The sequence below is a fragment of the Raphanus sativus genome, chromosome 9 (assembly GCF_000801105.2).
Source record: "Raphanus sativus cultivar WK10039 chromosome 9, ASM80110v3, whole genome shotgun sequence".
In the NCBI taxonomy this organism is placed as follows: domain Eukaryota; kingdom Viridiplantae; phylum Streptophyta; class Magnoliopsida; order Brassicales; family Brassicaceae; genus Raphanus; species Raphanus sativus.
This window is the reverse complement of record NC_079519.1, coordinates 9,271,420-9,332,367: the sequence shown is the minus strand read 5'-3', so window position 1 is coordinate 9,332,367 and position 60,948 is coordinate 9,271,420. Positions and strand designations below refer to the sequence as shown.

Below are 60,948 nucleotides of genomic sequence, written 5' to 3'. Positions count from 1 at the left end.
TATCTATACTATTAAAACAGAATCCCTACTAGGATTCAACCCTTAATTTTTAGACTTATTTACAAAAGAATGCCATTGCCTTTTTCAGAATTTTTAAATTATTTTGGACATATAATGCTTAACCAATCAGATGCTCTCATTTTAAACTACAGAATATTCCCACAATATCTACGATTCATTATTTATTTATAAAGATTATGATAGTTAAAGTATTAACAACACATCATACGTATCTAAATTTTCTTTTTCTGAGTTAAATAAATCCTATTTTTTTTCTTTTCCCCTTTGAACAATGTTATTCCTTTTTGATGAGGACGTTCTCTCTCCCTTCTCAAAGGTGATGAGGTGAGGCAGATCGTAGGTGTTGAGGCATAGTTTAGACATCTAGATTTTTTTTTCTATTCTCAGGCGGTGAAGTCAAAGAAAGCGTAGATCAGAATTTTGTGGGCTGTGTTGTGTTGTGGGCTGTGTTGTATCTTGCTATATTATGGTTGTTGTTTCGGGTTGTTGGGTTCCATGGCAAGTCAAGGCGTTCAGTTGAGTTTCGAAATCCCCGGTGTATTCCACAGCTCCGGTGATGTGGACGGTAAATTTCATAGAATTGTGTTCAACTTTATTCTAAATTAATAATACGTACTCAACATAAGCTATGTATGTCTTATTATATTTAATATAATAATATGCTACCTATACATGTAAACCGTATAGTATGTTTCAAGGTTATATCTCACGTAATCTATTTAAGTATTTTTCAAAAAGAACTAAAATAACGAAACTACTCTATAATTTTGTTCCCTAATTATAACAACAGTCCTAAGAAATTTCCATATGTATTATTAACCAAAAAAGGATTTTTAACCAAAAAAAAAGATTTAGTCCTAAGTAGCTCTGATTTATTTAATTAATTAGTCATGACTTTTAACCAATGATTGACAAGTTAAAAGCATTATTAATTTATTCCAATTTTACAATACTAAAAATACAAGTTTTTCCACAGATATTAAAAATAAAACTCTAACGGTAAGACCGGTTAAACAGACAAACTTTCATATAGTTATATTTACATACAATTTAATTTGATTACAGAAAGATCTATATGATTAGAATATGTTAGTTTGTATAATACAAATATTTTAAATCAACATAATATTGATTGCATTTTATAAATATATTTTACTTTAAAATTAGGCTCTGCAATATATTAGGGTAAAAATATTACATATATTTAAAAAAAAATTCATAAATTCAAATGTTATATATATTTAACATCGCAAATTAATATTTCAGTTCCTACTTACAAATTTAAGATTGAGAAACAAATTTTCATCATCTATAACAAAACTTGAAAATTTTTAATAGATTATTTACTATATTATATTAAATATTTAATTTAAAAATTTCCATAAGATTTGAATTTTTTGAATTACATCATCTAAAAGAATTAAAACGAAATAATATCAACAAATTTAATATAAATTATATCGAAAATAGAAAAACCCAAGATTTTATGTTTTGGCATATATTAAATAATATTTTGCAGATGAAATAATCCCGCGCTTTGAAAGCGCGGATCAAAATCTAGTTAATGTTAAATTTTGAATTTTACCAAACCCAACACAGAAAATCAAAACGTCTTGTTTCAAAATCTACTGACCCCTTTGCAAACTAATCCATTCAAATACAATTACAAAATGTTCTTCGTATCAAAAAGTTTCTAACCATTATACACATTTTCTATTACATATGCATGATATAAACAGAGTATAGTATTCTTTATGACTATGTTGACCAACATTTTGTATAATAATTTTATAAATGTACAGTTTGATTTTTTTATGGTTTAGATTTTGGTTCGCAATATCAAATATTTATTATTGTTTGTCAATTTGTTATATTTTTGTATGCGTATAATATGCTCCTTAAATATCGTATTAGTTTAGATTTTGCATATAAAATCGTACCTAATTAAACTTTTTTCCTTCAATATATTTGCATGATAACATTTTAACTTTGAGAAATTACATAAAATTTTTTAAAATCATTAAATTGAAAACTACATAAAATTTTGAAACATTGTCGTATAACTAAAAATTCTATAATTATAAATAAAATAAATTATATTTTATAAAATTTTAAATATTATTATAGTTTTATTTCTACTATTATATTATTTATTGTTATAATGATGATTTACGAGTTAAACCTATATATTCCAAAATAAAATTAAATAATACTTTAAAAATTGTAAAATATTATTATAGTTCTATTTATATTGTTGTATTATCATTTTTAAATTAACGATAATTCACCTTAATATATATATATATTATATCTGTGTGTATACACAAATGAACAACTAAAACAAATGAAAATTTAAAACAAATAATGCAGTTGATGCTTATAAACTATAAATTCATATTAAATACTGGTAAGTGGTAAAATATATACATTACGCAAATTTAGACAATTAACAAAAAAAATTCTGTTTTTTTCGCGGACAAAATTTTTTTTACTGAGCTTCGCATATACTTTTCCTTTCAAACTTTTAACAAATCGGGCCTATTTGTGTGGATTGGCTTTTATAAAACGATTTTCATAACAACTTTTTTTTTGTACATTTCCATTAGTTTTTAATTTTTTAAAATCCTGTAATTAAAAATTTAAAATATTTAAACTTACATAACCAACTTATAATAAAATTGAGTTAAAAACCCCACAATAATATATTGATACTAATAAAAATGGATGTTTATATATTTTAAAATTTTATAATCAGATACTCAACAAACGGAACGAAATACACCAATATCAAAAATCAACAAATATGAAAGCCATCAAATTTATGTTTAACATTTAATCATTCCAAACATACATCCGCGCGGACGCGCGGGTCCAAAATCTAGTTTTGGTTTAAACATTGTTGCATACCCAAATCAATATGAACCATCCTCACTTTCGTTTAAAATTTTGTGACAATAAAAAATATACGGTTAGGCAAAAATACGAATCCAAATAACTAAACCAAATCCAATCCAAAAACTAGTATAAAACTTTAATCAAAATTTGTTAGATATCAAACGGATTTAAAATTTTGGTATCTAGAGAACCGAAACCAGACATGATCCTAATCGAAATATTTTGGGTATCCGAGTATACTCGAAGCAGATTTATATACTTAAATATATTAATTATGTATAAATTTAAATATATATAAAAATAGTAAAAAATACATTGTTAAAATAGCTAAGCGATACTCAACACACCAAAAATACTTAAAATCTCCTTTGATTTTCTATTCAAAATATTTAAGTTAGACCAATTTTTATATTAAATTTAAGTATTTTGACATACATTTTTAAAAATTTATTTGTTATATGTTATTTTTATTTTCTAAATTTTGAGAAATTAAAATATATATGAACTTTCATTTATTTATTTTTTAAATGTGTTATCCGAACCTAAACCCAAATCGAACATAAAAAGATTCGAATCAAATCCGTAAAGATCCGAACTAAACAAAACCTAACCGAATAAAATGGTATGGAATCCCAATCCATAATCAAATGTAAAAAAATGTTAATGATAACAAAACATATATTGTTTATAATGTTTAAATACAACATACTTTAAAAAACTCACTCCTTGAAGAGTGCGGATTATCATCCAGTTATACACTAAGAAGGATTACAAACATAATGTGAATTGTATTTTGAAGTACATAGACAGAAGCTACGTACTTTGAAGCTTATGGGTGTAAAATAAAGGTAAACCTTTATCTTTTTTGGTGTGGATATATTATATTACTGATTAAAATATATTGGTTAATTCCTTCAAGATGATATGAACGGCATCATGTCAATATAAGCTAGGGAGTGAAGTCGCGCCTGTGTCTGTTGGAGGCTCGACCACACAACAAAGCATTTTTGGGCAAAGGATATTCATCTCTGATAGAGTTAGCCGGAGAGTGAACTCGGATGTAGAATTGTTGACCTAAGTATTGTCTTGCCCAAAACTCAGTTCTGAAGTTCCACATACCGACATTATCTAGTGCCACATATACAGCTGTCCAAGATTTTGGAAAGACCTATAATAATATACACACATTTCCAACTTTGATTAAGAACCAAGTGAATGATTCCAGTCTGGTGGTACTATTTAGGAATACCAAAAGGGTCTGCTGCTTAGATCCTCTAGTGCGAATTTCATTTGGGAGGGTACGTTCCCTGCGGGGAGTTGTATGACAAAAAAAATCCAAAAACGTATAGATATATGGAGAGAGTTTACGTCACCTGAGTAGTGGAGCGAGAAATAGCATCCTTGAGGTTATAATCTCGTCTGCTCGCCTGTGACCATTTAGACCATCTATTACCAATCCTGTTGAGAAGTCACATACGTACGTCAATGACCTTCAAGTCTTAATAGATTGCCGTAGTGTATATATGATTACATTATTGTTCTCACCCGACAACCCAGAAGTCTGGACGATCTTCTCGCGGTTTTGAAAGACAATCTCAATAAAATCTTTGTGGTGCACTCCCATCACTGCTGTTTCTAGTCTCATCCCTTCTCTTCCAGGCTTATCAGGGATGCTTCCTACTTTTTAAACACCTTTGATCTTAAAGTAATCTGCTAGCTTCAGTGGTGTATCAGCAGGAACGAATGATACACCATTTATGCCATATCGTTGCTTCCTATTCACAACGCCTGCTGAGCTTTCAAGTATTAATGTCCTGGAAATCTTGACTCGACCATAATGGGATGAGCCCTGAGCATTTTTCCTTTGCCCGGACGCAGTCAGGTTAGTCTTAATGGACCGAGCCTGTTTAATAGATAAGTCTACATCATTGTCTGGTTCTCTATTAGGGTTAGTTCTAGAGCTTTTGTTGGGGTTGGAGTACTTAAGAATTAGTATATATGTAGATACTACGTCGACGAATCTCGTGTCGACGACAACTGAATAATTTTCGGGAGGCTGGTCAATGGTGACCAGGACAGAAAGAGATTGACCGACGTGAATGTCAAGTGACGTGTACATGGATTGGATTGCTAGGTTCCCTCGACCTCAACGAGCTTCAACATATGATATAGTATTTTGAAGTTTAGGGACAGTTGAAGCCCCACGTTTGATATCCTGAATCTGTACGTTTTACCTGTTAATTAACCGATGAGAGTGATGAGATCGCGAAAATGTGCTCTTCTTTGTAACTAACGTATTAAAGTTTGGAGTTTTAAAGATGAACCTTTGTCGACAGTTATATAATTAGATGCGGAGTTTCCATCGCCATTGACCACAACACCATAACCCCTAGGTATCATGCGTCCTCCATCCAAACGTGCCTTTAATTTCTACATGGGGATTAATAGTAATACTTTTTTTAAAAAAACAAACATTATTTAATAAAAAGGTCTAGATATCAAATGTGAATCCAAAAATAAAATTAAAAACCGCCATGTTAACCCACAATAATCTTGAGCCTGCAGCAGTTGTGCTAAGCAAACATGATTAGTTAATAATTAAGATATATGTAAGCTCAAGAAAAGAGCTGTGATCACGAAGAAGAAAAGGAGACTGTGTCACACATGTGATCGATGTATGACACAATGGAAAGAATCGGTTATGGAAACTATGACGTGTCATAACGTGGTTATCAAGTAAAGAAGATTTGGAAGATTTGATTGCATCGAGATATTAGGAAATATAGTATATTCGATGAGGGCTACTTAACTAGATTGTCTAGGGCAGATCTAGGTTAAGCACTTGAAAAGCTTGAGCAAGGGGTTTGTCTTGTCAAGCAAAGAGGTGATCGAGTTCAGGTTGTTGAAGCTCGATCTACTGAGTTAAGAGATTAGAAATTGGTCCGTCTCTAGTCGTGTGTGACTGAGAGTAATTCGGATTAAACAGATATAGGTGATTGTTTAAGTGATTTCTAATATACAAGAAAGAGTGTTCTTGGATTCTCGTTGTGCTCTGTTTATTGGTTGTCCCTGAACTTTCATTTGGTATCAGAGCAGAAAACCTCTGTGGTATCAATTACTACTAACAGGTTGAGATCCTGCGGATTTCATGGACACCATGAAGGAGCTTGTCACGCTACACAAGCCTATCATGCTAGACGGAGGCAACTTTGGACACTGGAAGGCACGAATGAGACATGTGATCAGAGGGATCGACGAGGATGCCTGGACTGCCGTTGAGGATGGGTGGTCTCCACCCACTGTGATGATGGAAGATAAGACCTTGGGTCCGAAACCTAAGGATCAATGGACAGATTCTGATAAATCAACATCAAAATTCAACTCTAAAGCGTTAACTGTCATCTTCTCTGCTGTCGATTTGGAGCAATTCAAAATTATTCAAGGATGTGATTCGGTGAAAGAAGCTTGGAATACATTGATCAATCACTTTGAAGGAAAACCAAGTGTACGACGAACCAGAATTGATCACCTAGCCTCAAGGTTTGAGAACTTGCGCATGGGAGATGATGAACCTATCGATGGGTTTATCTCTAAAATCAGTGAGCTGGCTAATGAACCTTCAGTCTTGGGCAAGAAGTATGAAGAAAAGGATCTGGTTAAAAAAATCCTAAGATGTTTACCTCCTCGGTTTGAAGCATACAAGGCGGTTCTCAACATAGCCGTTGACACTGATGAGATGAAGTTCGATCAACTCTCTGGTATCCTGAAGGTTCATGACCTCGAGAAATCTGATCGACAGGAGAACACTCAGAAGAGTATTGCCTTTACTGCTAATTCTAAATATGATGACAGAGTCTCTAAAATTGAAGATAATCTGAGTTTGATGGCAAAGAATTTTAACAAGTTTATGAGACGGGTTGAAAAAGGTGGTAGCAGATCAAACAGTCGGTTTCAGAGGAATGAATCAGATCGTGGTAGTTCACAGTCATCAAGGTCAGATGCTTCAAAAAGGAAGAATGAGCTTCAGTGTCATGAATGTGAAGGATATGGACACTTTCGGAATGAATGTCCACTCACTAAGAGGAAAGAACTCAAGTGCATAGAGTGCAAGGGGTATGGTCACACTCGCAGTGAATGTCCCAATAACTTGAAGAAAGACAAGTCACTTGTGAGCTTCAGAGATACAGACTCGGATAGTGAGACTGATGATGGGGAATTACATCTGAACTTTATGGCACTCGTAGCACTTGAAGGTGTGACTTCAGCTTCTGACAAAGTGGAAGGAGTAATAGAAGAGGAAGACGACGAGCTCAATCTTGATCTGGAAACAGAGTACAAGACACTGTTTAATCAGCTTACTGAGCTTAGCCATGAAAACCTTCAGCTAATAAAGGATTGAGCAATGTTGAAAGCACAAGTAAACATCCTGGAGCTTGAGAAACCTATAACTCAACCTGCTGCTCTTTCAATCTTAAAAGAATCCGATCAAGAAGTTCTTGCATTAAAACGAGCAATGACTGAGCATGAACGATCTCATAAGGAATTTGAGGCTAAATTCAATCAGTTGAGCGAACTATTCCTTCAAGAAAAAGATAAGAGTAAGCTGTTGGAAAGCCAGTTGGCTGAAAACCTCAAAAAGGTCAAGATGCTATCAACCGGCACCAAGTCTCTAGATCATCTGCTCACTTTGGGACAATGCCACAGCACAAGCTGAGGACTTGGATTTCATGGATCTACCTCCAAGTCTGATCAAGAGGGACATCAAGTTGTGTTCGTAAAAGAAGGCTCCAAGGAGGAAAAGGTTGCTGAACCCCGTCCTCCTCAAGCTCAGCCTGCTCTCCAGAACACTGGGAAATACGAGTCTAACTCTCGTGCAAGATGTCGTGGGAATGGATGTCACTTCTGCGGAAAACGAGGACATCATGTCAGTTTCTGTTACTTTCGTAGGCACCAATATGAGCGAGCCTGGAGGTTAAACTTGTGTTTCATGGAACCCTCTATGTATGGACATGTCTGGATTGCTAAAAGAGACTTATATCCAACCTACAAAGATCGCGTCGTCAATAAGTCACACAAGGAACTTCCTGAGTCACACACCAAACCAGAGTTGAATCTGGCATGTAACTTCACAAGTATATCAGAGAAGGTCAACTTGGTGAGTCACGTTGCATACACTAGTGCAGATGGGAGTTCTCAAATCGATTCTCCTTGGTACTTTGACAGTGGATGCTCAAAACATATGACAGGAAGCTATGAACATCTTGAGAAACTTCAACCTATCAAGGGTGGGAAAGTGACTTTTGGTGATGGAGGACAAGGAAAGATACGAGGCGTAGGAGTATACTATGTTGATGGCCTCAAAGCAAACCTTATCAGCGTAAGTCAACTATGTGATGAAGGTCTAGAAGTAATCTTTAATAGCAAGGAATGTCGTGCTGTGGATCCACAAGGGAACATCGTGCTGTGTGGAATTCGATCTGGTAATAACTGCTATATGTGGAAGCCTACAAACGTGTGCTGCTTAGCGACCACATCGAAGCTTGATCTGTGGCATAAGAAGCTAGGTCACATGAACATCAATGGGCTGACCCGACTTGTTAATGCGGAAGTCGTCAGAGGAGTTCCAGACTTAGAATCTCAGACGGGTACCGTATGTGGAGCGTGCTGTCAAGGAAAACAAGTTAAGGTGCAACACAAGCGAATCCCTGAGATTAGATCCAAGCAGCTGTTGGAGCTTGTTCACATGGATCTCATGGGTCCAATAACTCCTGAGAGCGTTGCAGGGAAAAAGTACATTCTGGTCATGGTAGATGACTTCTCAAGATATACATGGGTGGACTTTCTACGAAACAAGTCTGATGCCATTGATAGTTTCAGAATTCTTGCATTACAACTGAAACAGAAAGGTGGAATCATGGAAATCAAGAGTGATCATGGTGGAGAATTTCAGAATGAACAGTTCGATAGCTTCTGCCAAAGTCAAGGAATTCGACATCAATATGCAGCACCCAGAACTCCACAGCAGAATGGTGTTGTTGAGAGAAAGAATTGTACACTACAAGAGATGGCTAGAGCAATGCTATGTGGAAACAATGTCCCACCAGGGTTTTGGGCATAGGCAGTTAGCACCGCATGCTATGTTATAAATCGGGTGTATGTCAAACCTAAGACTAAGACTACACCGTATGAGATACTGAAAGGTAAGACTCCCAACCTGAGCCACATGCATGTGTTCAGATGTTTATGTTACATCCTGAATGACAAAGATCACTTGGGAAATTTTGATGGAAAAAGTGATGTAGGAATGTTCTTAGGTTATTCAACTAACAGCTCTGCATATCGAGTCTTTAACCAGCGTACCAAATTCATTGGAGATAAGGTGAATGTGGTTTTTGATGACAGTGTAGGATTCTATCAGACCAGGGTCACACAAACAGTTGAATGTGTTACACCGAGTAGCTCTGCTCCGGAAGCAATGATCAAGGAGGAATCTGAGGGAGAGGAAGATTCTAATGATGTACGCGTTGATCTGGATCAAGGAAAAGTGCATAAAAATCATTCCTCTGCTGATGTTATTGGAGGTTTGTTTGATGAAAGAGTTACACGGAAGAAACAAATCAACTTCAAGGAGATGGTCAAGTTGGCATCGTTCATGGCTAAGATGAACAACGTGGAGTGCTACGTTTCACAGATAGAACCAAAGAATCTTCAGGAAGCCTTGGAAGATGAATACTGGACAGATTCTATGCATCAGGAGCTGGAACAGTTTGAACGATTAGATGTGTGGGAACTGGTTCCTAGGCCTGAAGGAGTCAATGTCATTGGAACTAAATGGATTCACAAGAACAAGATAGAGGAAGAAGGTAACGTGACTCGCAACAAGTCAAGACTGGTTGGACAAGGTTACACTCAGATTGAAGGAGTGGATTTCGATGAAACATTTGCTCCTGTAGCACGTCTCGAATCGATCAGGTTACTTTTTGGAATGGCATGTGGGTTCAGAATCAAACTTTATCAAATGGATGTCAAGAGTGCTTTTCTGAATGGTGTTCTACAAGAAGAAGTCTATGTGACACAACCAAAAGGGTTTGAGGATCCACACTTCCCTGACTATGTCTACAAACTCAAGAAAGCTCTCTATGGACTTAAACAAGCTCCACGAGCCTGGTATGAAAGACTGACCGACTTTCTCATCAAGGCTGGGTTTCAGAGAGGAGGAGTTGATAAGACTCTATTCATAGGAGAAAATGGAAAAGATGTTATCATTATCCAAGTGTATGTGGACGACATCATCTTTGGCAGCACATCAAAAGAAATGGTGGATGATTTTGTTCGGACAATGACAAAAGAATTTGAGATGAGCATGGTTGGGGAGCTCAGTTATTTCCTTGGCCTACAAATCAAGCAGCTTGCGGATGGAATCACTGTATCTCAAAGCACGTATGCCAAAAATCTTATCAAGAGATTTGGAATGGAAACCAGCAAAGTTGCAAACACACCCATGAGCACCACTACCAAGCTGTCTCCTGATGACGATGGCAAGCCAGTTGATGAGAAACTTTACAGAGCAATGATCGGGAGTCTCTTGTATCTCACAGCGAGTCGACCTGATCTCTGTCTGAGTGTGGGTATTTGTGCTCGTTATCAAGCATCTCCGAAGGAGTCACACATGAATGTTGTTAAGCGTATCATTAAATATGTGAAAGGAACTTTGGATTTTGGTCTTCACTATACCTTTGAAACTAATGTGAATCTTGCAGGTTTTTGTGATGCAGATTGGGCTGGGTGCTTAGATGACAGACATAGCACTTCTGGAGGTTGTTTCTTTCTTGGGAACAACATGGTCGCTTGGCACAGCAAGAAGCAGAACTGTGTCTCTCTCTCGACTGCTGAGGCTGAGTACATTGCATTGGGAAGCTGTTGCACACAATTACTTTGGATGCGACAAATGCTCGTTGATTATGGTATCATCTCTGATCCCATGCTTGTTCATTGTGATAATATGAGTGCCATAAACTTATCTAAGAATCCAGTTCAGCATTCGCGTACCAAGCATGTGGATATACGACATCACTTTGTGAGAGAGCTAGTTGAGATGAGAATTGTGATTCTAGAGCATGTATCAACCGAGAAACAGCTTGCTGATCTCTTTACCAAACCGTTGGACTACAATACCTTCCTAGGGCTTCGTAAGGCCTTGGGAATTGTTAATCTCTGAATAAGTCCTGTCAGAAGAGGAAAGTCACTGCATGTACATCGCACTGACTATATTGTTATACTACTACACCATCAAAACCTTGGGTCAACAAGTTCACTTTTGCAAGTCATCCTCCACGAGTTTATCACTTCTCTCTTAGGTTCACTGAAGAAAGACACTCATCTCGGATCAGGATGCTATCACATTTTAGTTCTGAGTATTGATCACTGTCTGGATTGAACGAGGAAACACTTGAGGAGCTGAGTGTGTAAGTAAGGAGAAGAAGTTGTGTTAAACAAAGAAAAGTCTGAGTTATTCAGTAACAAAAAGTTAAGCAAAAGGCCTTGAGTGATAGATACTCGAGTTGGAACTGGATGCTACCACATTTTAATTCTGACTACGATCACTGTCTTGACTGGGCAGAGAAGATCACAATTCTTAGAGACGACCCGATCTGGAACAGGGTGTTATCCCACTTTGTGTCTAGACTCGGATACCATCTCATTGCACTGAATTGTAGATTGTACTCTTGGGGTCAAATTTAATCAAAGTTCTTGTCGAGTAGAAGTGACAAGCACAAGATGCTTAACATGTGTTTCCAGACATTACTAATGAGTGTGAGTGTGAACTTGAGGAAGGATGATTAGCTGAAGTGAATCTCGTGTGTGACAGCTACTCGGCTGAGAAAAAGCTACTAACTTGGGTTGACTCATTGATTTCATTAAAGTTCTTTTGTAGTAGTTGACTGAGTTGGTGCAGTGTCTTCTGTGTCTTTCCTCTGGACAAAAAGGCATCATGAGCATGCCTTAAATGGTTACGTGTAAATAAAAGTTTTCTTGATACTTGCTTTGTGATTCTCAGATCTCTCTCACAGGCTCTCACATGGCTGTAAGTGGTGTCAAAATTCACTTGGTTATAACTTTTCCTGTGTTGCTTTGGTTCCTTATTTCTTTTTGGGCCTCTTTTATCTTTGGGCCTTTCTTATGTGACTGATAAAAAGTTAAGTTGTTAAGTGGTTTTAGGAGCATTGTTATTGTCGCCACTTTCAAACAGATTCCCTAGCTCGTCTCTCTCTCCTCTCACCGTCGACATGCAACCGCGAAGAAGCTCCCGTCTAAACCGAGGCTCATCTGGTGCTGGAAGCTCGTCTCAGCCTCCCTCCTCGCAGCCGCAGTCTTCCCCATCTGCGCGGAAGCGAGTCCGTCGGCGTCCATCTCGCGATGTCTCACCGGAGCTTGTTGAGCCGGAGAACGAGTCGCTCTCGGAGACAGACTCCGACAATGGTATTGTGAATCCTATGGGTGAAGCTGAGGCCTTTGCGAATCAAGCTAAGGAGGCGCGATATCATGAAAATCGCCTCATGTATCGGACCAAGCTCGATCTGTACCCTGAGCTAATGCAACCACACAAGACGCCTCTTACTCCCCGATTCATCTCTATGGCGGCTACTGAGCGATTCCAAGGGCTCAAGAATCGGAAGTTCATCGATCAACATCGGATTTCTCTTACCGATGAGAATCTTGCCGATGTTAGGAGCATTGTGGAGAATGCATGACTACTCCATACTCTCACTGATGTGGATGCGTATCAGCCCTCTGTGGTAAGAGAATTCATAGCCAATCTCTTGGAAGCTTCGGAACTCGATGTTGGTGTGGCAGTGTACCTTAGGGCATCGATGATAGATTTCTCGCCAAGTCTGATTAATGCCATCTACTGTATTCCTGGTTTTGAAGATGATCCTAACTGGTTGGATGAGAGTATTGATGAGGTGTGTGGATTCCTCACTGATGGTCAGATAAATCGATGGGAAAACATGAGCTCCAAGTTTCTCTCTCCGACGAATCAAGTGCTGTACAAGCTGGTTTGCACTAACTGGATTCCGACTATGAACTACACCAACATGAATCAAACTCGTTTAAAGTTTGTGTATATGCTTCATCACAATGAAGATGGGTTCAACTTTGGGAAGTTGGTGTATGATCAGATCATGCAAATGGCGGAAAACACTAAGAAGAAGAAGTCTCGGCGCATTATGTTTCTGACACTGATCCAACAAGTCATCAACTTTCAGAGGATAGTTCCGATTGACTATCCAACTGATGAGTTCACTGGATTTCCCAAGCTTGTGGTCAAAGACATTAAAGCTGGATGTGGCACTGGAGCAGACACACGATCTGCATCTCTGGAGGAAGATATTGAGCGTACTATTGCTAGCCTCAAAGGAATTTACATACGCCTGAGGAGTAAGAGTATCTTGTTTGTGTTCTGTTTTTGCTTACTAAACTAATGCTCTTTGTTTTTATCTGAATGTGCATCTACGCAGGGGGAGAATATGTTGTTCCTCAACCTCTTCCTCCGACCATGAATCAGGATGACGAGGTAGCTGGAGATACTGAAGAACTCAGTCAAGCGGGTGACACCGAAGAGCTTAGCCGAAGCATATCTTTCTAAGTCTTTCTAAGTCGTTTGTGTGATGATGTGCCTTATGTTAGTGAGATTAAGGCTCTTGTGTTAAAAATAAGATGGTTGTAGTAAGACTAAGGATTCAGAATGCTTGAACTAATGTTGTGCTTTTGTGTTGAAGACTTTGATGAATTATCTATGCTATTGTGCTTGTTGATGTGGTCACAAAAGTGCATCTGTGAATGTCTTCTAGATATCTCCTGTCTGGTAGTTCAAGTGTGTGTGTGTGCAGGTTGCATAGGATGTCACATTAAGATAAAAAGGGGGAGAATGTAAGCTCAAGAAAAGAGCTGTGATCATGAAGAAGAAATGGAGACTGTGTCACACATGTGATCGATGTGTGACACAATGGAAAGAGTCGGTTATGGAAACTATGACGTGCCATAACGTGGTTATCAAGTAAAGAAGATTTGGAAGATTTGATTGCATCGAGATATTAGGAAATATAGTATATTCGATGAGGACTACTTAACTAGATTGTCTAGGGCAGATCTAGGTTAAGCACGCTAATTGAAAAGCTTGAGCAAGGGTTTGTCTTGTCAAGCAAAGAGGTGATCGAGTTCAGGTTGTTGAAGCTCGATCTACTGAGTTAAGAGATTAGAAATTGGTCCGTCTCTAGTCGTGTGTGACTGAGAGTAATTCGGATTAAACAGATCTAGGTGATTGTTTAAGTGATTTCTAATATAAAAGAAAGAGTGTTCTTGGATTCTCGTTGTGCTCTGTTTATTGGTTGTCCCTGAACTTTCAATATAAACATTGTGGTCATTCCCATCGTAAAAATCCCCAATGAGGAGGGTGTAGTCTCCCGCGGGTTGCGGGAAAGGGACGGGAATGCCAGGGCGACTGAGGATGCGGATGGCACCATAACCACCGGCGGCTTTTTGAACGGCCAGCGAAGGGAAGTAGAAGAAACTTCCGACCTGGTCTCCGACATGGAAGGCATAAGTGTAATTCTTTCCGGGTGGGATTGGACAAGTCGTCTCATACACTCCATCTTGGTAAGAGTTTCCCTTTAGATGCAAGCCGTTCCTCCATTTATCAAAAAAAAAAGTTTGTGTTTATCATATTTATGATATTTTTTATGATATTGTAATTAGGATGAAACATTAACGTGTAGTATTTACCCGAGAAATTAAAAAGACAAACGGCATATGTGCATGCAAATGGCCTTCTTCTAACATTACTTATATACATGCATATGTGTTAACATTGTTTTGCTTTTTAAATGAATGTAGAAATATTTCATATGGATTGGGTTCAAATTAAAAAAGAACAAGAGAATTGGGTTAAAATGATGTTTTACGAAATGGTTAACCTAAAGAGGTAAAGAAATAGATTACCAAGACAAGAGAAAAGGCTCGTCCAGATCATTGCGAACATTGATGATCAAATTATCATTGGTGACTAAGAGAAGCTCCGGTCCAAGAAATTTTCCGTTTATTAGAATTACCTGCATGTCCATTTGCATGTGTAATTTGAAAGTGGAAGCACTGCGATGAGCGATGGAGAATATACTTCAACATTCTACTTGTCAGAACTTTGAAACGGACTGTAAGGAATTGATTGCTATGATCAAGGAACCTCATGCTTGGCCAAGTTTTGCCACAGAACTAAAGAGGATAGAGACACTGCTCATATGCTTCCCCGACTTCAAAATTTCTTATGTTCCTAGAGCGCGTAATCAGATTTCAGACCTTTTAGCTAAGACAGCTAGATCCTTCCATAGGAAGTTACTTTTTATTGGTTGTTATATTCCGGTCTGGTTACCCAAACCACCTCAAGTTTGAGTAATAGAATAGCCATTTGTCGTCAAAAAAGAAAAGAAAATAGAAGTAGCCATTTGTTGATAATGTACCCTTTATGGAGGAATGTTTTCAAACATAGTGACCTTTCCGTAAGTGACCTTAAAGTCGAAGAAGCGGTAGGGCTCTTCAGCTTGAACAAAAGAAATGATGGTCATCGTCATCATCATCCAAACACCGCCGTCAGGCCACCACGCCATAGTCGCTCTCGTAGCTGCCTTAGATCCTGATGAAACTTTGGTAGCGAGAAAGGACAAGAAGCAAACATTGGAAGAAAAAGCATGAAGTTTGTAATAACCCAAATATAGGACTTGGTGACGTATTGAAAGTCTGAAATCTTTCCATTATGCTAATTCCTTACGTAATTCATTCCACTAGCTTATTCTCGTGCTATGAATGGTGTTTTTTGTAAACTAGAAAACAAAGAAACTGAATAAGGTATACAAACCTGTCTTTCGTTAGATCTGCTTCAGCTTCCTTCAAAAGTGCTTATACCATTGTAGAAGACGATAGAGATTCTCCTTCAAGCGAAGAAGCAGAGCCTGAAGATCTTAACAAAGGTTACAGCAGTTCGGTATGAACAATTCCTACATTGCATAAGTCTTTTAGATCTGAAAACTCTGCGTATCCAAATCCAGATTTGGAAAATTTGCACATCCAAAAACGTTCATGGCTTAAAAACAGAGAAATTAGTGGAAGATTAGATAGATATATTTTTATAGAACACACAACGTACATATCCAAGTGGAAGATGAGAACCATCTGATTAAAAACCTGCAAAAAGAGATAGATTAGTGAGAAAGACATGAGACAAAAATGAAAAATTCATATAAAGTTTGGTGTTTTCAAGTCAAAGAGATTATAGTGGGTTTGGAAAGTTTTAGTTTGGGAAAAAATGTAAGAACTTTATCCAACAGGAAGTTATCAAATGAAAAAAAAAAGCAGACATAAAAACTTACCAAAACACTCAGATATGTTATGAGGGAGAGACAAGGGAAAAGACTCCATCAGATGACTTCGAGGAAGTCCAGACGACTAACAGATAACTCGTCCAGAAGTCTTCCAGATCTGAAACAAGATAAATTATTGAGAAAGACATGAGACAAAAAACAATAAATTGATATAAAGTTTGGTGTTTATAAGTTCAAAGAGATTAGAGAGAGGTTGGAGAGTTTTAGAATGATGAACATTACATTTTTGTTGCAGACATTTGAGAGGAGGAGAGAGAATGTGTAAATTTTTTTCTTTATATAGGGAGATCAAAAAAATCAAATTAGGTTAAATATTTCGATTCAAACGACTTCTTAGACGACTAACTTGTAAGTCGCCCAGAAGACTTTAATATATTTAACGGGAAAGTAAAATATTTGTAGCGGGAAAGTAAAATAGAAGACTTCCTAGACGACTTCCCAGAAGACTTGTAAGTTGTCTGGTTTAAATTATTTAAGCGGAATTTTTTAAAAAAAAAATGTTTAGGCGGGAATATTAGGACGACTTACATTTAAGTCGTATGGTTTAAATTATTCATCAGACGACTTACAAGTAAGTCGTCTGGACCGTAAACATAACTCCTAAACGAAATTAACTAACTAAACACTTCATAAAATCAAATTAAATTTTAATTTTTCAAAATAAATATTTTAGATTTTCAGTTTTCGTTAAGTAAACAGTTATTAATAAATTTTCCAAAATAAATATTTTAGATTTTCAGTTTTAGTTAAGTAAACAGTTATTATTATGTAAAAATTTTATTTTTCTTTTTCTCTGAATAAAATAATATTTAAGCGGGAAAAAAAAATTTTAAAAATTTTAGGCGAAAATATTTAGACCTGGTTTAAATTATTCACCAGACGGCTTACAAGTTAGTCGTCTAGACCCTAAACATAACCCCTAAACTTAATTAACTAACTAAACATTTCATAAAATCAAATTAAACTTAAAAAGTGTTTACTATACACAGAAATAAATACACATAGGTAAAAATTTAATTTTTCAAAAAAACATTCAAGCTTTCCAAAATCTAACCCAAAGAATACATACAATACTACAACATATGTTGTCAAACCCTAAAATCAAAGAATATCATGATTAACTACTTTCACTCATCTATGCTGAAAACTTAGTATGTTAATTTCAAAGTATAGATTGCACAATAACTTTATTCTTGAAAGGTAAAAGTAATTAAGAGGCTTGCATTGTCTCATGAAACAATGTTCCATATGCCACAATGATGTTGGTGAACATATGGGCCATAAACAGAGATCTATATATATATATATATATATATATATATATATATATGGAAAGAGCCACATAATTCAAACCAAAAAGTTGGAGGAAAATTAGGCATGGGCATTTAGGTCGCCGGATCGGGTTCGGGTCGGATCCTTTCGGGTTTGGGTCTCTCTGGTCTAGGAGTTTTGGACCTGAAAGTGTAATTTCAAATTCTCGGTTCCGGGTCGGTTCAGATCGTACCGGGTCCGGGTCGGGTCTTAGATAGTTGGATCCAGTAGGGTAACTAGAATTTATTGGTTCGGATTTAGTTTGGTTCCGGATCGGGTTCAACCTAAAAATACCTATGAGAGATACAACGATAATTTAAATATCCAAAATATTTAAATATCTGAAAATAAAAAATATTTTATTCTAAAAATACAAAAAAAAATCTGAAAATATTTAAGTATCCAAAAATACTTGAAATTTTATTCAAAATTTGTGTTATTATTATATTAAAATGTGAAATATATTAAACTATGAGAAATACAACGATAATTTGTTGTCTCCTAATGGTCGACCCCTTGCTCTCTAGGCAAATAACCCATCATCGACTCACACTCGATGCATTTTATTTAATTTGCATTATTAATTCGAGTACTCATTGGGTTTCGGGTTTGGTTCGGGTCGGGTCTAAGGGTCCTCTGCAACAAAACCCGATAGGGTAATTTGATCGGGTCGGTTCCTACCCGAACCGGGTTTTTTTGGGTTCGGGTAAAATGCTCAGGTCTAAGGAAAATGGTGCGGATTAAAGAGCTAATTCTGTTTAGAATAGGTTGTCATTGGTCTCGTTTAGCGCAATCGTTAGTGAATCTGTCTCTGTGATCGTTGGTTCAATGTTTAGAATCAAAAAGAAATCGAAAGGAAAATGTTGAAATAAATAAAAGAAAAAAGCATGATGCACATAGTAATATTGATGCATGTCATGTGTTGTTTGTGCGATTTCTACGATCCACTCGTCGTCTTTCATCTGTTCTTGAGAAAAATCTGTTCGACCAGAAGATTGTCAATAGCCAAAAAAGTAAATACATAGCTGTCGAGCCTAGTCCCAAGAGTGATGTGTCTTGCAGGGATCCGGATAGGATTCATCAGGACAGACATGGCCTGGTTGGATCAATCTCAGTTGCTTCTGGTTTTAGTTAACTCCGAGAGACTGCTGATGGGAGATGGGGATGGCCAGCCCGTAATTGACGATCAAGAGGTCGCCATGATTGGAAAGGGAGGTTCAGATAATTATGAGGGCGTTCCTGCATAAGATCGGAAGGTCCTTATAGAGGACGAGCCCCTACAACTGATTCACTACTTCCCGGGTGTGCTCTTCGAGCGGATGTTGACTTTTCATCCAAAATTTATACGACCCTCTGTCATGAAAGGTGAGAATTGGGAGAACATCATGCCCACTTGGTCGACAGTTAGAAGCGTGAAGAAGCTGTTGAGAAAATGTAGTATCATAACTTTAGAGTGAAACAGAAAATTATAGGTAAGGAAGAGAGAGGGACTCTCATGTGTGAAGAAAATTCAAACAAGTTATGGCCTTTCCATGAATATGTTAATTGATCAGGACGTGCAAGAATTTTTACACATGACCAAAAAGCAAAGTGATCCTCTTTGCAAATCAAAACTATGACCCTATTAGCCAATTCCAACTCAAAAGTTACCATATCTCCCAATTTTCTCATGCTATAAATATATAAATTTGAGATATATAATAATGGGGCACATGCGACACATCAGGGTTCTTTGTTTGGCAGACGCAGCTTCTTGCAGCTGCAGCAATATTTTTGTTCGTTTGGCAGACGCAGCTACCTGCGTCCGAACGCTGCGGCAAACGCTGCGTCTAGCGTTGATCATTTTTGAACTCTGATAAAATTAGAGTTAACGAACGTGACGCAGCCGCAAGAAGCTGTGTCTGCCAAACGAACAACACTATTATCTACTCCACGTGCGTACGGCCCTATAATATATATGTAATGGTTTTGCAAAAAACTAGATTTTATATATCAGTTTTAAAAATATTTGTTGTAATATAAATTTAGATTTAATAATTGGTTAAAGACTTTATAAAATGTGTTTTTAATTCACCTTCAATCTCTTAAAGTCTTTCCACAGTATTGAAATGCTTAAGGATGGGCAAAAACCTTGTTTCGGAAAACAAAACTCAATCCAATCTAAAAATAGTGCTAATCCAAGCCTAAACTACTTAAATACCAAAAATATATCTGAATCAGAGTTTATATTTAATTATATTAATTATTTTAGACCTAATATCCAAAATATTTAAAATATAAAAAGTTAAAAAGTCCAAAGTACCTAAAATATATACAGATACCCAAAAGTAAATATCTAAAATAGCTAAAAATACTAAAACACTAAAAATCCTAAAATGCACAAAGTACCAACTAATTCTTCATCCAAATATTCATACTACCCGAATATTATGTTAACTTTAGATATTTACACATTCGTTATTCAAATTTATATGTAATATAATATTTTATTTTATGAATTAGAAAATTTCAAACAATATTTAGATTTTTTTTTGAAAATAAATAAATGAATATCCAAACTAAAACCCAAACCGTATCTGAAAAATCTAAACTGAATCCAAACCAAAATTATAAATACCCGTATGAAACTTAAATTTCAAACTTTCAAATCCGAGATCTAAATGGATAGGAATCAATTTGTAGATTCTTTTAATATTATAAATAATTTGGATTTGGTTCCTGTCCTTTAGCCAATTATATATATATATATATATATATATATATATATATATATATATATATATATATATATGTCATAATTTAACATCAGATAATCGAAACTATAAATGATAAATATAGGTAAGCCCATATGAGAAGTAGGTTAAATGGACAAAGCCGGGTTTTTTTCCTTAAAGGAAGTGGATCGGACTGGTTGGTCAATGGCCGGCTCAGATAAATTAAAATTCTAGATCCATATTAATGTGGAGAAAATTGTCAATATTCAGATAAAAATCTCTACGGACAATCCATTTATACGTGAATAGTCTTATTTAGACATAGACAGCATATTTTTGACACCTTTAGTTAATTATTTTAACCCGTAAACAATTCAGTTGATCATTGTCCTATTTTAGTTGGTCATATTTGGTTATGGTTTTATTTGAGTTAGACCGTCCAGAAAAACAATTTTCTATCTGAACAAATCCATTTGGCATTGGAATACTGCATTGTAGCATGATACAATGTTCCCTTTGCCACAGTGATGTTGGATATGGGCCATAAACAGAGACCCATATATATGGGAAGAGCCAGAAAATTCAAACCAGAAAAAGTTCGAGAAATTGGTGCATATCAAGAGTTCATTACATTTAGAACAGGACGATGAGGTTGTTCTTGGTCTGGTTTAGCGCTACTGTTAGTGAATCTGTCTCTGTGATGGTTGGTTCAATATTTAGAATGGGGAAGGAATGTAAAGGAAAATGTTGACATGAAAAAAATAAGCATGATGCACTTCATAATATTTGATGAGTGCCATGTGTAATGCTCGTCCCATTGTAATGTAAAATAGTTTTATCGTACATAAAAGTTAATATAAACATACATGGCACATGCCATAAGGGTCGCTCAAAGGGTGACAGAATAACTGAATGTAAGTAAAAACCAAAAATATAAATAAACACATTAACTCAAATCTAATAAAATTTGAGAGATTAACATGGGAAGTGGCAGACACATTGGGCCCATGGGAATTTAAAATCGCAAGTACCAAATATTGCTTTCTCTATTTCGACGCAATTCTTCTGGCATTTAGCATTACTGTTACAAAATGTTCTCCCTGCCTTAGGTTCTTTCCTGCATGACTTCTGCCCTACCACCATAGTTGGTTCTTCTTCATATAAATCAGGGTTGATTATCAAATAATCTGAAATTTAATAAATAGCTTAATTTGCCATGTATATGATAAGGTCAATACTTACCAAAAGCAGAAAAGAAAATAAGAACAATGAAGAGGAGGATGATGATGGAAGCAAACTTAGCCATGCTATATTTTACTTTTTACTTTTTCTTTATTTTAATTAAGGGAAGTATGTGTATTATATAAGGAATTGAGCGTAAGATAAATTTCTATTTATAATGACACGGCGACTAGTTTAGTCTCTTACTTTTCATCCTACAATAAAGTTTAACCACAAGAATTGAAACGCATATCTAAGATTTAGGTAATAAAAGGTAATTCTTAAATTGCAAGTGGGTAATAATAGACGAAAAAGGCTAACCAATAGATTTAAAAAAAATTATGACTGGACACTACCTCCTAAACAATTCTTTCCCCGCAGCTGCTAAAACTCAAACCTGGCACCTATATCCTTAAGAGAAATGATTTTATCAGTATAGCTACTAGCTCTGAGTATCCTACTTTATTTTATTTTATTTTTATTTTTAACACCAGGTATCCTACTTTATTGTTGGCAAATGTTTCACTAACAACAGCGTAGTTTTAGCTATTGGCCAATGTTTCTTATCTCGAAAATTACAAGTACAACAATCACTACAAAATATATTGACATAAGTAGCACACTGAAAACATTACCCTATGATTTTCAGAGCATTTCCATGAACGCTATGTGAGCTGTATCTATAATAGATCCTCCTTCTATTGTAGCATCTTTTTAATGCAATGACAAATAGACATTGTACCATTAATCTTCAGCTATATGTTCTTGTTTTATAGCATATGTGATATGATGTTCATGATTTTTTTCAATGTTGTAAAACATTTTATAATAACAACTTGCTCTCCTTACCAAAGTTTTTTAGTGTATTTAGCTGTATACCCAAAATTTCTATGTCACACTGTTTGGTAAATGTGTTTTGACTCTACTATCTCTAATGCTATTATGCTTCGAAAACATTAATAATCTTTTGTATTTCTTTGATAGAGTTGCCAATATTTTATTTCGACAACATATCTTGAACGAAATCCTTTTCCAATTCCCGTGTCAAAGATATTAAAATGCTTCTTAAAATGTTGTATCAATATGAGGCTACCAACATTGTTGTTTATTAAGATGAGAAGAAGGCCATTGGAGTTTATTATTGCATATGAGAGATCCAAATATAAGAAAAGCTATTGAAGTCAATTATTTCATTGATTTGTTAATGTGTAAACACATTGTTAGCACATAAGTTACATCTTGGGAAACATTATTACTGATTTTACAAAAAAAAATTCACAACCAAAATGAGTACACATGCAAATTACAAAACAACAAAACTATTATAGTTCATTCATCTACAAAGATAAGCTTGGACTCCGCTTGATATGGAAGAAGACTTCGTCAAAAAACTTCTAGGACTTCCTGGAAGTCCAGACGACTTGACTTCCTGGAAGTCCAGACGACTTGACTTCCTGGAAGTCCAGACGACTTACAGGAAGTCCAGACGACTTACTTCCTGGAAGTCGTCTGGACTTCCTGGAAGTCGTCTAGCGCATTATATTTTAGACGACTAACATGTAAGTCGTCCCATGTCATTCATTTGTCCACTGCAATTAGTTCGTCTCATCATGATTCTTGTTTCTATAACAATTAAAGGAGGAGGAGGAGAACACTAGAGGAAAAGGACGTAAAAGACAAGCTACTAGTAAGAGAGGCAGAGGTAGAGGTACCGGGACATCAAAACGTGGTAGATAAAACGAAAGCTCTTCTTCACTTCATAGGCTACTCAGTAGCAAAGACGAAGACAAGGACGAAGATGATGAAGATATTGAAAAGAAGCTAAACAGATCTCAGCCTCAGGTATGTTAATCACATACTATTTTTTCCATTTTCTTTGCTGTTTCGGGCTCGTTAGTGAGTTCAAGTTCCTGTTTACCATATGATATTTGCTCACTTAGTTGTATGATTTGTAAACGTAGGTTACAAGGAACTATGGAGCTCTAAGAAGATAAAATGGCAAGTTCTCGGACGTCCCAGCTCACAACGAAGCTTTATATTTTTTTTTCTTTTGTAGCGAATTCTCACGCCAAGAAAAGAGCAACCAAATACTAATGAGTCTTTGTGAAATGTGTAGTAAGAATTTTGTAGTGTACTTTTTTTTATCGTGCTCTTTTGAGTTTTGTTATTGATCAATGCATGATCAATGAGGAAATATATTTGATATCAGATATCTTTGCTTAGCATTGTTTATGTCAGTAATATGTAAAATGCGATTAAGTACCAGAATTAAACATAGTAAACATCAAGCAGGGATAGCCCAGTTGGGAGTAATATGTAAAATGCGATCAAGTACCATAATTAAACATAATAAACAACAAGCGGGGATAGCTCAGTTGGGAGACCGTCAGACTGAAGATCTGAATGTTGTGTGTTCGATCAACGCTCACCGCAAATTATTATTTTTGTTTAAATTAATCTGACTCGTGATTTATGAGAAAATAAATTATAAATGATTTTTTGGTTAAAATTGTATATCGATAAATTTGTATTATATCGAGAAAGTTGTATTATATAGAGAAAGTAAATGAATTTTTGGTTAAAATTATAAATTTTATAAACTGCATTATTAAATTATAAAGTTGTATTATATGGAGAAAGTAAATGATTTTTTTTTTAAATTATAAATTTATTAATTAGTTTATTTGAAATTTTGTATATACATTTTTGTGTTACAACATCATATTATATTTTGTGTACATTTTGTAATAGTTAGCGAGACATAAGATTTACTTGGTAGTTTGAGCTAATTTAATAGATTTATAGGGTTTTTAATAGTTTTAATAGTGTTTTTATATGTGACTCAGTTTGCAGGCGAACGGTAAATCTAGGGGTGAGCAAAAAAACTGAAACCAAAGAACCGAACCAAATATATCTGAAAAAACTGAACCAAATTTTATAATTACCCAATTGGGTACTAAATTTTTAAACCCAAAGAACCGCAACTGAATCCATACCGAACCGAGAACTGAATAATACCCTAGAACCGGATGAAAAACCTTCATACACTTACCTTACAAATTGTAACATGTACTTATTGGATGCTTGATAGTTTTCTTTGTTGGATTGGTGTTTTTCCAGTCTTATCTTTATCTCATTTTCTCTTATTATCTACTTTCTATTTTAAGTTCAACTAATAATTGAAGTTAGTCTTTTAGATATTTTATTTTCAACAGTTTGGTGTTTAATTGTTTAAAAACCTTGTGTTTTGTATGTTTTATTTTTACAGTTTAGATTTTGGTTTCTGAACGAGGAAATTGTTTGATTGTTATTTTGATATTGGTTTTGATTTATTTTTTTGCAAGTACATCAGATCAATTTGGGAAAATATAGTTACAAAGCAACCATTTAGAACCGAACACGATTGAAACCGTTTTTCCGGTTCTAATATGGTTACAAACTTCAAAAAAACCGAAAGAACCGAGAACCGAAAGAACCAACCCAATCCGACCCGAAATTTTCATGGTTTTTAATGGTTACCAAATTTCAAGAACCTAGAACCGAAAAAACCGAGAACCGAAAGAACTGACCCGAACCAAGCCAAAGAACCGTGTATAATCCGTTCTGGAATTAGTTAAAACCTGATATTAATAACCTCATAAAACTTGGTAAAAACCCTAAAACCTATCATGTTGATTTACCTTAGTTCCTCGTTATCAATCACCTTTTGTCAAATTTGATTTTTTATTGGTTTTGTGAGAATGTCAGCTAGGATCAGACAATGATCCAATCGCTATAACCTCATATACTTAACAGTAGAATGAAAGAATTTTTCATGCCAATTCTCATGTCTAAACGACATCTAACAATAAGTAGGTATATTTGTAAGTTGTTAGACAGAAATTAAATGGTAAATGTCTATCAACATGATACCATTTTAATTTTATAGATTAGTTGTAAAAGTATATATGTTGTTACCCATTGTTTTAATGGGAAAATTTCTAAAACGGAACAAAAATTCAGCATTGTTGTCTTTCTGGTATAAAACAATATTTGTCTATTTTCTGTTTTTTTACCTTTTTCATTTCTGAAACTTAATTAAATAAATAGTTTTATGAACCAAAAAAATTATGGGGTCTCAAAAATATAAACAATAAATAAAACAGCCATATACATAAACTGATATTTTTTTGGTTGAAAAACATGATTAATAAAATTATTTAATTACGTTTTACTAAAAGTAGATTTCGTCTTGTACGGAAAATAAGATAGCAGAAAACGAATCTATATTAAACAAGTTCATCTAATTTTTTTAGAACGAACCATCTACTTTTAATTAAAATTATAGATATGGAGAATGTGAATTCTACTAATTGTTACTTTCCTCTTGAGTGCAGTTTCTACTTTTATGAAATATTCTAAAATTCTCGGAATGCGAGATTTAGACACTACTCGAACGGCTACATGAGGTAGAAATTACATTCGGGAGTTTTGTCATGTTTCTACACAATGTAGAAGGTGCCTTCTACGAGCAAGAAAACCTGTTTTTGTGAAAATTAAGGAAGTTTCAGTTAAAAAAATATTATATATTTCTAAAACGTGTTTTGATCTATTTTCCTTGTCAATATATTAAAAATGTTTTTTATTTTTATTAAAAAATTTAGACGTTTTTTCCTTTTTATTAAATGTTTTAATTTTAACATTTTTAAAACGTTTGTAAAAAGATAAAAATAAAACTTTGTAAATGATAAAATAAAACTTTGTAGAACATTTTTTATTAAAAATTTTGATAAAAAATAAAACTTTTAAATTTTAAATTTTTATAAATGTTTTTTGCTTTTAAGTTTTAAAGTTTTTTAAATGTTTAAAATTCAATTTAACTTTTTAATTATGTTTACTCTGTCTAATTTGATTAATAAAGGGTTAGTTTTAGAATTATCAAAAAATTATATTAAAGGAACAGCTCAAAATGATATTATACCAAAGGAATAACCATTATGTGTTTTTGTTCCGCTTTGGCAAATTCTCTCTTTTCAATTGAAAATCCGAAACAGTTACGATATAAAATAAAAACCTTTCTTCTAAAAGTAATTTCGGTTCAATTTGCATGTGGAAATCACTTAAAATAATGTGGTTGATAGATATTTGAGTGAAAATATAGAATATTATATTATTAATATATATTTTCTACAAAATATGATTGGATACTTTTAAGCTGTTAGATAGAGATAAAATTTATTTTTCTTAAAAAAGATTAAAATATTTTGCTTATGAAAATCTTAATATGATACAAAATCAATTCGGTAGATTAATTTTTTAAAAAGATAATAATCACGAAAATATATGTTTTTATTTTATTTCTATATTATATTTTTATTTTAAAGTATAATTTATTTTGAGGAATTAATAATCTATGAGAACTAATAAGTATAATCTCTAATATTTCATAAATCTGAAAATATATCGATATATTAAGTTTCAAAATTATAGTTCGAGATTACATATAACCTATATAGGGTTTAGGCGTTTTGGTAGTGGGTTTAGGTTTTATTTAAAACTTAATGAAGATTGTGAGATTAAAATAATAACAAAAACAATGTTAGTTATCTAATGTAGCCAACGAAAATACATAGTGAACTAAAATATATTGATTAAATTAGAATAGTACAAAATAAATCTCGAGTTAATTGTGGTATGAATGGAAAATAATTATTTGATAACTTTTTTTATTAACGCAGATTTATTGTAATATTGCAATTATGAAAAAGATTACATATACGATTCGACAACCGATAATACTATCTGTTATGAGGATCTATGCCTACATTAAGCCGTCCTACGTCCTATTAAGATCCACTGGTAATCAGATTTACTTGTATCATGTTGAAGATCGTTGTAAGTTTTTCTTCCGTTTTCTGCATAATTATTTAATAAATCTTTTTTTCTGAGATTTGAAACATAGATCTCCTGTAATCTGCAAGAAATTACATAGTTTAGGTTTTGAATTTCATACCTAGATGTAGAAGGCCTTTAAATCTTAATTATTAGGCAATAGTGCTTCGGCTCATGTTTTGATAACTTAAATATTAAGAACAAGTTATAGATTATTGTATTAATGAATAGGTGTAGTGTAACAACCCCTGTAACTAGATTTTTATGATGATCTTTTTTTATTAGTATAGATAAATGGCTAACATGATATATTTTCATGTTCTGCTAATTTTTCACCATGATATGCACAGATTCTTTTTAATTACATATTATTCAAATTTCTCATTTTAGATTCGTTTTATGTACTTAACATATTTCAGCCACAAAAGAGTTATTATTAAAATGTAAGAATATAGTCTGATACACTAGTTTTTACTAAACAATAAAATTAAAGTTAAGTAAATATACACACCAATAAAAAAATTAAATTAATTTGCAATATATTTAACTTTTAAGAAACATAATATTATAAAATGAAAATTTATAATACCGATAACTAATATGACATATAAAATATTTTTTTAACAAATATGATTATGTGTCACAATACGGTTTAGCACCGAACATATAATTGACATCCAAAATAAAATAAAAATTTATTTACAAATTTTAAATCAAAATATAATTTTCTCTAAGAACTCTTCTAGTTCGTAGCAATAGATTAGAATGAGAGGATCCAAGTGTTATAAAAACAATTTCTATTTAAATTAAATAATTGAATTAGAAAGAAAATTTACACATGGCATATGTATGAACTCCGCCAAAATTTAGTTCACTAAAAACAGCTAAGATTAATTTTATACATATATTTAAATATGAATCATGTATAAAACTTAAAAGATAAACAATTTATAAAATTGCCACTTGATTCCGGGGGGGGGGGGGGGGGGGGGGAGAGAGGTGGGGGTGGGTTGATCCTGACTCCATAGTCAATCTCATATCTATCTCCAGTAGGCATTCCAAAAGAAAAAGATTGGAGGAGCACTTCTCGAGGTATATATATTTTTAATTTACTCTATATATGTAAACTACCCGTCAAACGGGAATTCAAAGTCTTGAATACTTGTTGATTTGAATAAAATTTTCTAAATCATACAAAAACAACACTTTTCTGAGATATTATTAGAGTTCATATAATTGTCAAATCATTTTTTAGGAATGATATGGTAGAATCAATTACAGCGTTGGACCTTTTAAGAGTACGATAGAGTTCAAGATTGTTTTTTGCATCGACGACATATTACGTTCTTCTGGGCAGACTAGATTTATAAAATCCAAGCGGTCCCATTTTATTTAATGAAAGATTTAATAAACTAACAAAAACTCTCATGCAATAAAAGTGCAGATCAAAATATATCCTCTATATATTAATTCTGGAGAATTACAACATTTTTTATAGTCACGTGTCATTATAATAATGATTCTCAGAATTCTAGCGAAATTTGTTGGTCTATCATAGGTTGTAAACTCTGAAACTTTCTTGGATTAAATGAAAACAGCGTTTAAAAAACTTTCAAATTAATTAATAGTGCACAAAAGAATATTATCTATTTTTTCTTAAACAAAATACGGAACTACCAAATATTATTAACATATATATCACAATTAATGATTATGAATAATAAATATTTATAACAATTTTATTATCCTCCATACTTTTGTTTGATTTTATATTATTAAAAAATTAAATAATCAAATTAAGCATAAATTATGCTACATTTTTAAAAAATGACTATAAATTACTAAAAATGATAAAAATCTCACATTGAAAATTTTGTGATCAATGATAATGTTTTTTAGTTCATCCTATCGTTTTTCTTAATGGGCCTTAAAATGTTTTTAATGACTAACAAAATGGGCGACGTACATATATAGTAAAATGTATTTTGGTTTAAACATTGTTGCATACCCAAATCAATATGAACCATCCTCAATTTCGTTTAAATTTTTGTGACAATAAAAAATATACAGTTAGGCAAAAAAATACGAATTCAAATAACCAAACAAAATCCAATTCAAAAAGTAGTATAAAACTTTAATCAAATTTTGTTAGATATCAAACGGATTTAAAAATTTGGTATCTAGAGGACCGGAACCAGACTTGATCCTAATCGAAATATTTTGGGTATCCGAGTATATTCGAACCAGATTTATATACTTAAATATATTAATTATGTTTAAATTTAATATCTAAATTCCAAAAAAAAATTTCGCTTTCTTCCGGAAGCAGACTTCGGATTCAGCGGTTTCAATACGTGAAAAAAACAACCTGGGATGTATTGAATTGACGAGACGATAGCTAATCCAATAGCTGCTTTATATCCACTTTTTCGGGAGTATATTTATGTATTTTCTTATGATCAGCTGATTTAGTGTCACAGGCTGCAAAAAAGGCTCAGTGTCATTATGTTAATAATATACAAAATACATAAGATGTTTTTAAATTGTCCAAAATACTTAAAATATATAAAAATAGTAAAAAATACATGTTTAAAATAGCTAAACGATACTCAACATACCAAAAGTACTTAAAATCTCCTTTGATTTTCTATTCAAATATTTAAGCTAAACCAATTTTTATGTTAAGTTTAAGTATTTTGACATACATTTTTAAAAAAATTATATGTTATTTTTATTTTCTAAATTTGAGAAACTAAAATATATATGAACTTTAATTTATTTATTTTTAAATGTATTATCCGAACCTAAACCCAAATCGAACATACAAAAATTCGAATCAAATCCGTAAAGATCTGAACCAAAAAAACCTAACCGAATAAAATGGTATGGCATCCCAATCCATAATCAAATGTAAAAAAATGTTAGTGATAACAAAACATATATTGTTTATAATGTTTAAACTAGATCATGACCGGCGCGACCGCGCGGATTTTTTATTTTTCTATTTTTAACACATAACATATATTCTATAATAGTTAATACAATTTGGAGTTTGTACTTTTCACATAATGTGTGGTTTTATATAATTTCGAGTTTGTCTAAAACGTATTGTTTAAGAAAAATGTTAAAACTGTTTTTTTATTAATAGTTTTTTTATTGGTGTATTAAAAATATACTGTATGGTGAAAACACTAATATAATATCAACCAATACTATTGAGTTTCAAAAACAAAATATCAACCAATACTATTTGGTTTTGACATTGTGCTTTTTGGGAGTTTTTTCTGAATGTTTTGTAAAAGTCCAATGAAGAATACGAAAGCAAGTACTCATACACACATTTTATTGGGAGGAAATGAATATTTTCTAACCTATTAAGTTAGATATAATAAATACAAAATATCTTGACACCGAGTTTTTAAGTATAGTAGAATAAATTTGGAGAAGAGGGTTTTCCATATTCATGATTTTTCAAACCTGTCAATTTGATTGTGAATATCTGATTGTAATCGAGATTTTAGGCATAGTAGACTCAACTTGGTGAAGAGGTTTTCCAATCATCGATTTTTTAAAGTATAAATTGATGTTTATGTTATTGAAATAAGAATATACGATAGTATATTCTATTTAGTGTATATTCAAAACAAACCTCGATTATTTGAGCATCAAAGAAAATATATTATGATATCTTTAGTATTGAGTTTTAAAAGTTCTGTATTAAGCTATTTAAAATTTAAGATTCATCAGTATTAGATGCCAAATAATTGTTTTTTAACTAAAAGGGGTTTTGTGTTTAAGATAATTATAGTTTGATGATGGGAGGAAACGTGTTCTTAAGTTATTTGGTTAACTGAATCAATTGGTTTAGAAGATAACCAGACCAAGATAGTCAAAATTGTATAATGACAGGCTAAAGATTCGTGTAACAGTTGTATTTTTTTGTCAACCTCTCGTGTAATAATATTTATATTTTTAATAAAATGTGTAATATTTATTTTTATTTCTATCTATTTATATTTATATTTTGAAGAATTCAGACTCGTGTAATATTTATATTGGAGACATTTATTGTATTCATTTGACTATAATAAAAGAGAGGGAGTGTTATATTTGTACTTTGATATAATATAAATATGATAATGTGAGTATATTCTAACGAAAAGAATAGATATTTTGTTTAATAGATGTATATAATGTAAGACATAGATCTTATAGTGGAGTTAAATGATAGATGGTTGATATTAAACTTTTTAAGGAAATATTTAAATGAAAGGTTAGACTAAGAATAATAATGTGATGTCCAACTTAAAAATCCACCAAGAAGAAGAAGTTATAATGTTTCTGTTTTAATAAGATAGATACAACGTACTTTAAAAAACTCATCCGCACAGGGTGCGGATTATCATCCAGTTATACATTAAGAAGGATTACAAACATAATGTGAATTGTATTTTGAAGTACATAGACAGAAGCTACGTACTTTGAAGCTTATGGGTGTAAAATAAAGGTAAATTTTTATCTTTTTGGTGTGGATATATTATATTACTGATTAAAATATATTGGTTAATTCCTTCAAGATGATATGAACGGCATCATGTCAATATAAGCTAGGGAGTGAAGTCGCGCCTGTGTCTGTTGGAGGCTCGACCACACAACAAAGCATTTTTGGGCAAAGGATATTCATCTCTGATAGAGTTAGCCGGAGAGTGAACTCGGATGTAGAATTGTTGACCTAAGTATTGTCTTGCCCAAAACTCAGTTCTGAAGTTCCACATACCGACGTTATCTAATGCCACATATACAGCTGTCCAAGATTTTGGAAAGACCTATAATAATATACACACATTTCCAACTTTGATTAAGAACCAAGTGAATGATTCCAGTCTGGTGGTACTATTTAGGAATGCCAAAAGGGTCTGCTGCTTAGATCCTCTAGTGCGAATTTCATTTGGGAGGGTACGTTCCCTGCGGGGAGTTGTATGACAAAAAAAATCCAAAAACGTATAGATATATGGAGAGAGTTTACGTCACCTGAGTAGTGGAGCGAGAAATAGCATCCTTGAGGTTATAATCTCGTCTGCTCGCCTGTGACCATTTAGACCATCTATTACCAATCCTGTTGAGAAGTCACATACGCACGTCAATGACCTTCAAGTCTTAATATGATTGCCATAGTGTATATATGTGATTACATTATTGTTCTCACCCGACAACCCAGAAGTTGTGTCCATCAAGGTGGTAAGTCTGGATGATCTTCTCGCGGTTTTGAAAGACGATCTCAATAAAATCTTTGTGGTGCACTCCCATCACTGCTGTTTCTAGTCTCATCCCTTCTCTTCCAGGCTTATCAGGGATGCTTCCTACTTTGTAAACACCTTTGATCTTAAAGTAATATGCTAGCTTCAGTGGTGTATCAGCAGGAACGAATGATACGCCATTTATGCCATATCGTTGCTTCCTATTCACAACGCCTGCTGAGCTTTCAAGTATTAATGTCCTGGAAATCTTGACTCGACCATAATGGGATGAGCCCTGAGCATTTTGCCTTTGCCCGGACGCAGTCAGGTTAGTCTTAATGGACCGAGCCTGTTTAATAGATAAGTCTATATCATTGTCGTCTTGTTCTCTATTAGGGCCACTTTTCGAGCTTTTGGAGTTGGGGCTGGAGTAGTTAAGAATTACTACATGTGTAGATCCTACTTCGGTGAATCTCGTGTGGACGACAATGGAATAGTTTTTGGGAGGCTGGTCCATGGTGACCAGGACAGAAAAAGATTGACCCACGTGAATGTCAAGTGACGTGTACATGGATTGGATTGTGTAGGTTCCCTCCACCTCAACGAGCTTCAACATATGATATAGTATTTTGAAGCTTAGGGACAGTTGAAGCCCCACGTTTGATATCCTGAATCTGTATGTTTTACCTGTTAATTAACCGATGAGAGTGATGAGATCGCGAAAATGTGCTCTTCTTTGTAACTAACGTATTAAAGTTTGGAGTTTTAAAGATGAACCTTTGTCGACAGTTATAGAATTAGATGCGGAGTTTCCATCGCCATTGACCACAACACCATAACCCCTAGGTATCATGCGTCCTCCATCCAAACGTGCCTTTAATTCTACATGGGGATTAATAGTAATACTTTAAAAAAAAAAACAAACATTATTTAATAAAAAGGTCTAGATATCAAATGTGAATCCAAAAATAAAAATTAAAACCGCCATGTTAACCCACAATAATCTTGAGCCTGCAGCCGTTGTGCTAAGCAAACATGATTAGTTAATAATTAAGATATAAACCTTGTGGTCATTCCCATCGTAAAAATCCCCGATGAGGAGGGTGAAGTCTCCCGCGGGTTGCGGGAAAGGGACGGGAATGTCAGGGCGACTGAGGATGCGGATGGCACCATAACCACCGGCGGCTTTTTGAACGGCCAGCGAAGGGAAGTAGAAGAAACTTCCGACCTGGTCTCCGACATGGAAGGCATAAGTGTAATTCTTTCCGGGTGGGATTGGACAAGTCGTCCCATACACTCCATCTTGGTAAGAGTTTCCCTTTAGATGCAAGCCGTTCCTCCATTTATCAAAAAAAGAAAAGTTTGTGTCTATCATATTTATGATATTTTTTATGATATTGTAAGATGAACCATTGACGTGTAGTATTATCCGAGAAATTAAAAAGACAAATGGCACATGTGCATGCAAATGGCCTTCTTCTAACATTACTTATATACATGTATATATATATATATATGTATATATATGTGTGTGTTAAAATTGCATTGCTTTTTAAATGAATGTAGAAATATTTCATATGGATTGGGTTCAAATTAAAAAAAGAACAAGAGAATTGGGTACAAAATGATGTTTTACGAAGAGGTTAACCTAAAGAGGTAAAGAAATAGATACCAAGCCAAGAGAAAAGGCTCGTCCAGATCATTGTGAACATTGATGATCAAATTATCATTGGTGACTAAGCGAAGCTCCGGTCCAGGAATTTTTTCGTTTATTAGAATTACCTGCATGTTCATTTGCATGTGTAATTTAAATAAATAATTACACACATATATATAATAATAAGAAAATAGAAGTAGCCATTTGTTGATAATGTACCCTTGATGGAGGAATGTTTTCAAACAGAGCGACCTTTCCGTAAGTGACCCTAAAGTCCAAGAAGCGGTAGGGCTCTTCAGCTTGAACAAAAGAAATGATGGTCATCGTCATCATCATCCAAACACCACCGTCAGGCCACCACGCCATAGTCGCTCTCGTAGCTGCCTTAGATCCTGATGAAACTTTGGTAGCGAGAAAGGACAAGAAGCAAACATTGGAAGAAAAAGCATGAAGTTTGTAATAACCCAAATATAGGACTTGGTGACGTATTGAAAGTCTGAAATCTTTCCATTATGCTAATTCCGTAATTCATTCAACTAGCTTATTCTCATGCTATGAATGGTGTTTGTTTTGTAAACTAGAAAACAAAGACACTGAATAAGGTATACAAACTGAAAAAGGATTTAATTGGCAGCCATTAAATCTATGTAACAATATTCATTCATAGGCTCTCTCTTTTGTAGGTTATTCTATTCTGATCTGAATAATCATACTACCTCGAATTTGAATAATAAATATTATTTTACCTATGAAATTTTTTTTCATTGTACCATCGAAATGAAGCAACACAATTGAATCTCTCCAATAATCTCCTTCATTCTAAAAAAACATCCATTAAATTTCCTTTAGATGACGAGTGGTTCATTGTCCTGTAAAAATGAAAATGATTTTTTTCTTATAAATTCAGAAATCGATCATGGTCATCATCAACCTAATCCCTTAGAGCATTTCCAACCCACTTTATTTCTTATTCCAAAATGGAATATAAAATAAAAAATTCTTCAAACTTGTCCCATTTTGGAATAAATATGGATTTACTGTATAAATAGAGTAATGTATTGATTTTTGTTATATTATTCCATTTTTCAGTTCTAGTAGAGTAAGATCAGAGCATATCCAAAATGGTCTCTCTTTAACCTCTCTCTCTCTTCGGCGAAAACCAGATCTGATCTCCTCTTCTGGTCCGACGTCGTGTGAGAGCGCGTTTGGCACCGGTGGAGCTTCCTCTTCTTCTCTCTCGTTTTCCTGTTTGCCGCTCGTCGTGTCGTGTTCGGTCTCTCCGCCTTGATCGTCTTTTCTGGGCATGTGTAAGATCTCTGGTGAGCTTCATGTTCGCGAGGTTTGTCTTTCCGGTGGGTTTTCATGTTCTCTAAAGGTACAGTGCGGTTGTACCAGCGGCAGCTCGAGAGTGGTCGGCTTTTATGGTTGGGAGTTGATCGGGTTTTCTCTCTCCAATTTCTCCATTTTGTCTCTGTCGTAGTCGAGTTGTGCTGGTGTGGTTTCCATCCCAGTTGCGGGGTCTCCTCCGTGTTCTGGAAACTGCTCTTCTTGGAGGTTTGGCTCATCGGTTTTCAGTTCGGTGTTGAACCAGACCACTCCTTATCTCTGTTGTTAGATGAGCTCTGAGGCTTTGGTTTTCGGAGGTGAGACTTGAGATTGGAGTGCAGAAGGAGCTGGCTCCTAGATATGTCCAGTTTTACGTCTTGGTATCAGGGAGATGTATCTGCTACCCAGTGGTGGATTCTGTTGGTCGTCTATAGCCACCGGAAGTTTTCTTTTCTCCGACATCATCTTGGTACTCTCGGGCTCGGGCCCTTTTCTGGTTCCCTTGGTGTGTTTAGCGGCCGCTAGCATGTTAAAGGCTTGGTCTTTGGTGATTTATTGTTTAATCCATTCCGTTGTGACACCGGTGGTGGGTTCAAACAACATAGTCTCAGATCCTGGTTCTCAGTGGTCACAAGCAGTGGAGGCGGCTCTCGGGGGAGTCATTGACCACCTCTGTGTCATCCTTTGATCTCAGTTTCACATTCCGGCGCCGTATTATCTACTTGGCTCTCTTGCGGTGGTGTGGCTTGATTTACTATGCATGTTTTTAAAGAATTTCAGTTTAGGTGGTGGCAGCGACATCAATCCGCTCTTGCTTGTTTGTGGACGTGGAGGTGGATATAGCATGGACTCTCAAGCGCCTTCTCAGTATGGTTCTTGATCCCTTCACTTCCTTAGTCCGTCAAGCGTCATTGGAAGTAATGGTTACAAGCTTCGAGGCGTTCATCAGAAAATAGCTACTCCGGAGACGATTTAGGAAGTCCCTGCATCTAAAGCAATGAGGAGAACCTCACATTTTTGCAATCATCGTCAATGCTTGAGAACATCAACCGATTCCTAAGAATTTTGAAAATCAAACTAGTAAAATGTGTCGGGGTTTAGTGGGTGAGTAAAACTAGAATGTAATAGATTGACTTGAGAGTTTTTGTTCAAATCGAGTTTGTAACCGAAACTGAATTCCCAATTTTTTTTTTGGTTGAATTAATATAAATATATTAAAAAGAATATTCAATGACCAAAGAAAGACTACAATGTGGTTCAATCTTTCAAGTAGATAATTCTGGATTTATATAACAAATCTATATATTCTATTTTACAATATATGATAAGCTTATGGATCGCTAAAAAGGCTTGCTTTATTTTATTTCATACAAGTCACAAAGTCATTTTTTATAATTGTAGTGTGATCCTAAAGATTTACTAGGCCAAGAACTAATCACTATGAAGTCCATGGAAATCTGGATTTTTCTTGCCACTAAAGACATCCATGGATAATCAAGAAGAATCGAACTCAGGGTAAAAGCTCCAGCCGAAACTCCTTTACCACTAGACCAAGACCACTTGCTTAACAAAATCATTTGAACGAGTATAATTTCATAAGTTGAATAATAATATGCATTAACAAAATTAGCAAAAGAAAAAGAAAAAGTTGAATAATAAAAAAAGAGTTCAACACAAGGGGTAAAAAAGAGTTCAATACGTTGACAGAAAAAGATAATTCAACACAGGGGGTAAAAAAGAAGTTACCTTCTTCGTAAAAAGGTTAAAACTTAACGGGCAACAGACAAAAAAAAAACAATATGGATAAAAAAGAGATTGAGTTAGAGATTCTTCAAATCCAAAGCTGTTTCCTGATTGGCTAATCCCAAACATCTCACTCTCTATCTAGATACCCTCCTCTCTTCTCATCCACAAAACACTCACTTTAAAACTCAAACAATTCTCCACCAAACAGCACAGAACAAGAAAAACACCACAGAGAAAATCAACGCTCAAAATCTCAGAGAGAGCAATGGCATCAACATTCACAAGCTCAAGCAGTATTCTGAGCCCAACACCATTTCTTGGCCAGACCAAAGGCTCCACGTTCAACCCTCTTCGTGATGTTGTCTCTCTCGGAACTCCCAAATACACTATGGTATGTTTCTCTTTGTCCTAAATATCTTGTTAAGTTTAGGTTCCATCTATATTCTTGAGTTTGTGTCTGATTTTCATTTACTTTATAAATCTTTGACATGTGAAGGGCAATGATCTTTGGTACGGACCAGACAGAGTGAAGTACTTGGGACCATTTTCCGTCCAAACCCCGTCTTACCTCACCGGAGAGTTTCCCGGTGACTATGGTTGGGACACCGCCGGTTTATCCGCAGACCCTGAAGCCTTTGCCAAGAACAGAGCTCTTGAGGTTAGTCTCTAACTCTCACTCAAAACAAACACAAGAACCAATTGCGTGAACACTAATCAATAATCATATCATTCACAGGTGATCCATGGGAGATGGGCAATGTTGGGAGCACTAGGTTGCATAACACCTGAAGTTCTTCAGAAATGGGTCCGTGTGGACTTCAAAGAGCCGGTCTGGTTCAAAGCCGGTTCACAAATCTTCTCAGAAGGAGGTTTGGACTACTTAGGCAACCCAAACCTAGTCCATGCCCAAAGCATTTTAGCCGTTCTTGGCTTCCAAGTTATCCTCATGGGATTAGTTGAAGGTTTCCGCATCAACGGTCTAGATGGTGTTGGTGAAGGCAATGACTTGTACCCAGGCGGGCAATACTTTGACCCACTGGGTCTTGCAGATGATCCAGTTACTTTCGCTGAGCTCAAGGTGAAGGAGATCAAGAATGGAAGGTTGGCTATGTTCTCAATGTTTGGCTTCTTTGTTCAAGCCATTGTTACTGGAAAGGGTCCCTTGGAGAATCTCCTTGACCATCTTGATAACCCTGTTGCTAACAATGCTTGGGCTTTCGCAACAAAGTTTGTACCTGGAGCTTGATTTGATGTAATCCTTTGAAATGATAATGAACATAAACCTTCTCTTGTTCCTCTGCAAATTACAACACTCTATATGCTATGCACAGAAACTTCCAAAACAAATACATGTCTCTCACCTGAATCTACAATGATCTTAATAATCTAACGTTTTGTGATTGTGTTACTAATACAACAAACAAACCTAAGCGAGGTGGTAGAAACCCCCTTAGCCTCTTTTGCCCCACCATTTCCGGTGACGACCTTTATCACTATGGAGTCTTGCTTTAGTCTCTCTTAATCTAGCTTTGTAATCTTTCTTCCATGTCTCAAATCTTAGCTTCAGTCTCCTGAACTCATCTTCTGGATGTTGCTGTTGCTGCCCGTTTGGAGTTGCCTGCGGTCCACCTTTCACCTCTACAAAAGCTCTAGCTTCTTCATCGAAATTGAGTCTCCTTTGATCAAACTCTCTGGCGAGATGATTAACAGCGTTCAAACTTCCGTTGAGCTCTCTAATTCTGAGTTCTGGAGTGTTTCCGTTACTGAACTTAGTTGTGGGAGTTCTCACTCCGGGAGTAGTTCCATTAGACATTGTGTCCTCCGAGTCATAACCAAAAGGTGACATTGATGCGTCTTGTCTTCCTCCGGCTTGACCTGTATTGTTCTCTGTAGCTAGACTCTTCCGAGCAGCAGCAAGACTTATCTGACAAAAAAAAAAGTGAGACAGAATCCAAAGTTAGAACACTTATTAATATTTATCTTCGGTTGTGGTCAAGTATGAGGAACTAACCTGCAAAGATGACATTTGCTTTTGCCAAGTATCCTCCATTGACTTCATCTTTATTTCATACTCTGACCATCTATCCTCAAATTGTCTCAACTGCTCTCTCAGTGCTTTGTTTTCTTCTTCCTTCTGCACTAATGCTTCTTCAGATTTCAAAACCCGCTTCTGGAGATCAGACATAGCTGATGGTTGAACTTGGAACTGCTCCAGCGGCAAATCCTACATCACAAACAAGAGAGTGTTATAGTGGTTGATTCAGAAGAAGGGAACAATCTTTCTTTTGATAGTAAGTACCTTGTCTTCTGAAACTCTCCTGCCAGCTTTCCTCTTTGATTTTTTCGTCACATCAAGAAGTTCTTTCTGTCGCTGCATACTGTTGAATCGTTTTCGAGCCAACCATCCACGAACCACTGCAAAAGAGACAAATGAATGATGAGCATCAAGATCCATGTTCCAAATATGACAACCAAAATCTTTAGATTAGTAAATGTTTTTTACCAGACTGCAGGTTTATGACTGCAGTCAACTCTCCTGTACTTGCTTCAGAAACAGACTCCGCATGGGTCTTTGCTTTAATGTCAAACAGTCTTCGAGCATTTTCACCTCGTACATGTGACTGAAATACCAATGCTCCGTTTCTCATATTCTGAAAGTATTCACGAGACAAGCGACCACGGAGATGCTTTTGTAAGCCCACTATGCCTTGAAGAACTTTCTTTCTCCTATCTTCAAAGACACCAATCTGTAAAAAAAAATTGAAGTTCAGGCGCATAAGAATTGTATAAGATCAGGAAACAGCCTCTATATCTCTGCGTAAAGAATTACTTACTTGCCCAGTTCGTAGGTACAGTTTTGTATAGCCAACTTGATACATTTCAGGATGAACTAGGTACTGTTTCAGAACAGCTATTGATACGCTCAAAGGATCCTGAGAGACCTTTTTGTCTGACAACAGGAAACCATATCTTCCTGCAAACTCTTGATGCGTCAAACGAGTGGGGTATCCAGATCTTGATATTCTAACAACCTCCAGCACGCCACAACATCTAAGCTGTTGGAGGACAAGATCCTCTTCATAAACTCTGGGAAGCTGCTTAGAATTTGGCTTTATGCATCTAATAAAGTGAGGGCTTGTGTTCTCTAACTTGTTCATCAACTTGAAAAGTTGGCCCTGACAGAGAGATAAAATAACCATATGAGGGATGAAACGTGAGTTGAGAAAGATTGCAAAACTGCATCATTGAAGGCTCTTTACCTTGAACTTAGTTCCAACAGTTTGATTTGTGGAGTCCGATAGCATAAGCGGCTTCTGAGATTTGCCGCGCATTTTAGTAGAAAACAATTTCAGCAACAGGCAGTCGCATGATGATAAAAGATTGATAAGATCAGCAGGTAGAGGATCCCTGTTCTTTTCCAAAAACCCATTTGTATCATAGAGAACCTGCAAATAAAAAAAAGACTATCATTCACGGAAAATTCCCATTCATAATTACAAGAAAAGCACCACATAAGCAGATCCATGGAAAACATATTCGGTATGCAGAGACTGGTTTTTGAAGTAAGGGCATCAACTGACCTCTCCAGCATAATGATTAACTCTGAAGGCTCGACCTCTCTCTCCTTTGAAGCAAGAGTTGGTCTTCAAATGTTGCTTGAGCTTGCTGGCAAAAGTCAAATCAGTTGCTTTGGGAAAATTTGATTCCTCGTCTAGTAGGGTTAATAAACCAATAGGTTTCTGCACAGGCAAGACATATGCAAAGAGATTACTTTTTAAAACATGCAGAAATATCCTTATAGAAAGTGGAGAAATTTTCCTTATTGATTTACCTTTTCAATTAGATCTAAGCACTCTTGATTGTCTACAAACTCGACCTTCGTCCAATCAATTCCATCCTCTTCATATTCCTGAACAGAGAAGACAATATTGACTGGAACAGTATAGCAGAAAACACGCACTATATATCATTTAGACCCAAAAAAAATCACCTCTTGCTCAAGTTTAAACAAATGCCGGTTGAAGTGTTGCTGCAACCTTTCATTTGCATAGTTTATACAGAATTGTTCGAAGCTATTATTCTGAAACCAAGGAGAAACTTGTCATCATCTCAGGACTTCAGCAAGAATGATAGTAATAAAGAAACTAGAACATGTATGGGGTACTGCTAACCTTAAATGATTCAAACCCATATATATCAAGGATGCTTATAGATCTCCCTGTAAGTGATTTGCCGACTTCCAATGCAATGTTTATTTGCTCAACAAGCCAGTCGAAAAGGCTTGCATAAATAAATTTTGCTATTCCATCCCTCATGTTGGTCGCCTGCAGGTAATAACAGCCAATAAATTTATACATCAGCTTTTGATCAATGTACATGAATATCAAGACTTATGACTATAACACATTACCTGCCGCAACGTCAGTTTCTTTGAAATACAATCTGTACCAGCTTGAAGTTTACGGGTAGACAAAACCACCATAAGCTCTTCTGAGTTGCACCCCATTAGCATAGCGGCATTAGTGACAGCTGTAGGAAATAGCAGCCAAGTGTTAAGTAAGCATCACCAAGTTACTGGTTTTTTTTATGATATAAGTAAGAGATTCTACCTTCATCAGCGACCACCTCCACATGATTTTCATTGTCGGTAACTCGGAAAGATACATTCCCTAGCCACAACACGGCCGCAAGCAATGCAAACACTCGCTCTTGATGCTCTTTAGGGATTTGAACAATGTCAAAAGCTTCCTGCAGAAGTTAGAGAAATGACATTAAAAAGGCATAGCGAAACTTGGCATATTAACCATGGAAACAGAAGCAAGCACGGGAAATAGAAACAGATATATTACCAGTAGCTTGCGGAATTTCTGAGCATCATCAACACGGTCGATGGTCAAGCAATCACTCTGGTTTAGGTAGGTATACTCACTTGCTGCTTTAAGCTTCAACCTCTCTATAAATAAAACCATTGTAACAATAATTAAGCCAAGACAAAGTAAGCAAACATGCTGCCACGTAATTAAGATAACAGTGCTTAATTTTGGAGATTTCAGTTTGTAATGTTGTTACCTTTGAGAACCGGCGAAGCACCTGCACAAAACTCATAAAATATGTGGTAGGATCTTTCGCCATTGCACAGCTGAACCACTCTTGACTGGTCAGAGGATACAACGACCAGTTAGTGACTGATGGCTAAGTAGTTAAAGTCAGATGAAAAAAAAGATTCTCAATGGAAACAAAGTTACCTTCTCCAGCAGAACTATGGGCATTTACCGAAGAGTAGTTATGCAAAACATAGAGAAAAGAAACAAGTGAGCTCCAATACAAACAATATGATAAACAATCTACGTATGCTTAGATTATACTCACAAGTTTCAAGTTTAGCTCCACATATCTTTCCCATTGCACTAAAATGAATTTCTATGAGTTTACCCTGCGCCAGTTAAGATATAATGCTTAACTCCTCAATTTACATAATGGCTGACACATTCATAACAACTTGAACAAATAAGGAATGGAAAAAACTGGACTGAAAAAAACAACTCACAAATCTGCTAGAGTTAGCATTTCTTGATGTTTTAGCATTCCCAAAAGCTTCGAGTATGCAAGTTGTCTTTAGAATTTCATACTCTACTCCACAGCTTCCTCCACCAAGAGCTGCCAAATACTGCATTGCAAATTTTGCTGTTTCGGTTTTCCCAGCTCCACTTTCTCCACTGCAGAACAATAATAATAAATTTGCCGTTCATGTAAATATCAAAAAATCACAATAATCATCCAGAAGTATACCAACTTCAGAGTGCTTCGAATCGTACCTTATAATTATAGACTGATTCTTCTCTTCTGTATGTAGAAAGGTTCAAAATGTAAGTGCCAGATACTCATTTCTCAAATCATGTAAATAGCAAAAGCGTGACTATAAATTGTGTCCCCTCACCTCTCATCATCTCATTATAAGCTGCACCTGCCACAGCATATACATGAGGAGCATCCACAGCCTTCGTCTGGTATGCTGAGATGAAATAATCTCCGTAAATATCAACATTCTTGAACGGATTGACCGCAATCAATACTGGCCCTGCTTTGCTCTATGAAAAGAAAAAACGCAAAGTTAGCTAAGAACTAGGCAAAAAAAAGAAAGAAAGTGAGAAACAAATCAGAAGAGTCAAAAAAAGTTTGCAGTAGTAAACTCACATAAATCACGTCTTGAGAGTATCTGACACGAAGGTTATAAAGAACAGACGGTTCATTTAAATAGCTAAGCTGTATAAGGTCTTCACACCCTTCCAAAATATCTGGGTTTGCAGGAAAGAGCTCTTCAGTAGACACTTCCACAACCTTTGATAGCAACAAAATAACAACCTTTCAATATCATATGGAAAATGCAACAAGATTACAAATAAAACTTACATTAGCAGTGGACAAGATAACAAGCGACGTATCAGCAGCAGTAGACTGTATCTTCCCCAGCTGCCACTGCCCATTCGCAACCCGGCACCAAACTCGAAGTTTCTGCGAATACAATACAAAACAATAACCACAAGTTCCCAAAAAACAAACTTTTTTTTGAATTATACATGAGGTATCTTTGCCCCACAGAAGCTGTCCAGACTAGTCACATGTTGCCACGTTTCGGTCCTCTGTCCAAAAAAATAAACTTGTAGATATCATCTATGTACCTTCTTAATGAAATACTCGACATTATCGTTCCACTCAGGTTTCTGCTCATCCACAGGAGTAACCACCTTAGCAGCAGCAGCACTAATCTTCACGCCTTCCTCCTCTGCAGCGTAGGGAGACTCAGAGGAGCTAAGACCAGCCTTCCTCATCTTCTTGCTTCCGAAACTCTTCCTCTTAACTCTTAGATCCTTCTCTTTCCTCTTCTCCGGTTGTTGAGGCTGCTTGGAAGCAACACTACTCCCGTTCTGATTCAGATTCTGATCATCAACGACAGTAGAAACACTAAAGTTGGCGGGGAGGGAGCGGCGAGCAGAGGGAAGACGAGCCCTGGAGTTAGGGCGAGAAGGAAGGGCAGGAGGGATGTCTGGAGGCTGTTGGCACTCATCTTTCTGGCGGAGAGACTCGAGCATCTCCTCTAGCGAGCTTTTCGCCAGTGTGTTCGGCGACGCCGCCGATAACATCATTTTGCAAATGAATCACCACCACAGAATCAAAAAGAAAGTTTGAGTCTTTTTAATCGACACCCTAAAGAGAGGGTGCAGTGAACGAGGAACGTCGTTAACCATTCATACTTCCCGAGAGAGAGAGAGACCTTCTTGGGAAATCAAAACCTATGAAAAGTCACACAAAAAAAAAATCAGAGAAATTTCAAAATCTCGAGGCTCCTCCATTTCTGGTAACAGATTTTGGAGAAGGAAAACAAAAAAAAAAAACAGATTTTGAACCAAACGTGGAAATCAACAAAACCTGATTCCTTGTGGAAACGAAGGAGAGAAAATGATTTTGATTAAAACGAATTTGTAAACCCTAAGATTCTATTCTTCTTCGTCTTCTGAGAAAATGATGATTGGTTTTCTCTGCAAAGGATGCAACTTTTGCTTTTTTTTGTTCTTTCTTTCTTATTGGAAAGAGCAATGAATAAATCCTCTCTTCTTCTTCGACCAACAAACAAATTTCAAACTTTTTTCCGTTTTTTTTTTCTTTTTGTTTGTTGTTCAGACAAAAGATGGTCCAGTTTTGAATTATATTTAATGATTTGAATAAATTATATATTTGCAAGAACGTTGGTCGCGAAATTAACGTTGCTGTCATCTGCATCACACAACGCCCTTGTGAATGGAGTGGAGTACCCCCCTGTGTTTTCAGAAATTTACCTCTAATGTGCATATTAACTCCGTATGGTAATTATCAGGGTTGGCGTTTGGTTATTCATTTGAGTTCCGTCAGACTTATTCAATTCGTTGATAACCATTTTTAATTATTTTAAAAAAATTTAAATTCATTATATATACTAATTTATAAAAATCTTCTAACAAAAAATATATCAGAAAATTGAATAACGAAACACCTAAACGTAGCAAATAAGTTGTTTGAATTGAATATTTAGATATGTTCAATATATATATATATATATATATATATATATATATATATATATATATAATATATATATATTTTTTGGTGTTTCGAGTATTTTTAGCTATTTTAAAGTTTTACTTTTGACTATGTTTATATAGTTTTAAATATTTTAGAAAAATTTAAAGTATCTTATATATTTTAGATATTTGAATACATATTAAATGTGAAAATATTCAGATACATTTGGGTATCCAAAATTGTTCAATTCTTATTTTTAAATACCAAAATTTTAAATCCATTTGAATATTTAATTAATTTTATTTTGGATTGGTTGTAACTTTTCGGATTCATGTATTTTTGTCAAGCCCTAGTAATTATTCGTTATATCAAACCATTAATAGGAAGTACATAATAAATACCCACTTCAAATTTTATCTGTCTATGAGTTGAAATTCTTTTATATCTGTGACTGTGTGATCAAATTCAATCCTTGATTACCTTAGATACATCATATATCAATTCCTTATGTTTGACTTTAATAACCTATATATTATATTGGATCAAAATGGTGACTTAAGTATTATTTGAGATAAAATTTAGGTCTAAGTTAACTAGAATAACTGTCATAACCTTGGTTTTATTTTTATCATAAACGTACTAAATTATTATTTTCAATTAAAATTTATTATTTTTTAATTTGGATTAAATTCATTTGTATCTTTTACTTTTTATTGTTCCTCAATAGATCCAACATAATATCTTTTTGAACTAACATTTAATTATTCAAAAAATAATAATTAAGATAACTTCTTCAAAAGAAAGTAATGTACTTTTAAAAACAATAATCCTATAATTCAGTGACCGTAAAAGGTTTCATAGTTGTTTTTTTTTTATAAACAAAGGTTTCATAGTTGTTACTTTGTCTACTTAATATATTAGTTTTCTAACACTGATATCCTGATTTTGCTCAAACAAAATCATAGGTTATGTTGTTTAATATGTTCTCCACTTACTTTGTTTATCTTTTAAATGTACTTAATTATTTTATTTCATTTTTGTCCTAGCTAAAGATCAAACACAGTATATATACGTTTATAATTAAATCACTAAAACCCCAAAAAATGTTCCAACATTATTTAAAAGTAGAAATACAAATGTACTTATTTAGCGAGCATGAACAGACGTTACCACGGCGATTGAGATCCACAAATGACAAAAGTCCAAAGTATTTGTTATAGAGCGTGACACGTTGGAGGAAAGAATGGTTGTTCAGGCTTTGTTTGATAAAAAATTGACGACCATATCCCTCAATCAAGGCGCTCACGTTAGAAACTCCAACTACCTTTCGACTCTTCTCCTGTTCTCCACCAAGCACCAACGTACCCTTTCCTTGATACTAGTAGTATGTTAAATTGCTAATGTCGGCAAATATTTGTTTTTTTTGTAATCTGGCATGGCAAATATTAGTTAAGTTTACATTTCATGCAGTGTGAGTAGTAACATGTTAAATGATTAACAATAATAATAAGTATATACTATTATCCTATGTGCAATTCTTTATTTCTTTTCATTGTCTATCATAACTTACAGATACATAACCAAATTTAATGGTATGATTGGTTTTATACACAACATGTGTGGATGTGTTTGCGAGATTTTTAAAATATAAGTGGTTCTGGTTTTAAATAATAAATAATTTATGTTACCAAATAAAAAATAATAATCTATATGACTAATCTAACAGTTAGAAATGTATACATTTACAAGATATTTAAAACTGTTTGACTAGAAGATGCAGTAATAGTTTTAAAATAATTGGTACTATAAACATATAATTATAGTTATTAAAATATCTAAGACTAAATTATTATGATAAAATATAAAATTATTAATTAATAAAATTTATGTATACAATATGTATGTTTATATTAATTTTTAAGTTTATAAGAAAACTATAATTTTAACAGAAAAATATGTAGATTAATGCTAATTTTATAAAAAAATCATTTTGTTATATATATATATATTTAGTGATTAGGGGAAACTTAAGAAGTTTGTTGAAGATCTCATAAATATAAAATATGATAGATGGTTAGTGAATACTGAATAGTTTTTGAAAATGCCAAATGTACTCATATATTTTGTAATAATATTATTCAAATTTTTAATTCATCAGAAAAACTTAGTTTTAAAATATAAATTATATTATTTTGAAAAATATGTATATTTGCAACTGTGTACAACTGCAAACATTCCCAAAAAATCATCTTTTTATTTTTCTAACTTTTAAAATGATGGAAAAGTTTAAGGTTGTTTTTAAATGCCAGCAATCAAAATTATAAACATTGAGTTTGTGGATAGTGGCAAGAAAATCAATTAACCTCTAAGTATGAATTATGACAGAGATTATAGATGATATTAGTATGAACTCGGTCACTAAGTATTCACAAGTTTTTTCTTTGAGAAAGTATTCTTATATATATATATAAAGATATGTAGATACAAGTCGAAGAATATCTATCAGTTTATTACCCAATCTTTATTCGGAATATTATCTCCATACTATGATGTAAAATTTATTTACAAGTAAAAATAATGTAAATATTTATAATAAATGTGGTCAAACAACCATTTTTGTAGTGTTCATTAATTCGATGACCGAGTGAAGACCGTCTAGCTCTCAAAAATATAAACCCACACATAAAATAATTATATGTGACGGATGAACACATCCTTTTTTTTTCAGTTACAAAAAAAAAATGTTAAATGAACAATGCGAATATGCGATGATGATAAAAACCACAAGGAGATGCATGAAGGGCAGTGGACAAACAGAAAATGTTTTGCCGTGAGCTCTCTTTAATTAAAAAATAAATTAGTCAAAAAAATATTAAATGAACAAAGTATAAACGTGGCTTCCGCTAAAGAGCACTTAGCTGAAAAGCGCAAGAGCGAGTCAATAATCCTTCTGAAGAAATAAGATGTTGCATTTTAACATTTGCACCAAAAAAAAAAAAAAGATGTTGCATTAAAGCTTTAAAGATTAGAACAATAATAATAAAATAATGCTTAAGACAATTATGTTTCATTAATTGGTCACCCTATTTATTTGAGACCATACCACGAATTGTTTTTCTTCGCACTAATGATGATTTTATCATTAAATGGTTCTACACACTAGGTTTACACCGTTAGAACATCTCCAATAGAAAATTCTAATTTTTTCTCGAAAATAAAGTAAAAGTGAATATAGAATAAAAATGTTATAACTATATTATATTCTTTACTCTATAGTAGAGTCATGAACAAAAAATATAAATTATTTTATTTATAAAATAAATTTCAAAATGAAAAGAGATATAAAATTAAGTTAGAGCATTTGCCACTCTATATTCTGTTTTACTTCATATTAAAGTAAAAAATGTAATTTGTTTGGAAATACCCTTAGTCAATATATATGGATGTGACTGATAAATTATGGACAACTCAAGTGGAATAATTAGGCGAGAAAAGTGTAGAGTAATAAAGATGAAAAAAAGTAAAAGTCAAGTGAAACTAGTTTCCCACCTCAAAAATAGTGAGAGAACAAAATGAATGCCTCTATTTAAATACTCATTCCGTTTCTTATTAAGTTGTTGTAAAGAAAATTTTTCGTTGCAAAATAAATATTGTGTTAGCATTTCAATACAATATTCGAAAAATATTTCCCCTAAATCAGAATATCATTTTTAAAATTACCAAAGGAAGTTAAGAAATTCGAAAATATATACTATAGAAATTGTATCATGCAGTATTTATTATTTTAGTGTTAATTATTATTTATTTGACATTAAAACCAACTATATTAGAAATTTATTTTTCTTAGAAAAGAAAGAAAATAGAGTACAGTTTTGTCTAGAATTCGTGAAATTGTATAGCTTTGGGGTTTTATATTTTTTTCTTTTCTTTTGTTAAAGGGTTTTTTCTATTTTATTTCTCTAAAATGATTTTTGGAAAGGATAAATTGTATGTGAAAATGTTGTAGACTTGTAGTTTCTTTAAAAGATTATATGAAATAAACCAAGAATATATTTTTTTAGCAAAAAAAAAAAGAATATAAATTTTTGGGTCGCACAATATCGACTACACCTGAACGATCAAATCATAATTTAGATGCAAATATGAAATACCATTAAATGTTGTATCAGCTATAACTTAAGTAGCCTATCGTTTTCACTACTAGTATTCAATTTTCATTACATGTACCCTTAATTTGAGGTCATGTATCTTTTTTTATCACAGATCAAGTAGATCCAACTAGGGTACAAAAAGTGAGTCACATAAATCGTTTAATTTACTTTTTAAAATCAGAGAACTTCAAGTCAATATCTTGGCTACCTCTATGCCGGCTCTACATAAATTTCATTTTCATAGTAAGTTAGTAACCACGAGAAAGAAACGTCTCAAAGGCAAAACCATTATATAATATAAATATCACGTATGTACTTGATGCCAATTATTTCCAATATAGTTTACTAAAACCAAAATGTACTAATACTAGCTAGACTAAGATAATCTGATTAAATTAAAAACTGTTCGTGTGCGGGTAATCACTACTAAGTGCATGCACCTATAAGCACTTTGATAAGTTGTTTTTCATAAACGCAGTGGTAACAAAAATGTGGATTGAAGTAGAATACTTTTTGATATTTGCTGTCCATTTTCTTTTTCTTTTTGTAAGAAAAGACAATGATGAGAGATGTTTTTTTGTGAGAGATATGTTCGTTTAACCCAGGTACGTGATTAGTAACTCTACATAACGCTCGTGATCTTCAATCTACATATATACATATATATTTTACTTTTATCTACATATATATGTATATTTATCAGGTTTTTAACTATCATCATGATAATCATTTCATTTTAATTCCGCTACATGACTTTCATCCGCACGTTTGTGTAGTTAACATTTGTTTTATAAATGTTTACTTTTGATTCACGTCGGGTTCAATCCCCCGAACTTGGTCCTTATTTCAAAAAGTTGTTCAAAAATATATTATTTTGATATTATCACAAATGTTTTAAATATATAATTTATATTTTAGTGTTATATATTGTGTAATTCTATAGTTTTTGATTATGTTTTGTATTCAACATTATTAATATATAATGATTTTCGTTTAATTCATCTTACTCTATTATTAATTGTTATTATATACTAATATGTTTTTTCGTTCAGAACAATAGATTCATAATATAATATGAAACAATCAAATAGAAAATCTTCTTCAAAATATATATATTTTTCAATTTCTACAGTCTGCACAAAATATATTTAAAAAAATTATTTAGTTATACAATAGAAAGGATAGTTGTTTAATATAATTTATATTTTCATGTTGTGTTTAAAATATAATTCCACATCTATCATTTTATTATTTTGGGGGATTATATAAGTAAATACATTGTTCACTTTAAAATTTAGCCCTATTATTTTAGTGGATTATATATATATATAGCATCTATCATATTATTGTAATATATTTTATCGATATATTATATTTTTGATGTTATAATATTAAGTTTTTTTGTTATTAACTTAAATTTTCAAAATATTATAGCACTCTGATTTTTACAACATATTTTTCTCGTGTTGTATTTCAAGAAAAACTGTAGCATTTATTTTCAAAATTGTCCATTTAGTTAAGAGAAATTTAGAAAATTACAAAACTATTTTTGAGCTTAGAATAGTATATGATTTTGATTTTTTGTTACTAAACTATTTCATTATTTTATTAAAAAGCTTAAATGTTGGTAATATTTTTATATTTTTCTTAACATATTTTGTTGTAATTAAAAATAAACATTAAATTGATTTCTCATTAGTATATTAATAAATTATCTCATTAGTATATTTGATAAATTATTAAAATTTCACAGTTTTCAAAAAGTATATATTTTAAATAACACTTAAACTAAAGTTTAGTTGTGTACATTTATATTTTATATAATATATTTATTGTGATTTTCAGAATAAATAAATATATATATAATTGTACATATAAAAGTAATATATGTTAACAATTTTAATTTTTTTATAAAAAATTACATAACTTAATATTTTAATCATTTTAAACATTAAATAATATTTTTTATTTATTTTAAAAAAATATTTTCAGTATGTTAATTTATCAATTTAATATAATTTTCATGTTTAATATATATGTCACTTATATTTAATATATTATAGACTATAATTATAAAATTATAAAAAATATAATTTATTTTACATTAATTTATAATAATATTTTATTAATAATTATGAAATTAATCATTGCATTAAGTTTAAAAAATATTTAAAAATTTAGTCAGATTTTATTAGATTTTTCTCAATATATTTTGTTTCAACTAAAAGTAAAATCTAAATTTACAGTTAAAATTAATTTTTATTATTATATATTTAATAGATTAATATGAAAAATGGTAAACCATTCTCCAGAGAGAGAATATGAAAGTTTCAGTGGCTACGCTGTGATATTCTGAATATAGGCGGATTCGAACTCAGGTCCCGTAAAATAAATGGAATGCCATACTACCATCCGATCACAAACACATGGTTAATATAGTAATATTAGTAATCAAATCGATGTAATTAATGAAATGAACCTATGATTTTTTTTTATGATTGATAAAAATTGTACTTTATTTTAATAATAAAGAAGATATGCATGTATTTTCAAAATTTTAACTTGGAGAATTTCTAAGGTACAACAATTTTTTTTTTGTTTTTTTTTGTAACTTAGGTACAACATTTTCGTAACAACTTTCGACGGCAACAAACAAACCGGTATGCATCTTTTTATTGGTGCTGCGACTGGATATTTGTATGCAAGATAAGTCAAACTTTAAAACCTTTAACCCAAAAAGTAAAATTCTTGATTATTGTTTGTCAACTCTTTTCAGCGCTTACAATTATACTCTAAATCACTGCTTACTTTAGGGGTTGGTTAGACTTGAGGGGAAGAAATAAATAAAACATAACTACAACAGTACACGCTGTATAAATTTTGGTGTGAGATTTCTCTATAACTATAAATAAACTATTTTTTTATCATCTGATGGATTAATATTGAAATAACCGAACATTATACAAAGCTGGTAAAAGAACAATATTTTTTTCTAGAATCATAAGCCGACGAGGTAAACAACATCTTTCGGAATCGAGAGTAAAAACAACAACGAGGAAACTAACATAAACTAAAGTAAAGAAGGCCAAATCATTACCGGAAAAGAGAACATCACCATACACTCAAGGACGAGCTTACCTAATCAAGACTCATCCACAAATAACACAGAATGAAAGATCATCGAGAATGACTAGAAGCACACGAACATCACCAACATATAAGACTGAATTAACTATAGACAAACATTATACTTCTATTTGTTTTCCTTAAAAGTGTAGACATGCGACGCGATGAGTTAAATGCTTAGCATCATTGAGCATGATGGGGAGAGAGGAGTGAGAGTAATACTTTAAGTCTTTAACTAATTAGATTTCCTGACATATCCACAAGGGAATTTCCTCATTTACACTCATGTCTGTCCCGGTTCTGTTGTCTTAAAGTCATTGACATATGCCTTACGTCAAAAAAAAGTCTCTGACAAATTTTTTTTTCTTTGCTTTGTTGCGCCCTAGGTCCGGGAATTAAAATCCGGATCCGTGATCCGATTCGGTATCCGCTCCGATCCGGTCTGAAAAACGGATATCCGGGAAGCCCGAATTCAAATCTAGATAGTGTTTTTACGGATCCGACGGATCCGAATACTGATCCGGTAGTGAAACTTTAGATCCGGGTATCCGGATCCGGATTCAGACCTATTATATATTTAAAATATTTAAAATATAATTATTTATATATACCATATATAGTTTATATATAAAATAACTAAAATTTTAACTTTATTAAATTTCAATAATTTTTCAATTTAAATTTTTAAAAAATAATTTTAAATAGACTAATTAAATGGTTAATTAGTTAATTTTAATTTAATTTTTAATTTTTCTTTAAAAAGGTTCGGATCCGGGTATTCGCGGGTATTCGGATTTTAGTCCGGATATCCAAATCCCGGATACACAGAAGACTCGAATCCGGATCCGAATAGCAATTTTACGAATCTGGTGGATCCGAATCCAGATATCCTAATATACTCCGGATACCCGAGAGACATGATTAAGACTTATTAATTTCAATTTAATGCAAAGATTTACCAGTTGATTAAGACAAATCATTGCGGTTGCGGACTTGTGGTGGTTGCAGCCGTACGGCGTCTGTGTATAGTCGATAACTCGATATATGTGTGACCTGTGTGAGTTTTGTAGAATGGATTCTGTGAAATTGCAAATACTGAGATTAAAGAGTGATTTCTACACACTTTTAACTACTATAATTTTATATGACAGTGTAGTCGATTACCTAGTGTAGACTATTAGTTTAATTAAGATTTCCCCCATATTGTATCCGTTATAAATCAGAGTACTAAACTATAAGCTTTTACATTGTTAAACATGCTTACGGAGGAAACAAGTTTTTTTTCTGACGTACAACGTGTTACTCATACTTATTCAAGTTCATCAAGCTAGTATAATCTGGATTGTTCACTATCGAATGATTTACTCTGTTCGTTATAATGCAATCGTTTTATATATTGCTTTGATTAAAACTGCCAAACGCAAAACCCCAAATTGCCCACTATTTTGTGTTCCTTGCGATAATCACCCCAAAGTGATTGCCAGTACGTACGTCCATGCTATTTCTCATAAGTCATAATAAAAGGTGAGTACATAATTCTTTGTGTATTGTAGACTTGTAGTTGATGTTATATATGCATAACTGGACAAGTATGTGTGATCATACAAGTATGAATTGACGTCTTAATTAACCATTTATCTACTACGTCAAAACACTGAAACAGTAAACCACCCAAAAACGTCTGAAAGTAAACCCTAAAATCAGATAGTAAAGTTTTTTTTATTGATAATTCGGTCCGGCAAAATGAAGACCAACCGACTAATTTTCTGGGATTTGTTCATGGCATTAGATAGATCTGATTACTCGCAATAAGAATTAGAGATCTATGTCGTATAGCCACACAAACATATATATTTTAGATGGTAGATTTTGAACTCAAAGTGCTTAGTATTTTTTTTCAAATCCGCAGCACCACTCGACCATGCTTTAGTAAAGCTATCGGTCATGTTTTGATGCAGATAGATAATTTCAAAAATGAATTATTCAAAGAAAAATCCTATTATAAATGAATATGGATTATGTTGTACGCATCATATGCTCATTAGAAAATTTGGTGTAGGTATTATCACATGCACATGCTACATGTGAGCTAAATATATTAATTAACGTTGAACGACGTTCCTGATTTTTGATATCAAATATATCAATATCATAAACTACTGAACTTCTTATAGCTCGAAGGGAAGTCGTAATTGATTAAGGAAGAAACGTATAATTTCAATTTGTATCGTTCCATATGATTCAGAATTTTAGATGTTGGATAAGACTCTCCACAATCCATTATCCATGCATATCTTAAAAATGTCCTCACGAATCGATGTCGACCACAACTTTTATTTTTAATACTTGCGAGTGATGTTTGCTAGAAAGTATAAACCTAAAGTGGGCCAAAGTGTCTTTTGTAAATTTGGTTTTGTTGCAAAAGGTTGGTAAAATCAGCTAAACATAAAATGACAATTAACTTTATATGCTTTAAGTTTTTCTACTATAGTCTATAGGCCACTCATTTGCAGGATGGGATATTAATAAAAATTATGCAATTGTCCTTTTTGTTATTGGCGAAAATAAAATACAAAAAGGAGGAACATGTTGAAAGGAAAACATCTAATGCCTTTTCAAGTTGTTAGGTGGTTTCATAGGCTTTTAAACAATAAGTTTAGGCCCGTGAAAAATCGTCCAACCCTCGATTAATATGATATCACTCGATTGAGAGTTAGGTAGGGGCTTAAATTAACATTGGTAGAAAGAGAGACAATTAGATTTGTGAGCCCAAAAAAGAAAAAAGATTTAGCCCAGCAGCATTGAAGTACAAAGTTGAAAGGGATTTATCCAGTTGACAAATCAGCATTCCGAATCAATAAAAAGTTTATTGACATCTGTAACTATTCTGAATCAATCAGCATTCTGAATCAATCAGCATTCACAACTGAAACTATTTATTTTAGAAATCTTAATTTAAATTTATTGACAAACAGCATTCTGAATCAATAAAAGTCAACATGTATTAACAATTGTAACTATTCATTTTAGAAATCTTAATTTTAATTTAATTTTTAAAATTATTAAAAATGAAACTCAAATATAATTTAAAATCAAAATACTAATATTATATAATATAAGATTTAAATAGATATCTTGTGCTTTTGGTGTAATGTAATACAAAAACATCATACAATACTTTTTTGCGGGTTCTAACACTTTGGTAACCAATTGTTTAGGCGCACAAGTGTATAGCCTGTCTCACATTCGCACTTGTTGCCTCATCTGGTAGTACTCCAATTCTAGCCACTTGGATACATAGCTACTCCTAGGGATATCAATTGTCTGTCTAAATCGAAATGTACTTGTCCAACTGAATATTTCATTTTCTGGTCACAATTAGTTTAAGCCCAAAAAAATTAACGTGCAAATAATACTAAACTCAAATACGATTAGGATCATAACAAATGGATTAATGCATTATCCATAGGGTTCAAAAATTAAATTTATCTTTTTGATAAAAGGTATTTTTTTCGTGAAGTAATTGAAAAATGTAATTTTGAAGTTTTAGCAAAAGATGATTGAGCGGTTTGACGAAAAACTCAAGTTCACAAGTTTGGCGAAAACGTTATTTTTTCAGTTTTGCTTGAAAACCAATTTTAGCGGAAAACATGATTTTTACTGTTGATAGAGAAAATGATTTTACAGTTTTGGCAAAGAAATGTAGTTTTACGGTTTTTCTAAGAAAACATAATTTTACGGTTTTTAAGGAAAACATGATTTTACAATTATGTCTGAAAAACTTGACTTTTAGATTTAGCATGGAAACATGAATTTTTAGTTTTGACGGATAAATATAATTTTAACTTCGCAAGAAAGAAGAAACAAAGTGTTTCAATTTTGATTTTCCTCCAGATTAGAAAACTCAAAATTTTATCAACTCATATTGAAATGATTTTGACCGATATGTTTTCGGGTTAAATAGATTTCAAACCATTTGAATTTTAGACCTCACTATATGGAAACTATTTTAATTTGGACTGCGCGGGTCCATCGTCATCATCCCTAACTACATCATTGTAGTGTTCTCTACAAAGTCATCTCGAAAATCATCGCCAATCGCTTGAAAGGTACACTCCTTCAATGCATATCTTACAATCAATCAGCGTTTATGAAGGATAGATTGCTGGTAGAGAATCTATTACTCGCCACTGAAATTGTTAAGGATTATCATAAAAAGGAGATCCACCAAGATGTGCAATGAAGATTGATATAGCAAAGATTTTCGACTCAGTGCACTGGCCTTTCCTTTTGAATACTTTACGAGCTTTCAACATGCCAGAGCAGTTCATTCATTGGATCGAACTATGTGTATGTACTCCTTCGTTCTCTGTACAAGTGAATGGAAAATTAGCTGTTTTTTTCAGAGTAAAAGAGGGTTGAGGCAAAGATGTGCTCTATCTCCCTATTTGTTTTGACATACATGATCCATTAGTTGGTGGAAGCTTACTATAAACGTTTACAATGGGTTACGTTGTTCCACTCGTCCTCGCTGCTTCTTTAGTTGACGATTTTACAGTACGTATTGTCATGTGTTTCTTTACTCTTAACAAATAGTGAACAGCAAACAGGGGCGGATCTATATAGGCAGGCAGTGGCGGAGGATTTATATAGGCGGGCAGGAGCGGGGTTAGTTGACCCCAGTCCAAAATCAAATGTAAAATATTTAAGCATAGACACGTTAATATCATTTGCTCAGTTGGTTTAAATCATTTGACTTGACCCCTCTTTCCTATGATCAATCCTCAATGCTGCATCCAGTTAACATCCTTTTTTACTATTTTATTTACATAATTATGGGCCTAAAAGCCTGAGTTTATGTTAAATATATGGGTCAAATTAGGTTTTGTTTGCTTTTCAAACTTCTTTATCTTTCCATCGTTCTTTTTGTCACAAATCTTTCCATCGTTTCTTAGATGTTCAATTGTATGTTTTCTTTTGAGCTTCAAACGTTTCACATTCTTTTAAATATTCACTGTAGATGATATTTTTCTTTTGTCACATTAAAAAACTTTGAATTTTTTATTTGTTTTACAATTATTTAAGATCATTTTCTACTTTTGTTTCAAAGCTTTAAATAATAATTTGTTTTGAAACTGGTAAACAAATAAAAAACCTTTTTACTAAAATACTTTTTAGCATTATTTTTTCTTTAAAATAAAAAGATTTTTGATCTCTAATGATTTATTTATTTGTACTTTTTAACTGATATTAAAAATTATATTTTAAAATAATTAAAAACTATTAATATAAATTATGACCCCTATAAAATATTTTCTGGATCCGCCACTAACTGCGAATATCGTATTTAAAATTTTACAATTTGTGATAAATTAGTAAAAGCATCTGTGTATTTACCTTTCAGCAGAGTTTATTTTCGTTTCGTTTTTCTTTCTTTTCCAAAAGTATCCTGCGTGGACCAACCCCATAAAGGTATGTTAAGATTTTCATATTTTGATAATTTACTAAATTTGGGTTCAGTTTTTCTGTCTTTTGTCTAGTGGTGCTCTTCTACTTGAGGAGGTTTGTATACTTTCTTGGATAGGTTTCCTGCTGCTACTATGGTAATGTACACTTTGCTGGATGTTTATGCAGAAAAATCACTAATTCTGCCAAAAAAAAAAAATTCTGTACACGATGTATTATCTTGAAACACAAGCAAATGATGGATTCGATTGCTACTATCACTCGCTACGGAGGTGATCCTGTGCATAGCAAAATAGAACATTCGGTCCGAAATTCTTAAGAAAAGTTTTACACTAAAAAGAGTCTTCAAATTTGTTAAAAAAATATTTTTGTTAAAACTCTATTAAAATGTTTATGGCCCGGACATTTCAGGAACACTCCTACTCTAGCTAGTGTAGTCTTTGTTCACATATTAGTCTTCATTTTAAACCACACGAGTAGGAAGCCCTGGAAGTCGAAAAATATAACAATCATTACATACACATACGTAAACATTTTCCTTTTTGACACAAATACACACTGTTTTGTCTTCCTACTTGCATTATTTCTGAAAATTGTTCCATGAAAAGACCAAAAGAAAACCTTGAATATTACAAACGAGTCCCTCAATTTACCATCTCGTTATACTTGGCCAAAGATTCTAGTCTTTGCAATCTCATCTCTTCATTGAACTTCTTGATAAACGCTTCCACGCGCCTGTTAAGCTCTTCCTGACCCGGTGACGGCTCTCTTTTCAACCGCGGCGTCGTCTCCGCCTCATTTAAGTTGTCAGACTTGGTCATCTTCTCCTTACTTCGCACGTGCGACCTTTCTTGCCACGTGTCGGACTTCGTCAAGTGCTTCTTTAACTGCGTCGAGCGTCCTTCCGTTATCTTCTTCCACGTCGTCTCCAGCGTGTCCTCTCTCCTGGAGTCCTTTGACTTTTTACATCCACCACCATTTCCTGCAGAAATTTTGGAAAATTAATTAATTTACGCATTTGCCCCTCCCATAAATGATTTTTTTTTATGAATGACTATACCTTCTTGAGTACTTTTAAGCGACTTTTGCTTGTTGAATCTCGGCGGTTTCCTAGACAGCTTCACAACCGAAACCGCCGGAGAGTCACTTTCCATTTTTGGCTTGTCCATATCCGGTTCAGGCGAACCGCTACTCGGTTTTGGCTTCTCCGTATCCGGTTCAGGCGAACCGGTAATCGGTTTTGGCTTCTCCTTCTCTGCATGTTGATCTTCTCGACCATCAACTATCACCTTATCATCAGCGATGACTTCGGGGACAACCGGTGCATCATTCTCTTCAAAGCCGGTATAAGCGTTGTCAACGTTAGAGACGTTCAAGTAACCGCTGTCGATATCAGAAGGCACCGGTACTACGGTTACCACTTCCAAAGACTCATGATCATCGATATTAGAAGACGTTTTCTGCGTGAGCTTAGATGTAGCGACGATGGAGACGATGATACAGTTGGTGACTAAGTAAAGATACGGTGGTTTTACGAGGAAGACTGTATTATCGTAGACGATCAGACAGCAAGACGCCACTAAATGGGAGACTGGAGGAACGGTGAAACTCACCGCAGCAATAGAAAAGACGCCGGCGATGAGGACGGTGGCTGACGTTTTGAAGGAAGAGGTAGGGAGAAGTATCGGCATGGTGAGTGATCTCATTTGCCTCGGGAGTTTCTTTGGAGTTATGGTTCGGTGGTTCTTATCTACAAAAAAAAGAAACATAGAGGTGTGTGTATATATATTAAGAAAATTGGTGAAATTAAATTTAAAAATGTGGTCCTTATTGTGTGGGCTTTTCACAGAATCACAAGTGGGTCCTTTACATAAGGTATGGTGATGGAGGCTTTATTTGAGTTACACGTGGGTTCGATGCGTTCACTTGAAGTTAGAACCTTGCCTAACATTACAACAAGTACGGTATTTGAAAAACATATGTAACAAGAGAGATACAAGTTCACATATATTTGATATTTCTGAGTTATTTCTCATACCCACTCCGGATGATCTCAAATATATACAATAGTAAGAACAAATCAGGTGGTCTTTGTTTTTGTCGGGTTACCAATTACCGACTAGTCACAACTTGCGTAGGGGTACGCCAAAGGCGTTATAGACACGCATATTTGGTCCGTCTAGGGGCGTTATGGAACCGGGTTGGAATAGGTTTTTTAACTTGCTAAGTTGTGAGTCTTACCGTCCACATACTGAGGTTCGCTAATTTGAGTCTTTGACGATATGATCCATTCATATAATTAATAAACATTGTTGATGTAGAAAAATAAACCTTGATTTCTAATTTCTTTACTGTTTAAAAGTATCAATAATGGTTTTAAAAAGAAAGAACCAATAATAAAAGCAGTTACTGTTGAGTTGTGATATTAGGTATTGTAGGCCATTTTCATTGACATTGTAAAAAAGATTGTTGAAATTCAAAGTGGTAACGAGAAGAACAATGATATTTATGTATATATAGTGCTTTCGATAAGGACATGCAGATCTAAAATTAATAATAATTGAGATTGATGAACGTTTATTCTCTACTCTAGCGTGTAATTTTGTTTTCATAACACTGCATATGCACTTACTAAAAGTAGATTTGATTTGACAATTCGAACCCATGAAAGATACATAAGGCATTACGGGTCAACAAGCACAACAAAATTCTACC

At 33.7% G+C, this 60,948-nt stretch overlaps 4 protein-coding genes and 1 pseudogene across 4 annotated transcripts; 1 reads left to right on the top strand and 4 right to left on the bottom strand.

The window, feature by feature from the left end:
• Positions 1-3,374: 3,374 nt before the first annotated feature.
• LOC108852808 (L-ascorbate oxidase homolog) lies at positions 3,375-15,578 on the bottom strand (annotated as a pseudogene).
• A 17,090-nt stretch (positions 15,579-32,668) lies between these two features.
• On the bottom strand, positions 32,669-34,726 carry LOC108852835 (L-ascorbate oxidase homolog). The gene is made up of 5 exons (XM_056994720.1): positions 34,580-34,726; positions 34,376-34,485; positions 33,767-34,040; positions 33,481-33,577; positions 32,669-33,390 (listed from the first exon to the last, which is right to left on the bottom strand). Exons 1-5 carry the CDS (start codon positions 34,724-34,726, stop codon positions 32,669-32,671), a joined length of 1,350 nt encoding a protein of 449 aa, XP_056850700.1.
• A 2,882-nt stretch (positions 34,727-37,608) lies between these two features.
• On the top strand, positions 37,609-38,727 carry LOC108854629 (chlorophyll a-b binding protein 3, chloroplastic). The gene is made up of 3 exons (XM_018628232.2): positions 37,609-37,823; positions 37,929-38,090; positions 38,169-38,727. Exons 1-3 carry the CDS (start codon positions 37,698-37,700, stop codon positions 38,676-38,678), a joined length of 798 nt encoding a protein of 265 aa, XP_018483734.1. The 5' UTR covers positions 37,609-37,697; the 3' UTR covers positions 38,679-38,727.
• Positions 38,679-45,092, bottom strand: LOC108854628 (myosin-2). The gene is made up of 23 exons (XM_018628231.2): positions 44,861-45,092; positions 44,113-44,724; positions 43,844-43,945; positions 43,628-43,771; positions 43,371-43,521; positions 43,249-43,276; positions 42,981-43,149; positions 42,803-42,866; positions 42,679-42,692; positions 42,503-42,587; positions 42,283-42,386; positions 42,043-42,181; positions 41,844-41,962; positions 41,605-41,757; positions 41,424-41,513; positions 41,265-41,342; positions 41,014-41,172; positions 40,693-40,878; positions 40,267-40,608; positions 39,936-40,179; positions 39,732-39,847; positions 39,444-39,656; positions 38,679-39,356 (listed from the first exon to the last, which is right to left on the bottom strand). Exons 2-23 carry the CDS (start codon positions 44,575-44,577, stop codon positions 38,883-38,885), a joined length of 3,639 nt encoding a protein of 1,212 aa, XP_018483733.1. The 5' UTR covers positions 44,578-44,724; positions 44,861-45,092; the 3' UTR covers positions 38,679-38,882.
• Positions 45,093-58,720: 13,628 nt separating this feature from the next.
• LOC108831401 (uncharacterized) lies at positions 58,721-60,009 on the bottom strand. Its single transcript, XM_018604947.2, has 2 exons — positions 59,294-60,009; positions 58,721-59,215 (listed from the first exon to the last, which is right to left on the bottom strand). Exons 1-2 carry the CDS (start codon positions 60,000-60,002, stop codon positions 58,878-58,880), a joined length of 1,047 nt encoding a protein of 348 aa, XP_018460449.2. The 5' UTR covers positions 60,003-60,009; the 3' UTR covers positions 58,721-58,877.
• Positions 60,010-60,948: the final 939 nt, after the last annotated feature.

Coding starts and splice junctions, on each gene's coding strand:
- LOC108831401 (XM_018604947.2), bottom strand. CDS start 60,002: ATGTTTCTTTTTTTTGTAGATAAGAACCACCGAACCATAACTCCAAAG. Junction 59,216..59,293: donor GCTTAAAAGTACTCAAGAAG/GTATAGTCATTC, acceptor AAATTTCTGCAG/GAAATGGTGGTGGATGTAAA.
- LOC108854628 (XM_018628231.2), bottom strand. CDS start 44,577: ATGATGTTATCGGCGGCGTCGCCGAACACACTGGCGAAAAGCTCGCTA. Junction 43,522..43,627: donor ACTCTCAAGACGTGATTTAT/GTGAGTTTACTA, acceptor TTCTTTTCATAG/AGCAAAGCAGGGCCAGTATT. Junction 39,357..39,443: donor AGCAAATGTCATCTTTGCAG/GTTAGTTCCTCA, acceptor TTTTTTTGTCAG/ATAAGTCTTGCTGCTGCTCG.
- LOC108852835 (XM_056994720.1), bottom strand. CDS start 34,726: ATGGCGTGGTGGCCTGACGGTGGTGTTTGGATGATGATGACGATGACC. Junction 34,041..34,375: donor GAGCCTTTTCTCTTGGCTTG/GTATCTATTTCT, acceptor TGATAAATGGAG/GAACGGCTTGCATCTAAAGG. Junction 33,391..33,480: donor TTCTATAACTGTCGACAAAG/GTTCATCTTTAA, acceptor GTTAATTAACAG/GTAAAACATACAGATTCAGG.
- LOC108854629 (XM_018628232.2), top strand. CDS start 37,698: ATGGCATCAACATTCACAAGCTCAAGCAGTATTCTGAGCCCAACACCA. Junction 37,824..37,928: donor GAACTCCCAAATACACTATG/GTATGTTTCTCT, acceptor TGACATGTGAAG/GGCAATGATCTTTGGTACGG. Junction 38,091..38,168: donor CCAAGAACAGAGCTCTTGAG/GTTAGTCTCTAA, acceptor TATCATTCACAG/GTGATCCATGGGAGATGGGC.